The 72,089-nt window shown below is 33.8% G+C and overlaps 2 protein-coding genes across 2 annotated transcripts; both read left to right on the forward strand.

Annotated features, from left to right (window-relative positions):
- Positions 1-19,003: 19,003 nt before the first annotated feature.
- Positions 19,004-44,051, forward strand: LOC128995300 (gamma-aminobutyric acid type B receptor subunit 2-like). Its single transcript, XM_054420274.1, has 16 exons — positions 19,004-19,268; positions 24,824-24,961; positions 25,778-25,945; positions 26,056-26,231; positions 27,881-28,058; positions 29,695-29,928; positions 31,153-31,213; positions 32,303-32,540; positions 33,146-33,386; positions 35,134-35,256; positions 35,996-36,106; positions 37,060-37,284; positions 37,738-37,993; positions 38,675-38,819; positions 39,484-39,851; positions 41,726-44,051. The coding sequence occupies exons 1-16, from the start codon at positions 19,014-19,016 to the stop codon at positions 41,992-41,994; spliced, it is 3,186 nt and encodes a 1,061-aa protein (XP_054276249.1). The 5' UTR covers positions 19,004-19,013; the 3' UTR covers positions 41,995-44,051.
- Positions 44,052-68,522: 24,471 nt separating this feature from the next.
- Positions 68,523-69,419, forward strand: LOC128995502 (uncharacterized). Its single transcript, XM_054420520.1, has one exon. It carries the CDS (start codon positions 68,523-68,525, stop codon positions 69,417-69,419), a length of 897 nt encoding a protein of 298 aa, XP_054276495.1.
- Positions 69,420-72,089: the final 2,670 nt, after the last annotated feature.

The raw sequence follows: 72,089 nt of genomic DNA on the forward strand, positions 1-72,089 counted from the left end.
TGTCCAATCGCTAATGTTATAGTTCATTTAATTTAACTGCTCGGTATAATTGAAAGATTCGTTGAAACCTTTTCTATGTCTGAAAATGTTTCGTACAAAGCTATAACCAACAGTCCATATTTATAAGTTGATTCAACGCAGTAAAATACTATAGAATATGGTGCTTATGACTTAATGTATTTGGATTTAATACAAATAGAAGTTCTTTATAAAATAAGATTTTAAAAATTCAGTATTAAAAATTACATATATAATCTGCCAAAGCTCTGCAGTAAAACCTTAAATTCAACTTAGATGTTAAGTTCACGTGCAGCTCTAATAAATCTACGAACTATTTAATACGTTACTTTAATTCTCATGTCACTAATTTAAAACATGTTTTAAAGTATGCTTTAAAGGTTCAATATTAATCTTAAGTGTTTTATTCCATAATATTATCTGTTATATGAAATTTTTACAATCAGTAATTTATCACTACAGCCTAAAACCTCTAAAACCTCTTCCAGCAGGAAAATCTCACCAGCTGATTTACCACTGGACGAGAAGAAAGTTGTAAAACAAACACTCTAAAATTCTGTGAAACGATGGTGAAATGTAAATGAAAGCCAAGAGCGTAAACAAAATATTCAATCAGTCGAACGATTTTAATCAAACGTTGTCAATGCATCACTAACAACTCTTGCTCATTCCGACGCACTTCCCATCAATGCTTTACATATCACAAATTATCAAACGCATTATTTTGGACTTGTGATTTGGAGTGTAGATTGTGAATTTTAGCTTTAATTTAATTTTCTGTTGTAGACTCTACGATGTAATGAATAACGTTTGATGAAATTGAACACCCCTTAAGGTAATGAATAAAAAACGTTTGACCCACATTTTATTTTATTAACATTATAAATTGGATGTTAATACATTGCTTGTGGAACCATGGTCTGGTAGCAAAAGGGGGAAATGATTTCACCCTTACTTATAGATACGAATCTTTTAAGAGCAATTGTGTTTATTAAAGATTCAAATTATTATAAAAAAAAAAACAGTTTTACGAATACATACAATTTAGATCGGTCATGATTATACCTATTGAATGTATAATTTGTTTACCTGTTGTTGGCAAATCAAATATGAGAGAGAGTTTTTTTTATTATATATGTTTCATTAATTAGTAAAAATTTCAGGTTGAATGTAAGAAAGGGCCATGTGGCCCTATATTAGAATGAGTATATTAGCATGAGTATATAAAGCATTTTTAATTTAATTACATATTCAAAAAGGTCATTATTTTAAATTGTATATGTATAGTATCGTCATCGTAATCTTTTCATGTATTTATGCAATAATTACAGGGATAAAACTTGAAGAATGCGAGTATACTCCACTCGTATTAAATACGTTATGTTAAATGTTAAATTATAATATTAAATTTTAACACCCGTCACTAATAAAGAAAATAAAAATAAATATTCGCACACTTAAATTTGATGTTTAAACCATATCAAAACATGATGCGTACATAATAAGCTGTATTTGAATCATCGCATCAGATAATGATGAATCATTACCGTAACGATCGCTTAGCATTGGTCGAGCTGTCATTATTTTCTGAGCTCAGTTTAATTATATCGTCCACTGAGCTAGAAGTAAAATTCAATTACTCCATTGTATTGCTTTAACATATTATTTTACGCCGGGTAAAGTCAGTTTATTGTCTAGATCAATGTTTAATGAGGAATGTTCATTGTTCACTAGTGTTCTTTTGTATTTATATGACTATACGAACTTCTGGTATTATAAATTATACATTAACAAATTACCTATTGCTACATACATAACCGACTTTGATTTAATTATAGACAAAAAGAATTAAATATAGACCGTCAGCCGTGCTGCGGTTGCCATAGGTTCTGGCACACACCGCTAGGAGCGCCATGTAGTTACGGCGTACGCGCTACGTAAGTACATGGCGCTCCTAGCAGTGTGCACCAGAACCTATCGTAACCATGGTAACCGCAGCACGGCTGACAGTCTATATTTAATTCTTTTTGCCTATGAATTAATACAGTATAACATGTTTTGAGTCTTTAATATTATTTTGTTTTGGAAGGGTAACGGTTTGAAACCTATTCCTCTTTAGATTATTTTTATAAGTAAACTTGTAATACTAATATCCCACATTTACTAACATTGTCACAACTAATATCTCAAAAGTAAATTTGTCTAAACACAATCCGTATGAGGTCCAAGCACGAACCTTTATTTTAACTTAAAGTCAGCCCAATATTTGTATTAGTAATTTAACCAAGAAAAACTGTATAACCTCGCATAAGTAAATGGTATTTATGTAGGATCACGGACAAAACGCTGAGTAAAGCCTATTTATACAACAAAGAGCTAATTCCAAATTTCACCAGTGTAGGAGTGAATTACATAATTGTTGTCGACAGGTAATAAGCTCTAAATCATTAATATACTATGAAAGGCTGGATTATGTTTAGTTTTGCGTAATATATGCTGTATAAGCATTGATTATACTTTAAATTAGGTTTAGCACGAGTTGAAGAGATAGAAATGCAATTATTCAACTACTATAATATATCGACATCTATTTACATATAAATAGTAAACTATATCAAATATCTTCACGTATGCAATCGGCAAGTTAACTTGAATAACGCCAAATTTTGATGTACATCTTTTCCAGATATACAAAGTGGTCCAAAAAGAACTGAAAAATTTACACTTAAATCTTTATTTAAAATATTTTAACTACATGGTAACATTAAAAAATGTATAGAAAAAACTCAAACAGCTTTTGGTGATGTTGAGTTAATCTCAATATGGCCATTGTTACTCTGCCGGCATTACCCATGCAATGTTAATTCCATCCCCGAGAAATGCAGCAAAGGTGTGCGGTGTACCTTAATTAGTGGCCGTATTGAGATTTATTAAATGGCACCAAAAACTTTTGGAAATTTTCTATCTGTACATGTAAATGTTACCATGTAGTTAGAATTTTGTAAATAATATGTTATGTTAAAATATGTCAGTTCTTTTAGGACCCCCCTGAATATATCAGTTATTTTATTTATTATATTAACTATAGCATAAGATTAAAATCAACAAAAAACGAAAGTCCAACACTGTTTAAAACAACTCAACTTGTAATGCTAGGAAGTAAATAATAACAGCTGTTCATGTTTATGGATTTTTCAATAAAAAGATCACCGTCAAAAAGATTAGATGATTACTACTTAAGTTCAGATTGTGCTAATTCAAATATTCAAACAAACCAAGCAGCCAATACATAATTATTGTTTTTAAAAATCAACAGATATAATATTATCCGCAGGCTACCCCTGTCACAGCAAAACTTCAGACAAGGCAAATTTTGTTTGCTTCGACTATATTTGTCAGATTACTTTGCAACTACAGAAACAAAATATTATTTGAAAAAGCATTTTTAAACCTCAGTTAACCATCTTCTTTCTGTAAAAAAAAATTGCCTCCTAAATATTGCGGCCCACGTCATTATATTAGTCCTGTAAATATTTACTAAGTCGGAAAATAACTTAATCTTGTGTTCAATACTTGTAAGCATTTTTTAATATAAAACCTTTGACTATTAATAAAACTAGAATTCCATCCCTATGTTAAATTAGTTAACAAAATCGTCATAGTTGATGTAAGTCACAAACAGATAGTGCTGATCAAAATTATTGATTTATACACAATCTTTTTTTTACCACTTCCAAGTAATGGAATGTCTTATTCTGAGCTATAGCAACTGTTATGATTAATCAACTTGTTAAGCAACAAAAAATAAAGTAGAATATAGATTTTTAGTCACTAGCGAATTCTGTGACTGGATCACACAACTAAGCCAACTAAGTTCGTTAAAAAAATTGGCTACAGCTATAGATGGAACGTCTATTTCAGTATCCAATAGTCGATGATAAAACTTATCGATAACATTCTCTTCTGATTTTAACTGTCCTACTTTACTATACCTTCTAAAATTATTGATGTATTAAGTATTGTCTTGGTGAAAAAACACTGCTTTGTTAAGGAAAATTTCAATGTAACTAATTAATTATATGATAAGCAGCTTTCCACATATGGCGATGTTTTACAGCATTATAAGTGTAAAAGGGATACTTTTTGAACAATTTGAAACTGAATTTGAATTGAAAAAGGGATTGCTAGGAATTAGTTTGTCATCATACAAATACAAACACAAGCGGTGGCATCCTCCAACAGAATATATCATCGGGACATGTTCACTACATGTTGGCAATGCTGAACAATCTGTGTTCACATTTGACATTGTAGCATTTTCCAAACTACATGAATATTAAATGGTTGCTCTAACTGATTGCAGTTACGAATATTTGTTTCACTTTGCATTTCAGTGAAAAAGTAACTCTATACAAACACTCACTCTATGGCATTTAGAATAAATAACTGCATAAAATGTAGGGAATACGACATTGCCAACTCTTATATTGAAATGTCGACCATAAAAAAAAGAGTTTCCAAGGTACGGTAGTCTACTTTTTCAAAATGCCCAAATATTTGCACATCTTTACACTCGTTAGGAAAAAAATGTGGTAAATACTAAATACTAAATGCAATATTGTATAATTTAGTTTCATGAAATTAGTTTATTCAAATGTATGTTATGTTTAATCGCATTCAAACTTAACCTTATATAAACGTCACATAAATTTTAAAATGAAATTCACTTACATATGTTTATTTTCTAAAACGTTTACGAAAGCGGGTTTTAAATTCATGCTATATATTTCTTAACACCATACAAAACTATGAGTAATCAATAATGTATTCATCAAAAGGTACATAAATAACTTTTACTTTTGAGGACTGATAAAAATCACTGCAAAACGTTCCATTTTTGACGTTTTGACCTTTTCTACGTTTTTTGTTGATAAATTGTCTTACAATACTGCTATTGTATTGTAGCTAACAGTAACGTTTAAAAAGAAAAATCATTTAATGGCATCCAACTGACGTCCAATCAGGCTTATAATACTGTATTTCTCAGTGTAAAACTATAAATAAAATTACTATGTTATTTTGTAGCCTTATTCTAGACTAATGAAATCCGTAATTTAACGATATGGTTGTCTTTATTCAAATTAACATTGCGACATTTTCCTTACGGTTGACGCTAAATCAGTAATAATTTTCAAAATATTTTAAAATATATTCTTAATATTTTAAAACTTTTCTGTAAATTTTCCTTGCTTATCTGCAAATACATTAAACATTAATAGTAATTTATTAAGAAAAATAAAATGGAAAATATAGTTTTATTTTAAGTATTTAAACGATACTTTAAGATTTTATCTTTGTGCATTTGCAAATGTGTGTTAAACATGCAGCGCCAGAGGGTAGACGTGTCAGGAAGCAAGCTGATGAGATTACGACACCTTGATTATAAAGAAGCTCAAAACGGCTTCATGTAGCTTCAGGCGGAATATCATAGTAAATACAGCGACGCTTCTTATCTTTGAAATGTGATGCAATTTATTATGCTGCACAAGTGTTCATGACGCAACCTATTTATATACATCTCTATTTATGTACTCTGTTATTTGGTATTGCCAGCATTGTCCAGTTTTGTCAACAAGTTTTCGATAGGACAATAATTCATATTACATTGAAACAGAAAACTAAGTAACTTTTATTCGTGAGGAGAGTTATTCTATTCTACATAAATAATCATTTATCGGTTACTTTCATAAAGAGTAACGATATAAATTCAATTTTTAATTTAATTAAAAAAGTTGAAGGTTTTATAAATGTTTTAGAATGAAAAAAATAAATAAATAAATCACAGCCAAGAGTAAGAAAATCATTCCCAGACCCCGATATCGTAGGAAAGGCCAAAAGCTGATGGCTAAGGTGGGTTGGCCATATCTTGAGGAGAATTGAGGAGATCTTGTTGAAGAAGGTACTAAGGGGAGATCCGAGGGGAAGGAGACCAGTAGGAAGACCGAAGGCCAGGTGGTGGGATCAAGTCAAGAAAGATATGGAAAAGATGGGACTAGAGTAGAGGAAGATTCGGAGGACCGAGAGAACCGGCGAAATCGTGTTGGCCAAGTCAAGTACCAGCTTGGGTACAAGTGACCATGGAAGTAAGTCATAAATTTTTGTTGTTTTAGTAAATGATAGATATCTTACCTATCATTTACTAAAACAACAAAATTTATTTCTTACTTACTTACTTACTTGATTACACACCTTTTGTTGGTTCAATTCCTAGAAAAGTCCATTCTAGATCCACAGCCGTTTATCATTGGGCAACTAATTAATCAAGCTATCTTACAAAAAGTCATTGTGAAATATTAGGTCAGGCTATACGAGTGATCAAGTTTATAAATAGTACAAATTCAATACTATTGAAATTCAATAAATAGGACATAAAACACAGCTTACCATATACCATTTAAATTTGACGGAGTCATCTTTCTATTCTTTCAAAATAGCTTTCCTCAAGTCGCGTACTTTTCTTCTTGACATTCCTTTAAATACTTGAAAATTCCATCGAAAACTCGTACCAGCATTTATTCAGGAATCGTCAAAGTTTCCTGGGAATTTTGTAGCTTCCATAAAGAACGAAAAGAGCCAACATAAGGGTCCAACGACGAAGCTTCCTGGCAAACCTCTTTGGACTTTGAGACTCCCACTGTATCACCATTTGCAGGTGTACGAAGAGTGTAATGGATTCCACCAACTATTTTTACGATTTAAGTTGTTGTTCTAAATACTTTTACCCAGTTCCATATCGGGCAATGTGGAACAGCGCTATGACGACCAACGATGAAACGTGGTCCAAACAATATCTGAGTGTTTGCAAAAGAGTAGCTATTCTTAAAATATGTTTTCACAGCAAACATAATAACCTCATAGCACTATGTTTACTAAAATAACATAGTTAAATTGAGTTTATACGAAAAGATGTTAATTCATTGCTGCATTACTTTTCACGTGACAGCGAAATAAAATTGGAATGCTCTCATAGCCTCACTCCCTGAATCTGTAGTAACAAAGCATTGTTCGGACTGTAATTTTAGAAACGAACGTATAAAATGCCAACGGGATCAAACATTCACACGAAAAAACATTATGAACATATGATTAGACGTAAAGTAAAAAACATAAAAGACAAAACTATTTTAAAAGTTAATCTGCTTTATGTTGAAAGCATTTTTCAAAGCTGCCCTAAAAGTCTGGAGAATATCATTGAAATTCATCATAATGAAAGCCCAGTCACGTGCCAGAGGGCTAGTTTCATGCATATGAAAGCTCGTTATAAATGAAGTGGACCCTACGCGAGCTACATCCGGTTATTCATTGTATCATATTTTTAGCTTGCTCAACTTTACCTCTTCTAATACAAACAGCTTAGATACATTCCCAAGTTTACCTTTAGACGATACAACACTCAAACACTACCAATTAATCGCGTGGAATACACCTGTAATAGTACCTAATTTGCAACGTATTACAAAATAACTTTGTCGTTATACTGCAGCAACAACAGCCGTTTTTTATGCATGCGTTGCGGGTCTAAAGTAGCATGGAGTAAACATCATTTTTAGTCCCTAGGGAGTAAAAATCAGCTGTTGTAAACAGTTGTGAATTTCGATTGTGGCAATCGTATCGATAGAAATTATTTAATAATTGATTTATTAGGTTGTGTTAGCCGGTTGATTGGTAATTAGTTGTTGTTGATCGGTCGACATATCGGGTATTTACTCAGGGGAGGTATAGAAGAGGCTACGATGACAGCTGAGGGCTTCTTATTAGCTGAGGGAACGCCATTACCGTAACAAAACTTTCGTTGGCCATCGGGCCTCGGTGGTCTAATGGTTAGCGTGCCGGGTTGATATACTGAAGGTCCCGGGTTCGAATCCCGCTGATAGCATTAACTTTTTGTCCAAGATTTTTTTTATTATCAGCAAGTTTGGTTGGTTTGGTTTGGTTATTACAGTTTAATTTTATGATTAAGTCATTATAAAATTTTAATTGAGCAATTTCTAGTTTTATTTAATAAACAGAATTATTTTTCCAACTACTAAACTCTTGTTATATTATTTCTTTATCAGCAAGTTTGGTTAGTTCGGTTAGGTTATGATAGTTTAATTTTATAATTAAAAAATAGTAAAATTGAATTTGAGGCATTTATAATTTTATTTTATGAACAGAACTATTTTTGCGATTAGTAAACCTTCATTGCCAAAGTGCTTTTTACTACAGCGCTGTTCACGGAGGAATTTTGAACTAAATGCCTCATTTGTACCTCCCCTAAGTCAGACCCGACATATCGATGGTATAATGTTCTGTAACACAATCGTAATAGACGAAATTATTGCATCACTTACTAAACAGCTGCTTTAGAAGAATTGAAAACAAGCTGGAAGTCGTTTTGAGAGGTCATCTTTATTTTAAAATTATTTCGTTTTCTACCTTTGTTTGTTAATTAATGGTGCAATATGACGGAAAATATAGTTCACCAAACTGGCAAAAAGTGTCTTTTTAACCCTCGCTCATTTCCCGACCTCGGCTTTGCCTCGATAGTAAAACTTGACCTCTGGTCAAAAAGAGTCACTTTAGGCCCTAGTGATGAAACAAACTATTGTAATTCTCATCTAAATTTTAAATGCTAAATAGCTTATAGTGAAATTTAGCTATATTCCGACTTTGGTTAACCATTGTAATGGGTGGATAAGAAACCCAATAACGATACTTTAATGTTACAAATTGTGTGCTCAAATACCCAAGATAAATTGTTTTCGAGGCGTCACATTACGAATAAACAATTAATATTCTTTCTTTTTAAAACCTATATTCTTCGTTATTTTAGTTGATTAATGTAACTTTTACATAAATTTCAATTTGACTACTAAAAGTGGCAGTCATTTTCAAATATAATGGGGGTACTCATTGAAAGTACTTTTTAAATAGTCTTGATAAAGCAAAGGACTAATACCAAAAGAGTTTCCAATAAAAATCATTGAAAGATAAATAATGTTATTTAGAAAACGTCTTATGTGTAAGTAACTAAATGACTCGTGCATAATATTATTTAGATATTCTTTTCGGCTTTAGTTCAGAAACTAACCTATTTCGAAACACTTTGGGTAAGCAGAAGCTGAGAGTAAATATGATTGATAATCTAAAAAATCTGAATATTATTGACCAGAGGTTATTGTATAAAGCGATTGTTTATAGCAAACAGATTAATCTGCTCGTTAATACTGCAACCTGATTGGTCACATTAATATCGTTGTACATATTTGCTTATTTGCAAGCTGAGCCAATTTATTAGGCTATCAATGGTTATTATAACCGAAGTGTTCGTTGTTTTGAATGCCAATAAAATCAAACCCCGCATTTTAACATTATTTTTCAATTGCAGGAATGAAACTCCGTTTTATATACATGATTTTTTAATGCGTTCTTTAAATGAATAAACATTGAATTTAGTATAATAAATATATTTAGTCAATGTTTTTAAAGTTAAGATTAAATAAAGGAAAACCCGAACATTCCGTAGATTTAAAGCATGATTTTATCAAGCCACCACTTTTTAAAAACTATATTTTAAATGAATTTTTTTAAGCTTGTGTTCTAGTACAGAAACGTTTTAAATTTAAGTAGTACACTTTGATTGAATTTGTTAGGTGTAGACAGGTATTTTATAATCTAGGGACATATTGACAGTGACAGAGTGACATAAATATATGTCACTTCTGCACTGAGTGTAGTCCGGTTAAAACCGACGTCTGGTTAAAAGGTGACCGGATAAGAGGGAGGCTACTCTATTGGAAAAAGAATAATCCAGAATTTGCTTGAATTGAAGATTATTTTATTAACTCAAATGCTGCAGATTTGCGAAAACAGTATGAAAATATCCCAGAAACATAAATCTGCCCAGTTATGAGTTTTTATCATTCTAAGTTTAATGTCAAAGACATTATTAAAAAAGTTGGAAGAATATTTCACCTTCTTGTTAAAATTGACTGTAATTAATACGAAACACCAAAATCTATTCACAACACTATTTTTATTCAATATTATTGTTTTAAAATGTTTAATTTTCGTGAATTTGTATATATTCACCCATTATGCTGTATTAAATATAGATAATCTCGATTAAAGAAACTAAATATTATATCAGTACCTATAAATGACTTATTAATCAAGGTAGTTTGAAAACGTTTAGGCTGCCAAATGATCGTGGTGGGCAATACAGTAACGAACAGTCTTTAAAGAGCTCCATGAATGTATAATTTGGCAATTCAACCTCTTTGACGTCGCTTTTAGCCACCCGTCTACCGGGACACCGCTTCAAAGACTAGAAATCAATGTTTGATTTCGGGTTTCATCTGAATAATTGACTTCGGATTGATTATGAAATGAATCGTGGATATATTTAAACTCTATACTCCGGGATATGCCATAGTTAAAAGTTTGCTAGGCAGATTATTTTAAAATATGTTGAGGTACTTTTAACATTTTTTAGGTATTCCAATTAGGAAATTGATTTTAGGTAATTGATAAGGTAACTTATTTTACCTGATTGGTAATCGCGGGCAAAATATTTACATTTTCAATGAATACCTGTAGATTGTTACTATTAGGAAAAATTATGTTGAGTAGTTTATACTGCAACTATCTCGAGTTATCTCCCGATACTTTTACACACTACAATATAACTTAACGATGGCGACACCCTTACTTTGTGTTGAAAAAGTATACCTTTCAACCTATACTTTCCAATTTTATAACACCGGTCTGGTGAATTGAATTAATACAACATAAAAGCACCAGACCAGTACCTACCCTTTAACAATATCCATTACCTTGGCCGCCCAACCATAATTTAACATTGGGGTGAATGTCAAAATGGCGTGTCTCCCTCGACTTTGACCTTGACCTAGTCACCTGACCTTACCACCTTGGCCTCCGAACTGTGACCTCGCCAACCCAACAGACCTAAGCTACACGTGGCAATCGTCAATAACAAAATAGCGTCCTCTAACCCTTAACCATCAAGAAATGTCCTTGAAACCGTTAGAAAACCGTACGATATGTTGGGGCAATTCCGAATTCAATTCCATACATTGACAACACTTAAAAGCTATTATGCTGCATTTTGTCGTATGTTTTTGATAGAATATTCTGCAATATAATGCTTTGATTTATCTTAATGGATTTTAACGTTACAGGAGGTATTTCTTGACAAGCTATAATAAAATGTATTATCAATATTTTTCAAATGACATTTTACCTTTTAATTATTGATCATAATATTAAGTGGTACAAGTAAAGTAAAGAAGTAACGTAACCAAGAGTTGAATTGGGAACAAAACATTTTATAACCTGGCTTGCAGTGGCAAGATCTAGCTCATGAGGAACACAGAATCCGTCATCACATTTTTACGATTTTATAAAAAAAGTTCTTACTAGTAGTATGGTTGAGATAATCGCGAATCATTCGATTTCAGGAACAGGTACAAAAGTCCAATATTATTCACAACTTTATAACTACTTGACATGTTATCTAAATAAAACACTTACCCTACTTCATATGTTTACTTAATTAAAACATATAAACATATAACCGTATAATACAATATATTTAAAACATAGCTGAATGTGTATAATTAATAGTACGTTAATTACAATACAATACAAGTTTATGTAATGTGTTGTGGCGTTAGTCCGTCAAAGCATCCATTTTGTGAATATGCAACGCTTTAAAGTTAAATACGAGTTTTTTTTTACAAAATATATATTGTTTAATAACATATATTTATATATATACAATAAACAAAGTTGGTAGCCAGCAGGGTGTTTGCGGTGGTCCACCTCTATTCAATATCTCACTGCGTCATCTCATGACGTCATACCTCTGAGAGACTATTCAATTACAGGACTGCAATATACCACAGCAAGATATTACGACGCTCTACCAGACTTGTAAAGCTTGTAGAGCTAAAGCCGATTTAAAAATATTTCTTTAAAGACTTGTACCGATAATTGTGATATGAATCTGTTAATTAGATAAATTAGTGAAATATGTATTGGTTAGTAAAATTTACTAGATACATTACGCTACAACCATTTTTTAATATTGTTTATTGGGATGGTTACAATGAAAATGGTATAATAGCAACGAATATTTTCATCAAACATAAAATACCTAAGTGAAACATTGTCTTTGATTAAATCTAAAGGTTTTTACTCCTGAACTGCAAACAGATATTTCACACTAGTATGAAAAAGTGTTAGTTAATTAATTCTTTATTTTACTGGTAAAGTGTGATAAAAGGTGAAGTGGGCCTATATTTGATTGTTTAATTGACTAATTTTAATTTAAAACTGTATAATTAATTCTATACATTTTTAATTTTAGAAAAACTTTTAAGTAAGATAACAATTTTACAAGATTTTCCCTTTTCTATTAAAATAAAAGGATTTAGTTAAAATCAACCGTATTAAAACTAAAAAAAGAATATTTAACGAACCAATTATTACTGATGTCTTTAGAAATATTTTATTATACATTTTATTTACCATACTAAAAACAATAAAAAAACAGATAACTAAATATTCGCCTACAATTTGTCAGAAATAAGAAAGAAAATCTTGTTTACATATATGACAAAATTGGTTTTTTTCATGAATCGTTTAAGATCTTGTGAACTGACGTTGCTGTGATCATGATTTTTGGGAAAATTTTCAATAGGGACTTGCACATAAAGCACAGTGAAAAGTTGAAAAAATGTTTAATTGTAAATTTAGCAAATAACAATTATTGATCATACAACAGCTTAAAAGTATCAGCGTCAGAATGCACCTTCTATGGCAGGTCGTGATTGTAAAATCGTTTAAAACTTTTTTAATCTTCAGAGTAAGAACTCCTTGTTTGTAGGTTTATAACATTATTGCACGAACCATGAAACTTCGAGATAAACTCTTTAAATTCTATGCCAAACTATGAACACCTTCTTACACTCTTTATACGAAACTAGCTTACTTAAAATAAAGTGTTTATGATCAAAGGGTTTTTAAATTTATGATTTTGGAATTGTAATAATAGCACCGTATTCGTTAACCCAAAGTTATAGAGAAACTATAATGTTTTCTGTCTAATGTGCCAGTCCTAATATGTTTTAATAAATAGTTCAAAGTAAAATAATTAGGTAGGACACCCGAGTATTTACTATATCATACTAAATTTCCCTTATAGTTTAACTATTAAATTCTGTTATTCAATCTTAAAATGAAATAATTGATATACTTATTACAAACTAAAATTGCTAAAATGAAAAGTTATGACAAATAGTTCCTTGATTTGATGGAATTTAAAATAATCCATTTATATAAATCCCATGAGTTTTTGAGAAGTCACACACCCATATACTTAAAATGTTCGTCATGACGAGAAACCTTGCGCAAATTCATCCATTATTTCACAACTTACCCTTTAAGGTCGTAATTCCTTTCTAAAGGGAACTTTCCATATACCTAATATAAAAAAATACCCCAGCTGTACTTATTTGTTTGTTATTCTTTTAATTAATTACCTTATTGAAATCAGGGGTGATCATTTGTTTTTATAACTGTATTCAGTTTTCTTTATTTCAGCTTAACTTAACCAATCAATAGTTTTATCAAAGATTACATATGCTTTTATTAATTGGTTAATTTTAATATTGGTTTTATTGATACTAATGAAGTCAAACGGGGTGAAGCCAAATGGTCAGCTAGTTTATTTAAATATATTATTTGCTTACTGACCTCTTAGACCATCTTATATAGCGAAGTGACTGATCAGATTAGTGGGCCATTGAACACCGTTTTTGAGCTACCAGTGGAGGGGGGGGGGGACAACACTTGCAATATATCTTTGTTGGGTCTTCTTAAATTTGGCATTGCCCTTCTGAATATTTCCCTTATAGACCCCAAAATTTTTTATTTGGTGAATACACTTAGGTAAAATATTATGAGTTTTTTTTGTTATGGACCTTCACAATCGTGATAACTTGTGAGTCTATCAAATAAGTTGATCATAACATCGAAATGAGTTTTCAAGATATATGAATTTCTCAAAGATAGGACAGTTATAGCCAGATTAAATAAAAATCTTTGCATGGATAGGCATTGCTCCTGAAAAATGCGACACTATACTACTGCTCTGAAAAAGTGACCATAAGCTACTGCTTCAAAAAATGAGCAAAAGACTTCAAAATGTGTTGCAACTTTAATACTTTTAATACTTTACCTTGAAATGGCGACCATACGCATATAGGTATTTTGAGCCAAGTATGAATGGAGATGAGTGTAGGATGAGAGGCACGATCTTGTAGTCTTGTAAGTGACTAAGGCCGACATGTTCCTTGGGCACAGCTTTTAATTAATAGCTCATACAGCCAGTGACAACTAACAGTTTGTAGTGGAATCTGAACATCATTTTTGCCTTGTAATTAACGAATTGGTCTAATTATCAGAATAGTACTGCAGATAGCATAGTACTCACTAGTGCGGACGTTAATCTACACCAGGAAGTATCGCATCCACAGCGCATGCCTATAAATATCCACAATTCGTGACCTCCTAGAAGCTGGATTACAGGACGACGCCAGTCTAAATCCCCACGAAAGAATTTGTAAGGCCACTTTTTTACCACCAAAATGCTTCAAAGATGTGATTTGAGGAAGTGTTTTACGGAGTTATTATAGTCGGAGTAATACCTTCATCTTGCCACTTGGATATGATAGCACGATGTCTCTGTCAAGTTTGCTGTATTTACGTTGCAATTATTTGCAAAACTGAGCCAACGATGGATTTATTCATTACAGATAAAGACTATATGCATTGTTTCATTTGACCCATGATAAAACGGAAAAAGTTGATATATACATAACTAACATTCTGGTTTGTTTTCAGGTAGATCGCCGGCAAAATGATCGACCAGTGTGTTAAGCGTCTGCTCCATTTCTACGGAGTCTGAACTAATGTTTTGTTGTAAGTATCAAAATTATTTTAAGATAACATTGTTTTTCAAAAGAGCAAATTTGGATTGGATCATATATTTTGAGCATTACAAAATTAAGAAATTAAATATGTATTTATGTTAAAATTAAAAACCCATTTGCAACATTAAAACACTTTATGGAAATATAGCAAGTAAAGTTTATGGTTTTATTTTCTAGGCCGACCCTCTTATACTAGATAGCTTAGCATGTTTTCGCAGTTTCGAGGCAGTTATTATGACAGTATTTAAAAATTTAATTAATTATATTCATTATCTACCGTCAACATGTTTTAGCCATCTAGTATTAGTAAAACAGAAAAAATCTCGTTCAAACTAAATAAGTAAATTAATTACTTATTTCCAACCAAACGCGTACTGTTTTGTGTCAATAACTATTTCACATGTACTGTGGGTGAAATTGATGTATTAACAATTACAAGCGTTAAGCATAAAAGAAGAAGAAGGGTGCAAAAATGGGCAACATGCCCTGAAACCATAGTCATCTATTAAATACCATAGGATTGACTTTGGTATTAACTTGCTTATTCTATATCTATTTACAATCCAAAAGGGAAATAAGATGAATGTTCATTTCATAACAGTTATGCTTCAACTGATGTTTAAAAAAATACAGCAGGTTTGTCCATATATAAAGCCCAAATTACCCATGAACTTGTGAGAAAACTAGAATTCACATCTCCATAAACCATATACTTAAAATGTTCGTCATGACGAGAAACCTTGCGCAGAACCATCCATTATTTCATAAATTGCCCTTCAAGGTCATAATTTCTTTCTAAGGGGAACTTTCCATATACATAATGTCGAAAAAAAACTCAGCTGTACTTATTTGTTTGTTATTCTTTCAATGTATTACCGAATTGAAATCAGGTATGATTATTTGTTTGTATTACTGTATTCTGTTTGGTTTATTTCAACTTAACTTAACCAATCATTAGTTTTATTAATACTTTAATGAAGTCAAACGGGTGAAACCCGTGGGTAACAGCTAGTCTTTCTAAAGAGAGCAATTGTTTCAAAGCTAGTGCAATCCAATTGTTCCAACATAGTATGTACATTTCCTACGTAAACAAAACATTTCACAATATCCTATGCAATCACGATATCTTTAATAATTATGATGCATGTTTTCAACGACCTAAAAAAACGTCACTTCAATAGGTAATTGGAGGTACAAAGAAGGAAAGTGCAATCAAGACGTTTACAACGCTGATTAAACCCAGCGCTGCCCACTTAATGTCTCAAGCTGAGAATGGGGTCGATCGCTTAGCCGAGAGCGTTTTGTTTCTTCAAGACTGCGTGTCGAGAGGTAGTTAAGGGTGACTCTACTCTACCCCCTCCACATCCCCCCCCCCCAGCAGAGCTGCCTCCTCGTCACTTGAAAAATAATTGAATTTTGTTACGGAAATATTAAACTTCCAGAAGGAAGTTTCCCTTTGAAGCTACAAATTTAATAACGTCCGATCCTTTTTTACAGGTAAACGGGTTTGATGTTTTTGTTTGACAATAGGAGGGTCCGTTTTGTGAAAACATGCATAAAGGGATGTGCTATCATTTTCGAGATGAAAATTAAGTTTAAAAGTTTCTAAAGGGATCTTTTAAATGTCAGAAATCTTCTACTAGGTGTCTAAATAATTATATCTAACTTGATACGTTTTTTAACAACAAAACCAGATCATATGATTGTATCCAGGTATTAGTTATTTTATTGCCAATCAGCTTTTGTACATTATCCCAGTTATCAATGAGGTTTAGTGTTGTTGATAGTGAAAGGTAAATAAGACGTAATATGGTTTTCATCACTCCTCACCGAAAGTAACTATTTTCGATAACAGCTGACATCAATGAAAGTAGCCGTTTCCCAAGCTCTAATTTAGGGCGAGGGAAAATCGCTCAGCTGATTTTCCCTCGCTCTAAATTTACTTTCCCTCGCTCTCAATTAGTTTTCCATTTATTCACTACGCGCGCTAGTGTTTTGTTACGGTTTAATTTAATGATTCAAATCAGCTGTATGTATGTTCAAAGTCGTTTTAATCTTTTATTTTGATGTTTGAAGTATTGAGAAATATACGAAGGTTTCCTTTAGAATATTTTATTTTATTTTATGTTTTAAAAATCAAACAAAAATTAACATAGGTTTACTTTTAGATTTTATTTTATTTTTATGTTTAAACAAATTGTTTGATTGATAATTATTGTAATGCTACTGATGAGGTCTGCTATTCTGTGTTTGTGTATTTTTGCGTCGTGATGAAAAGTATCATTCATAACTCTTACCGAAAGTTATTATCCGGCACTTGCTCCATTATTCCCGTCCTCGGCTTCGCCTCGTACGTGAAAATAGCTCTCACGTACTCGGCTTCGCCTCGCACGTGAAATTGGTGTTCCCTGTGTTCGGCTTCACCTCACACAAAAACTTGAGCGAGCGCCGGAAAATGCCACTTTCGGTCCTAGTAATGAAATATACTATTCTTCTGCATGCTCAAATAGAGCTTGCAAAAACGTAAAGTTGAGACTTTTGTCACAAACAACTTCCCATAAGTGATGAGTCACTGATCAGCTGTGAATGCGGTGCTGCAGCTTAGACAATGAGTCGTATAGTTAACGACTGCCTTTTACGACCATGCCCAGGAGAGCTATCTATTCTCAACAACCCATAGCAGCACTAACATGGGCTAGATAGCTGCATTTGGCATTGTATCAAATGTGTGGTATTCCTCTGAATCGCTGGAGCTACAGTATCAAGTAATTAATGCAATCATCTTAGCTTAAAGATATGTTAGACTGATGTGGTAGATAGCTGGTATAACACTTAATAAATAACTGCAGTGTTTTAAAATGGTAGTTGGTTTTAAAGCTAATTAGGCCCCCTAATCTAAAGTTTGTATATCCTAATGAAAATCATGTATAGAACTCTAAATCATTATCTCTTCTAAATACTCGAATACTTCGAATACTTCGAACATTATCTCTTCTAAATCGATGCTTACTATTTATTGACAATGGCGATAGCCGGGATTTGAGCCTAGGCAATTATGAATAATGGCTCTTCAATAAATATTGAAACATTTTAACATTAGATGGATTTAACAATTTAAAAACTATAGCAAGTTTTTTTTAAATCAGTCAGATCAACTAGCATATAAAATAGAACACGATTGGTGTTTTTTATACTTTGGCTTTTTGAACCTCAAACTCTGACCCAGTCAGTCACTTCCGAACAGTTGTCTCTTCCTAGGATGGTAATTTAATCATTTCCTTTCCCAATAAATGTCCTCTTTTATTTCGTACAGGAAGCCGACCGAGTACAAAGAGAACAGTTAATGGGCCAACCGTAATAACCGTAGTATGGTAAAACAATATATTCATGGGACGAAAATCTCCGTCTTTACCAAAACGGAGGATAACATTATTGAACATAAAAATGTTCATAGACATTTTACCTTATTATTTCTGTGTACTGTTGCAGGGCAGTTGAGAAGGACATGATGGGATGCTGGCTCGGCGTCATAGCCCTACTGGTCAGTCTTGTCCCACAGGCCTCAACAAGCGTCACGACGTCTACATCGCCGGTTTGTTACATAACTGTCTGTTGCAGGGCGGTTGAGACGGACATGACGGGATGCTGGCTCGGCGTCATGGCCCTACTGGTCAGTCTCGCGTCAGACGCCGGCTCCCAGCGTCCCACAGGCCTCAACAAGCGTCACGACGTCGACATCGCCGGTTTGTTACATAACTGTCTGTTGCAGGGTGGTTGAGACGGACATGACGGGATGCTGGCTCGGCGTCATGGCCTTACTGGTCAGTCTCGCGTCAGACGCCGGCTCCCAGCGTCCCACAGGCCTCAACAAGCGTCACGACGTCTACATCGCCGGTTTGTTACATAATTGTCTGTTGCAGGGCGGTTGAGACGGACATGACGGGATGCTGGCTCGGCGTCATGGCCCTACTGGTCAGTCTCGCGTCAGACGCCGGCTCCCAGCGTCCCACAGGCCTCAACAAGCGTCACGACGTCTACATCGCCGGTTTCTTCCCGTTCGCCCGCCACATCCCTGAGAGCAGTGTAGGCCGTGGGGTTATGCCTGCTGTAAAGCTCGCTGTGGACCACATCAACGAGAGTCCTCAAGTCCTGCGAAACTACCGTCTGCACATGTGGTGGAACGACACTCAGGTATGGCTATTATCCTTATCCTATTTTTGGCTTCCCTCCTGAGTAGGGATGAATATGTTTTTTCCAAATACTTAAGTTTTTTGTAAGTAGTGATGCTTGTACATGGATATTTATTTTAAGAAGAGTGCTACTATTCTTTCCACAAATTCCTCAAGTGGTTAGGCTAGTTTAGCTTAGCATCGTTTAATGAAGTTTACAATAATGATAAGCAAGGTAACATTTACGAAATCTTTCTAAAATCTACCAACATTTAACTGAACTTGAACTTACGAAAGCACGAATACACACGAGCTGAACCAACCTTAACTAACATAATCTAATTTCATCTAACCTACCCTAACATCTAACCTAATCACTAAAGTGCATTGTTTTTACAATGCGCGTCTTTTGAGGGGCAGCCCTCTGAAAAATACCCTTAATGGTTCTTAAGATAATATTCATGTTGGCTTAAGGTTAAATTAGATTTTTACATTACCCTATTGGCAAATGTTTAGTATATTTTGTATTCATGATAAAAGCGATTCATTGGATCCATTCCTATTTCTAAGGGGAGTAAAACGGTCAATTTTGTTTATGTACATTATACATTTACATTTAATTTTACATTTATACATTATACATTTCAATGAAGATACAAGTTGAATAAAATGTCTTGTGTACTAAGTATGTACAAGCTTGATGTAATTTAATACTGCCTACATTAAGCCTAAACCTGCTAAGTTTTAAGTTAGTTTTTATTCTTAAGTTGATGTATTAATTATTAGAGTATTTAGTATGTTTGTGCTTCAATTATTTCCCCTTATGTAAATTGCAATATAGGTAGAAAAAACCCAGACAAGTAATTTTAAGCTACACTTGCTCAGATGTAATTTAATTATTTAAAAATGCCTATGTTTGCATTTAAAGTATAAGTGAGGTTGCGAGTAAGATACCGAATTTAGTAAGTAAACAAATATTTCTTAAGATATTAATGGATATATCCTGATGGTTTTTTTTTTGCAGTTTAATGCCATGCAAAAACTATAATAATATAAAAAATTATCACTGAAATCAAGTCCATAAGGATACTTACACTTCAATTTCATAAAGATTTTGTTGAATACGCTTTTGTAGAACTGAATATATTTTTGGTCTTGTGTTTTGCAGCCTTAAGCATGTATAATGTTATGAATAGAATTGTAGTTCTTTTTATGACATTGTATGGTAATGTCATGGTTTTCATTCTAGATGGTAATTTGAAAATATGCTATAACATACACTTTGTTAAGTACAGCTAAATTCACGATTTCATTAAATTTATAATGTTATCCAAGGGAAATATATGGGGAATTATAAGATTTTCGCTACACTACTGTGACATGACACGTTTTCGTTGCATGTTTATCACCTGCGAAAATCTATCATTACATTGTATACTACGACAAAGGAATTTTTACTATGCGAAAGTAACGTTTACTTTTGCCAACGTAAAAAAACAAATATTTGTTATTGTTTTAAAAACTATTTCAATTTTCAACAACTAAAGTAAACGTTAACTTTAAATTGAAGTCATAACCTAAGAGGTTATATGAGTTTTGTAATGAAGAAAATCATTATCCTTTGTAGTGTAGCGAAAATTAACGTTAAAAAACGAGTGAAAGTGGGTCCATATATTACATATGCTCGACTATTTGAAGTGTTCGATAAATCTCGCACTTCAAACATGGTCTCAAATATGTAATGGATTTACTTTCTACTCTTGTTATGAAATATAATATTTCAACTTTTTTTATTTAGTTTTTACCCAGTCGAAAATTATTTCAGTGTTACTACCATTTTAGCACTATTTATTTAACTACTCAAAATTATTGAATAGTTTGTTGTAAATGTGAAAACCTTGGAGTATACATTCGATTTAGGTTGAGCCGAGCAACGAGACAAATGAGACGCTGGAGATACGAAACATCAGCTGATTCTCTGAGGGATGAACAGCTGTGGGGAGTTCTCTGGGGAGGCATACATCATGTGTAGCTGGACACTTTGGAGGGAAAACCTTAGGGACAACCACTGTTTGGCTGGACTAACTACATCGTTATTTCTGTTGACTTTTCAAAACTAATAAATAAATAGAGTTGTCTCTATATAGCTAATGCAATTAGATAATTAATGCCTCTCTATTTTAGTAAGTAAAATTGATTTTTAAACCGTAAAATAAAAAGGAAAAGAAATACAGGGTGGTCATAAATTATTGGACACATTTTAAGATTATATAAACAAATAACCAAGCAACTTAGAAACATGTGAATTGTTTCATTGAATAGCAAATTTAAAACAGTTTTATAGAGCAACTGCAAAACAATAATAATATAAATGTCAGTAATTGAAAAAAGTGGTTATAAAAAATTTGCAAAAATCACTCAAACAGTGAATGTAAGTTGTTTTTGTTATGACTTGTGTTGTGGCCTAGTCAGCATGGATAGCATGGCATAGTTAGTATAGCAAAACCATTAATGGACCTTTCTACACCAGAATAACTGTTCAAAGAAGGCTTCGTTTAGAGTATAACCGTAATTTTCTGTGTAGAAATTCTATAAAATGGTTGTATAGACAATTCGAACGACTGGAAAGTGTCCAAAATACAGTCTTAAGGGCCATACCCTCAGAAGAACATAACTTACAATAACAGTTTAGGTGATTTTTAAAGTCTTTTTGTAATTACTTTTCATAATTGCTGAAATGTTCATAATTGTTTTTTGCAGTTACTGTATAAAACTGTTTTAAATTTGCTATTTAATGAAACAATTCCCATGTTTCTAGGTTGCTTGGTTATTTATTTATCTTAAAATGTGTACAATAATTTATGACCACCCTGTATAACTGGGAAATTAATATGATTGATTATTACAGTAATAATGATTATCTTTGACAAAGTGACAGAAAAATTCGCATAAGTCTAAACAATTTCAAAAATTTGGTTTTATAAAATACGATGTATAGATTTTCCTCGGATGGACGTTTGTATAAGTTGGCAAACTCACATTTTTAGCATGGAGAAAACTATTTTGCCATACAAAATGTTTGCAACTACAACTATAAATATAAAATTACAGCTATCTAACACTTTTTCTATTTATAACTAACAACAATAGAACTTTTTAACTGGAATAACACCATAAAAAATTACTTTAATTTATTGTCTAGGCGACCACAATCTTCTTACACAGGAGGTGAAAATGCCATAAAGAAATCCAGCTAGCTAACCAATAATGTCAAAAACAATGTTGTTGGAAATACTCAGTAAGTGGGTTTTGCTCACATTTAGAAGAGTGAAGTTTGTTTGCTGTTTGGAAGACTTTCTACTCACGTTTAGAACAACTTCTTGAAGATTCCAGAAGCTTCTAGAAGACTTGGTCACCTCGGGTCGGGAAGGCAGTTGCGGCGGATTGTGATTTGAAAATCCGTCCAACTCCTTTCCGTCTTGAAGTGTCCATAATTCATGGAAGATTTACCTTAGAAATGCTCTACATTATTTTCATTCATGGAAATGATTTATTTATTGTTACATATTTTAAATTTTACTTTTGAACTGTAATTTGTTTCTGCTAATGAAATAATTAAGGTGCATAGAAGAATTACACCTAATTATTATTAAGTTTGGTGTTTGAATTACGTGTACAACAAAACCTCTATTAAGTTGAAGAATATAAACTTAAGGCTTTTTAACAATGTTGATCCACTTATGTTCAGGTTTTTACGACTAAAGCATAGTGTAATAATAGTAAGTAAAACAATATATGAAAAGTACATTTTGTGTATATCTTCTTTCAATCGGAATGTCGCGAAGGAAAACGAAGTACTGTTCATTTAAAAATGAATACATACAGTACCACTCTTAAGATATTTAATAATGTTTATTTAAATACTATTAGATATATTTTACATACCTACAAATTTAAAACTGTTTATGCTTCTTTTTGCTCAAGGCTTTGAAAACTATGTATCTGCTGGAATAAAAAAGGTGTGGAAAATCCAATATCGTGAAACATGTGTTGGAAAATGTTCTATAAATGGGGGAAACAAATCAAATACTTTTACTAACCCAACATAAGAGACAAATACGTGAAACCGAAGATTATTTCTTTCAATCAAAATATCTTAGCTTAAAAAGTTTTTTCTTACAGATAATTATCTGATATTTTCCTCGACATTATAAGCACTGACGCTTGACCACAGTAATTAACAAGCACTCCAATATACTCCTATTGTTATATGGACTTTTGATTGAGTGGAATTAATTTCTGTGGATTTTCTGAATTTTTTAATTTCTATCCTGACTGTATTTATAAGCAATATTTGCAATATTTGCTTCCATTTTAAATCAGCATTTACATGTTACTTAATTTGTAGTACATTTAGCGTAAAAAACAGACAGTTCCATTGTTAAGAGAAGAATTGTATTCTCAAAAATTATTGTAAAATAAATTAGATAAGTGTGTATGAAGGTTGTAAATAAAAAAGGGGAAATTGTGAAAGGGTAAATGGTATACTTATACATTAAAATCCAAAGTTAACACTATAATAAATAAACTTTGACTGTGGTGGTAATATTATACGTTTATTACTCCAAAATATGTTAATAATTACATTAGTTTATTTAATACTAGTCGATTGTTAATGCTAAGCTATGTTTTGCTTGTTCGCTCCTATTGAGCCCGAAGACGATTGGAGTAACAAACTAACATCAATCATAATTTTTTAACTCTCTGAACCGGTATCTTAGGAAGGTACATATTTTTTAATATTAACACTCCATAAAAAGAGGTTCCCAAAAAAGGGAACATATGTTAAGTGGTTGGAAGGGGCTGGTGTCAGAGTGAAGAAGTCTAGTGTGTGTGTGTGTGTGTGTGAGAGAGAGAGATTGGCAGGAGTGTAGGGGGGGGGGGCTGAGAGGGTGAATGATGGATCTGGGAATCCTCACAGGTTATTGGAGCCAGTCATGAGGCTTATCATGCCTGCCTCTGCCAGGCTCCGAAATGCATTACCTGCCGATATCTATTGATCATGCAACCCCATCATTCATAACCTACCAGATACGTTGTTGATTTTATTCTATTTCAAAAATAACTTTACATCGATTCATCAAAGTTCGTTGAACTTTACTCTGTGTCAGTGAAATACTGTGCGCTGTGTATCAGTCTGGGCCAAATTCAGTTTACACATTAAATTTTTAACCCTCTTACTCTCTTGGTTGTGTACTATGTTGGTTGTGTGTACGTTGACATGTAAAAATTTATATTTTAAGCTATTGTAAGTTCACATTAGAGGCAAGTTTGACATTAGCCTTAAAAGTCTTTATATATGTAATGATTTACAGCCTTAACTCCTGTTGTGTGGATACGATCCTACTGATGTATCATGTTAATTAATAAAACAAGGAGTTTACTGAAACTGTTGTAGATAGTTTTTATCCCCTGCGCTTTAATGTTTTCAGATTTTAAAGTGTAAAGTGCAAATTTTGTCAAGTAAATACCTCTGGTTTTTAGGAAAATTAAATTCATTGTAACTTGATGTTTCAGTGTAATGCTGCTGTGGGGGTAAAAGCCTTCTTTGACATGATGCACGATGGTCCTCACAAAGTGATGTTGTTTGGCGCCGCCTGTACTCAAGTGACCGACCCCATCGCCAAGGCCTCCAAACACTGGCATCTCACACAGGTATGCTTAAATGTGGGTCGCCGGAATGGTACCCCCTCGGAATTCTACCCCCACCGATCGAGGATGTCATATTGGCGTCACATCTAGAGGGGGTACAATTCCAGGGGGTACAATTCCGCTACTCCTTAAATGTTACTTTCCTCTTTCGTCATTTTGTTTGGTAGTGCTTGAAAAGAAGCTACTGACTCTTCTGTCAAGGTATTTGATGTAAAAAAAATATTTAATAAGAAAAAAAGAAACTTTGACCATCATTGACTAACCGAACTCATCCTAATCTTAAATGCATATAAATGTCATCCTAATCACATTACAAAATATTGCTTACAGGTATAAATTGAAATAAGGATAATTGTTATATCCAAAAGCAATTATGTTTAAACCTAGTTTACCAGAGTGAAATAATTAATTGATTCAACCCCGTAAATTAATCGGCTTGGTAAAATAGTAGACTTAAAATATCAGAGACAGGTTCTGTGAAACAGTAGACATTAAATACAACATTATACATGTACGCCATACATAGAGAAATGTTTTATACGTGCATTCACATAGAAAGCTAGAAAAAAGTGTAATACGTAGGAATACATTTAATAACTTTGCTCATTTTTCAAAGAATTTTCTTTCACTTGACAATGGAACTGAGACTTAGGTCTATATTGGTATAGCAACAAAATATTACCAAGAAGAACCCTTATATCGTGAGCACTATAAAAGTTAACAGCTTTTAGTGCAATTTATCTTGAACGGCTCTTAGAATATTGTGCAAGAAAAATCTTTGATGTGATATTGAATTATTATACTTTGATGTTTTTTCAGCTGTCGTACGCTGACACACATCCGATGTTCACTAGCCATAACTTCCCTAACTTTTTCCGTGTGGTGCCTAGCGAAAACGCCTTCAACCTTCCAAGATTAAAACTCGCCCAGCATTTCAATTGGAACAGAGTGGGCACCATCTATCAAAACGAGCCCCGCTACTCATTGGTAAGTCAGAAAATTTATAATATTTACATTTATATGAATATAATTACACATACATGATTATTCTAGGTGTACTAGTTTTGATGAACTTAAATGATTACTGATTTTAACAGGCTCACAATCGCCTAGTTGCGGACTTGGACTCGATGAACTTCACGATAGCGGAAACACAAAGTTTTGCCAACGAAGTTGCCTCCGCTATCCTGAAGTTACAGGAGAAGGATATTCGTATTATACTCGGGAACTTCAACGAGAGCTGGGCGAGAGCGATCTTCTGCGAGGCTTACAGGTTTGTTAATTACTACAAAAACACGTAATAGTTAGTAACACGAATTGTATTTACATCATTTAAAAAGAATACGTGTTAATTATAGTGTTTTATTATGCTAGTTGGGAATATTTATATTCTAGCTCTAAACTGTATGTCAATAGCAACGGAAATCCACTCAAACATGTTCACCAACGCGTTCATAATCAATATTTACTTTGAAATGTTGTGCACGTATTTACATGGATGTTTATGTAAACAATGTCTACTAACTGTATAAATAAAATTAAACTTAGTTGAAACTCAGGCCCACGCATTTCTTGGAAGGTAATTTCATCATTTGGTGATGAAATAATAATTGCATAGACTGTTTTGAATGATAACTTATTCCAGATAATCAGGCAATACTCTAATTTAGGCTGGAATAATTTATTTATTCATTTGCTCTAATTGAGACTAATAATCTAAATATTCTAATGAATAAAACACGGTACTGCATGTCAGCAGTGACATGTTTAATGCCGCAATATTGATCACCGATGGTTTCTGGATTTGTGATAATGTCTCGACCCGATAGTTTGTACTCCAATGAGAAAACTTGTATTTTATTTAGGTGATGGCGTATTTCGTATTGGGAAACATAAGCAATATGACTTTCAGTATTTCTTTGCCGTAGTAAAATTAATCTTACATGTACAATGCAACATGTTTGCAGCAAGAAACATTTGACAAGAAAGATTCTATCAACTTTTTAAGTCATAACCTCTAGCGAATTTCCCATAAGGAATAAACTAGGCCTACAGTGTTATCGTTGGTCTCATGGTATAAGACCTACTCCCGGGACCGATTGAATTTATTTATATACGTGTCCATTAGCACGATAATATGAGTAAAAATTTGATGTAATTTGGGACAAATGTGTAAACAGTGGTTTGTCCGGGGATGCGGAATACTATCCCCCGGAAACCCCTCCCCCCCAGGTGAAACGTGACGTCACGAAATATGGGAGCCGTGTCCGCGACTGGAATACTACCCCCCCCCCCTACCAAAATGTGATTCTATGTAATTGTAATTTAAATTCTAGTAATTCCGTTTGATAACAGAAAAGGCATCCAGGGAATATCATACAGAATTTTGAAATGTTACAGCAAGTTTGGTTGATTAGGTTAGGTTAGTTTAGAACAGTATGACAACGAAACTTGAGTGTACGTGACTGGAAAACAACCGCCCCCCCCGAGGAACCTGTTCGGGGGGGGGGGGGGGGTAGTTGTCCGGGGGCAGTCTTCCGGCGACCCATTTGTCCGAACTAGTTCACGATTAAAGAGCGAATATGGGAGCCTTGAAACCTAAGCCTAGCTGTACGCACATTTGTTTCCTTTTTTTTAGAAAAACCTAAAATGTATTAGTTGGCTTGATTGAGGATATATTTCGATCTCAATTTACAATGCTATTGACATTTTACTAAAACCCCGTGTTATCAGAGAAGGTGATAGCAGCACACCGAAGTCCTCAATAAACCTAATTATTTTTTTCTGGGAATGAATCCGACATTTATAATTAAATATCTTTGTGAAAATTAAATTAGTCAAATAAAATTTACATACCCTTTTCTGTGGTGAGTGTATTAATAAAATATCAAGTTTCCTTCATTAGTTGCCTTTGTCTATCAGAGTGGGGATGGTTGGTCGGAAGTACCAGTGGTTGATCATGGGCACCTACAGTGAACGGTGGTGGCTGGACGAGACAGCTCCTTGCCCGCTGGACCAGCTACAGGCGGCGCTGGAGGGCTGTATACTCACCGATCTGCTACCCCTAGCTACCAGTGGCGAGATCACCATCTCAGGCATTGTGAGTAATATTGTTTGGTTACTGAAGTAGCCGTCCTATGTGGACCAGCCGTAGCAAATCGTCATAAAAACCGTAGCTCAAAAATCCACTCACAGAATGCCCTACAGTGTAAAATAATATTTTCCTACAACTGCGTGGAAATGATCACATTGCCATACCTTTAAACAGTACGCAAAATAGCTCATTGACACTCTAGAGCACAAATAGATCATTCCAGCTCGCTAATCAGCTGATCACAGTTGTCATTTCTACACCAACCACAGCCGCTGATCCGGTTTAGTTAACAACCGGTAAGAAAATATCATAACCTAAAAGATTTAACCTTAATGACTTAACACATCTAAAAAGATTACCTGTGCGTTATTGTAAGTTAATTATGTAAAACTATAAAGTATTGGCTTATAATTGAATAATGTATTGCTTTGAATAAATATTTATAAAATCTACAATGATACAAGTGGTGGTTGTGTTGATTTTAAAGTTACTACTATAAAATCTTTACATGGTAAAAATAATTCTTCAAAACTGGTACATGTAGTTAAACCTTTCGGAAATTCCAGTTGTTTTTACCTCTTTCCCATCCTTTATTCAGAATGATTAACAACTACTTAGAGTCGTAACTCGTAAATCATGCAATGTGCGGCGTGGAGGAGAGACCGGGACTTTTTGTGTTTGGCCCTGAGGGAAATACGGCTTAAAGAGACGTTTATTTACATTCCAGAGAAAAAAGTCTACTTTTTCAGTGAGAAACGATGGTTTAATTTGAAATAATTTTTTATATACAGATTTTAGGTATCGAATTGTTGTAATAATTTTGAATAAAAGTTCAGGGACGAATAGTAAATCTATTAAACATTTTGCTGTAATTTCAAATTATGACATATTCTGTAATAATATTAGAAGTATTTTTTGGTATGCTGGGAGAAACTAATGTTTACAAGATTGTTAACTAATATAGATGATCGCTTAAGAAACATCTATTACGAGTTGGTGATGAGTTTTTATTAAGAATATTATTAATAAAAAGTTACAGGATATATGCTTTTGAATTTACTGCTTGTATTTTATTAATAGTAAGTTTCCAGTCCATACTATTTTTATTGAATGTGTGATAAAACTTGTGTGTCATTTTTGGCTTCGTTTGGACACTTCATGTGCCATGTGTCATGTGTCTACTTCATGTGCTACCCATATGAATCCATGTAAAAAGCTGTAGGGTAAAAAAAATTCAGAAAACATCTGTTTGCATGGAACGTATTTTTAAAAGACCTGCAATGGTTATTAAGACTGAATTTTAGCCTAATTTTTATGGATTCAAGGATTTATTTGCTTGGTAAATAAAAATTAAATTAATCATACAATTTTGTTTTACAATTAGTGCAAACGGTTTTGTGTTAGTCGTTTACAGGTTCACCATGGTTTTATGTCACCTTGGCGTTAGGAATGGTAAAGTTCGTTTAGGTTAACTTGGGTTATGTTAGGTTAGGTAAGGTTAAGTAAGGTAAGTTTAGGTTGGGTTGGGTTTGGTAAGGTTGGGTATTGGTTAAGGCTAGGTTGGGCTTATGTTGTTTATGCCTATGGGCATTTCAAACAAACCTTTAGACGATCAAATAACCGTCCCCATGCTTTGCTGCAGACCGCAGACGAATATCGGCAAGAGTACGACTCTCGGAGAGGCCAGGAGTACTCGAGGTTCCATGGGTACACGTACGACGGAATCTGGGCGACCGCCTTGGCCATCCAGCATGTGGCGCACAGGATACGTCACGTGAGGAAGAACACAACTGTCATAGACTTCCAGTACCGGGACCCGGTGTGGGAACAGCTGTTTCTGGAGGCTCTGCGGAACACCAGCTTTGAAGGAGTCACAGTACGTAATTTTTTAAGAGGTTAACTTTGCATTTACCCGTTGAAAAACACTACTGATCTGTGGGTGTAACGTATCCAGAATGGAGTAAGCCGGTACAGTACGAAGGTGAACAGTACTGATAACATGTTTGTGGCAGAGACCAGGATCCGAACCCACGAAATCGATGCCTTTGGCCCGAAGTCCGTGACGCTACCAACTGAGCCACCGACTCACCCACCACCATTTACCTCTATTTACTTATACTCCATGCCACATTCGCTGTGCAGTGCAGAGCAAAAATAAACAATGTATCTTAGATGACAGACTGAGAGAACCAGTTTAACAACCAAACTCACTTGTTTGTATCAAAATACGTTAACTCCTTGAATGTAAATAGATATTTATGATTTTATAGTAGTCGGTAATTCACTCGAAATAGAAGATAATATAACAATCAAGCCCTTCAAAAAGAGAATCAGGAAGCTTATCTACTGCTTAATGTATTTTGAAAAGGTTCGATATAAGTCCAAAGTATCTGTAACATTTTCCTTTTCAGTATACAACCAAGTAATTTGGACAAAAAAGATAAACAAATATTAAAAGCTGCAGAGTGAAATCAGTCCCCTTATTTTAACCTTGGTTTCAAACACACTGTTAACCACCATATTTTCCCAGTAAAACACAACATAGCCATTATAGATAAAGTGCAATGCATTTAAATTAGTAATTAGGTAGTGAAAACAATTCGTTATCCACCGTCGCGACAACCTGAAATTACCAGCCTGCAATTAGCTGTTGTCAATGTTAAACAAACGCGAACAACTAAACGGTGTTTTGTGAAAAGGGACACTCAACGGTTAAATGAAAATTGTAATTACTTTCTTGCCTTACTTTTAACAAGGTTTCTATTCATACGAATCATATTTAAATACATGCTTAGTTGAAACGTTTATATAGATTGTGTTGCTGCATCTTGAACAATGTAAAATTCCTGCTACAAAACTTAAAATCAATTACTACACATAAGCTTGCCTTATTAAATATGAACATATATATTAAAATATTTTACTTTTCAAGATGTGTTCCATATTTCTAAAATTGTACTACAGCACGAATTCAAATTAATGATTCTTGCTATAACACAATAAATACATGTGCCATTATATCATAAATACATTACTGTATACTGAATATATTACAATTGGCGTATTAAATATTTTTTTTAACATGAATTTTCTGTTACAGGGACCTGTAAGGTTTTACGACAACGAGAGAAAAGCCAACATCATGCTGAAACAGTATCAAAGTACGTTCTCGTGTGTGTACGATTTTAACTCTACACATTTGTATAGGATTAATGAGTTACACATTTTGAGTAACAAAAATTTAAGTGTATATTTTAATTAAATTATTTTGTTACCTTACAATATCCTGTTTAGTCTTGGTAGACAAATTACATGTTTCGTGGCGACTGCCACATCCTCAGGTTTATCCTCTTCTCAGATTCGTCAACAATTTAAAACATAAAACACAGAACACACGTAAAAAAACATTACATTTATTTTGGTACCGTCACGGTTGCGTGTACGCGTTTGGTCAGGCCGGGCGTCGGGCCGGACGCTTTGGGTCGCCACCGGCCCGACCAAACGCGTACACGCACCGTGACGGTACCAAAATAAATGTAATGTTTTTTTACGTGTGTTCTGTGTTTTATGTTTTAAAGAGGATAAACCTGAGGATGTGGCAGTCGCCACGAAACATGTAGTTTGTCTACCAAGACTAAACAGGATATTGTAAGGTAACAATAATAATTTAATTAATATAAAGCAATATCCAAAAGTAGGACAATGAATACTGCATATTTTAGTATATTGATTAAGATAAGGTATTTTATAGTTGATAGCACGATGATTCGTTAAGAAAAATTACACATTTTATATTTTGATCAAATACTAAACAATCTTTTAAGTAGACTTTAGGCACTGTGGTAAGATTTTAAACAAAGTTAATTATAAACCTTTGTCAAACAAAATAATGCGTTGGACTCATAAATTCTTAAGTAAATTTTGTAATATATTAATCTCTGTTTTGAAAACACCTAACGGTACTTGTTTATACAGTTTTTTAAGTTCAATGAAGATATGCATACCAAAAAGCAGCTTAACTGCGTTTTTGTTAATTTTTTGTAATTTACTTTCACATATTACTTCATTTTCGGTGTTTAAATTTGAAAAAGTAAATTTAGAAAATCCATTAGAACTACGTTAAAATTAGATAATAATTGTAGTATTACATGGAAACTATAAAATTATTAGAATAGTAGATTCACTAAGTTACAACGTTTCTATCGTCGCCTCTTACATTAAAATGTACCTTTTGAAATTTAATTTTCCAGACGGGGAGGAGGTGAAGATAGGAGAGTTCAACGGCGTGACTCAACAACTTGACCTGAGTAAAGGCCAGGGTATCTGGTGGCGGGATGGGAGAGGACCTCCTAAAGACAGGACTCTACAACAGTTCGAGCACTCACATGTTAACTTGGCCATCTACGCTTCTCTGGCAGCTACTGCGTCCTGTGGTATCATCATGGCAGCGGTATTCCTCGCCATCAACATCAAGTATCGCAACCAGAGGTACAGGACGTGTAGGCTGAAACTAAAATAAAAAATATTTATATATAGACTTGCAAGAGAATCAACTTTGTAAAAGGTGTGACAGGGAAAATATTATGATAATGTAAGCTTATGAGTTTGAAGAAAATAAGTATTACTAGCATGTAACCCTTCTTGAATTTGTTGGATACGGACGATCAAATTGATAAAAGGTGTTATATGTCACGCACCGTATGGTTTGTAAATCATTTTCTTGCAATTTTATACTTAAATGAGATAAATATCAACTTTATCAACATGTTGGATCTAGTACCATTTTATTGCACTAATCTTTACATTTAAAAAACTAAAGTGCAAACAGTGATTTAAACGTATAAAAAAACATGGTATTTGAAGGGAAAAACTTTAGACCAGCTTCATTAAATTTATTAGTGGCGGGTAACCTGGTGTATGTGAGTATATATAGGAAGTAAATAGTTAGGATTTATAACCCTATAAAAATTACGAAACTTTACTGTAAGCTTATAAATGCTAGGAAACTAAAAGATAAATGAGAGCCTCACTCGTAAGACACCTTACTTTGAAATGCAGAGACTGTTAGCTCAACTATTGCTTTTGCGGACCAGGTACATCAAGATGTCGTCACCGCACCTGAACAACCTCATCATCGTTGGATGCATGCTGACGTACAGCAGTGTTATCTTCCTTGGTATGGACTCCCGCCTGACCAGTGAGCACGCCTTCCCTTACATCTGTACTGCACGCGCCTGGCTGCTTATGGCGGGCTTCTCCCTGGCCTTTGGTGCCATGTTCTCCAAAACGTGGCGGGTACACTCGATATTCACCGATGTCAAGCTGAACAAAAAGGTAAGAATGGTTCTTCTTATACACTATTTCAACTGTGGAACTCTTACATCAATGACTGTAAACGAAACCAATCAGTAATTGATTGTTTGATCAAATATTACATGTATACATAATTTTATATATCTGTTTACCTGTCGATATTTAATTGCTATTCAATTGTCCATAAAAATGTTATGTAGTTATGATTCTCTGACTGAATCTAAATTTAAAATAGGCAAAGAAAATGTATCACTTATATGTTATATTGTAAGATCACTACGGATTTTGCCACATAAAGGGGCGTTTTAAACATTATCAATATTCTAACAAACAGAAATAGAATATATAATCCAAAACAAAAAGACTGAATATTACAATAATCTACATGGTACTTTATCCTGTATTCTAGCATATGCTATTTCAGGTATTTCTACTACAGTTTTGAGATAAAGTAATAAATTATGCAGATGGTCTAGCTTTCAAATATACATATAATTTTATTCATGCTAAAATGGTATGTCATAGCATTTTTATGATAAACCAAACTCCAAACTAGGGTGGATTGTTTAGCCTATTATTTGTAAATTTACAAGATAATTTTTTAAAGGTAAATGGTTATCATAGTTTGCTGTGAACTGTTATGTACCAAACTATAATAGTATTAGTAACCCCTGCGATCTTTAGTAAACATTACAATTCAAGTTGGTTTAATTTTTCACCTCAATTGCAAAGACTCGAATCGAATGACCAACTATTAAACTATGAATAAAAACCTAAACGTCTGGCAACTTTAGTAGCATGTCTTATGATTTAGTCAGTAAACGGTTATTGATTATCCGTTATACCCCTGTGTCACACGAACTGATAAAATCTGTTAGATGAGAACCATTAACAGACTTTCAGTTGATGACCTACTTAATCATTCCTAAATGCCGTAATAATTCCTTGTAAAGTATTTATTTTCAAAACCTTACTGTGCATTACCGAATTTAGTTTGGCAAAAGTAATAAGAATATTTTTGGTTCGTTGGTTTTTATTTTACAAAGTTTGTTACATAGTTTTATCTTATTTTAATATATATGCTTAGGGGAGATACGTGGTCTAAAATTCACCATTATCCACCAGTTACGTTACTAATAATCAACCAAAATATATTTTACTACTCATTGCAGTAAAGGGTCCATTATCCTAAACAACTGTGAAATGTGGATTTCTATCTGATATCATTCGGATTTTCGATAATTGATAGTAACATATTTGAGATACAATATTTTAACTTTGATTGATAACATTTACTGTATTACCATTGTATTACTTTACCATCTTCTGTTTTTACTGTATAATCTTTTTGGCATACATATACTAATTTATTGATGTTACAAATAACTAGGTTTTGTGTCATTAAGAACTGAGATTACAAACTTACTATGTAGATGCTCATAGTTATGGACTCCTTCCACTGCTTGGTTGCTTGAGGTTTTGTTTTTTATAAGTATCTGTTGATCAAAATATTAGAAAAACTACTTATCAAAACGTGACATCTTGTTTGGTTTTCGACCAGATGTTTTATCCTGGCAATTAAAAACTGTTATCTGATAATAGTAATGGATTAAAGATACCTGTTAAAAATTTAAACCTTTATTTTGCCCCTAACTAGCTGTTTCATTGTTGATGACCAAGGTCTACTACCTGATGATAGTGGTAGTTGTGATACTTGCCATAAAAAAGGCAACCTGTGTAATGTATTTAACCAGCTGTTTCACTGTAGGTGATCAAGGACTATCAGCTGTTTATGGTTGTTGGTGTGCTACTTGTCATAGACATGGGTATCATGACCACGTGGCAAGTCACAGATCCTTTCTACCGGGACACCAAGCAGATGGAACCTTACGTGAGTAAAGTCTACATTCAAAAGGTGAACTGTTGCTAACCCACTTTTACAAGTTTTAAAGCAGTTATAATCAAGGGATTTGGTATTTTGGATAACTGTACAGCCAAGTTAGTAATGAACACCAAGAAATTTATTTTATAAAAGTGTTTAGTTGTTTAATTGCTTGTGTAATAAGTCTGTAGCCTTATTTTTTTCGTTTCATGGTACTTGCATAAGTTGTAAACTATATGTTATACTTTTTCTTCTAATTTAAAATTTGTTTTCATTATCAATGAAAGGATTTAATTTACAAAAATAATTTAGTTTCTAAAATAGCTTTTAAATCATAACGTAAGGTTAGTGATTTCTTTATTAAGGGCTGTTTTTGTCACATATTCCAAGCTTGGAAAAGGTAACTCATGTAAAAGAATCTAACATTTTGATCGATGTTAAAGTACACAAATTTAACTAAAAATCCACCATGATTATTTCAAGATAAAAAACCTATCCAAAACGTATGAACCTCCTAACGAAAATAACTCCTAACGTTTTACTATTACTGTAATAGTTCGTAGTCATTGACAGTAGTAATTAGGGTATAAAAAAGCAGATTTCTCAAATACACATTAGAGAATAATAGTATTAAATTTATTATCAAAACTAGATACATTTTTAGGTCAACTGTACCTTCGTCATGTGACACACTTTATGGTGAGAATATTAACGAAATAACTATTTTAAAGAAACTTGTTTGTTTCAGTCGCACCCGAACAGTGAAGACATCATTATAATTCCGGAGAATGAATACTGCCAAAGCAATCGCATGACAATCTTCGTCGGTTCAATTTACGCTTATAAGGGGCTGCTCATGGTACGTCAACTTTGACATTTCTGTTTTGAGTTCAATTAACATAAATACTCATGTATGATTAGGATTCAATGAGCTGTGACTTTTAAAAACACCATACTATTATGAATATACGAGGGGACCCGTACACAAGGATTCCATTTTCATATTATTCCATTCCAAAGCAAAGCCACTAATTTACAATAAATAAAGTTTGTTGCTTTTAGATGGACAACATGACGAGTGTAGACCTTTTAAATATGAAGATGGAGTTAATTATTTTGATCCGGAATTCTCATCTATTTGATACAGGCTAGAGCATCTTTCCATCTAAACATCACTGCATTATGTTATATTAATATCGTTAGTAAAAATGATAAAGAAAATTCTCACAAAATAAACTCTAAGTTTTAATTCATCCTTTGCAAAGGGCTGGCAAAATCCTTTAAATTGTTTAACAAAATTATAGCTTGATAGAGAATGCCTTTTTAAATTTGTTCTTCTAAAGTTTTTATACTGGCCCTCACTTTAAGCTGGAGTTCTTTATTTCACCTATTGAGTTTCCAAAATCACTCGAAAGACCTTTCTTTCACCCTCTTTTGTCACTCTTGTCTCGTAACCTTTCTTAATCGAATTTGCTATAGTAAATCATTAAAATGTGATATTACCCTTAGGCCTACTTAGAATAGTGACTTGGTATTTCTGCTGTATATTTTACTTTGTTAATTCTTATGTAGCATGAAAGACAATTAACATATTCTTATTCTTATTATTCTTATACTATAAAGTGCCAAAACGATATTGAGTGGATTTTATACCCAAAGCACTGAGTCCAATGATTTTAAGTAGGCCTACCTCAACACTGTAGAGTTTAAATATACGACACTAAAGACTCTAACATCATAGATTAGCTCAGGATGAACCATATTGCCAAATTTAGCATCTTGCAGCATGTTTGATACATGATCATGCCGCAGATATTCGGCGCGTTCCTGGCATGGGAGACGCGGCATGTCAGCATACCCGCGCTCAACGACTCCAAGTACGTCGGCATGAGCGTCTACAACGTTGTCCTCATGTGTGTCATGGGCGCCGCCATCTCCTTCGTGCTTTCCGACCAGCAAGACGCTTCCTTCGTCATGGTCTCCATCTTCATCATCTTCTGCACCACCACCACCCTCTGCCTTGTTTTTGTGCCAAAGGTAAAGCAGGAAAGTAAAATCTGGTTTTTCCACTAACCAATTTATTTAACCTTTTGCGAATTCGTTCTTTTATAAAATGTTGTTTGAGGTTGGCAGATTTTGTGACAAGGATTGATATCGAGGATCTATTTGTTTGTTACTATATTAGTTAGTGTCAAACCCGCCCTTAAAGAGTTGAATAATTTTTGATAATGATATTAACGTTTTCAAAGCAGGGTTTTATCAAAATCCATGGCAAAATCCATAAATGAAGGCAAGCACATTTTTTACACTTTTTTAAATGTATCTGTTTGCTCTGGAATTTATTTATAGGTGACTATGGTTTTTATACATTTTCATTAAAATTTTAGAAATAGCTAGTGATATATTCCCAAAATTCTGGGACTGAAACTTACTCACTTTTACTCCTGCTTTATTGGGTCTGTAAACTAATTTAGTCTACATTTCCCACAGTTGGTAGAATTAAAAAGAAACCCTCAGGGTGCTATCGACAAACGTATCAGGGCCACCCTCAAACCGATGGGGACCAAAAGAAGAGACTCCTCGGAACTGGAAGAGAGACTGAGAGATGCAAAGAATCAAAATCAAAGATGTAGAAAGATCTTGTTGGAACGGGAAGCTGAACTTCAAGCTCTCCTGAGACGAATGGGTTCAGACGAGACTAGATTAGCGCCTCCACAGCAGGACGTAGGCCAGCTTAGGCGAGATGGTAAGTAAATCAAATTTTTCAATAATGTATGTAATTTATGACACAGCCAAACATGTTACTAACATGACATGTTTGGATTGGAAGAAAAATATTATTTTATAGTTGATACATTTCTAAAATGTGGGGTTACGTTAATATCACTGCTGTAAGGCAAACATAATCTATCATTTACTTTTCATTCGGTTGGTGACAAAAAAGACAATACAATATCAAACGCAAAAACCGATAAAGAATTTAATACCCTTCATCAAGACTGGGACATTGTCCACATTAGAAACAGAATGTTAACACTTTTACCAAAACCCTGGGCCTGTAAGACTCCATTTGAAAATTATGCACCCCTCTTTGAAACTCACAAACCGAAACCCTGGGCCTGTGAGACACCGTTTTAAAATACACTAACGCTAGGCTTCTGAGACGGGCATGTTATGAACAGACGACCTGCCAAAGTCGCGTCACCCACTCAAAATGAACAAACAATATATCAACAGGTAGGGGAGGAAAAGGGGGGAAGGTATTTGGGGAATGGAATCCCCCAAGTAAACAGTGTTGCCAACATGCGTTTGTGAAAATTCCCGTGGGCCTGTCAGATCCGGGGTTTCGGTAAAAGCCTTTTTTAAGGAAGGGAGTCGCATTGATTTTTATTTAATTATGAACTGCGAGCTTGACGATGATTTCTAGATGAGCACCTGACCCAGCCCAACAACACGCGGCTGACTGTATCAGCACCCTCACACACTGAGACTACTGACGTCAGCTCGTTGTGCTCTCTCAACTCTTCCCAGGACGGCGAGTATGTCAACCTGATTGACGCTCCTGTGCAGAAGTAAGATATACATGTGTTTGTGATATGTAGAATGATCAAAGGTGGGAAAACTAAAAGTTTCTGAAGTAAAAAACCTACATTAAATAAGTTTTCCAAAATAACCCTCCTGAAGAGTATTCATTCCATCCACGTCGGTCAGCTACATCAATTTTTTTCGCGCCAAAGTTAAACTGCACGTAGTTGGACTGCACGGAATGAAGGTTTTGTACTGCTATTCATCTTAATATCCTAATATGAGATAGGTGCCATGAAGAAAAATAGGAGTCGTTGCCAATAAATAGTTAATTGGGTCGGAAAAACTAATTAGTTTCACTTAAGAAACATTAAACTGTCTTTAGTATAATCTATTAGTCAAAGATTAATTTTCCAAACCCAAGAACCCTTTTCTAACAGAACGTACCCAAAAATTGTATGATGAAAATTTCATAACAAAACAAAACACCAAAGAACTTGATAGAATATAAAATACTGCCAGGGGTTTACATATATGTTTTTAAAACAACTCATAGCACCAACCAGTGACTCAGAAATGTATTTAATCTGTTACTCTACTTCTAGATAGCCTTCTAGATGGATTGTAGCCTTGTTGATCTATGGATTGTCTCCAGAGCTAAAATATACTTTTAAAAATTTTTACAAAATACATACTGTATGTATTTTCCAGAAAAAAGACCACCTTCGGAAGTAAGATCCCAGCAATAGCGTTGGATGACTCAGTACCAGTGTCTCCTGGTCTAGCAGTGATATCGGAGAGCAGTTCACTGAGAGAGCGGTTACCATCACCGCCACCTAACAAGGCAGTTTCCTGGGAGGAGAAACCACCAACGCCACCCTCCTCAGCCACCATGGCGCTACGGCGACGCTCTAGTGCCACTCGGCCGCCCACGCTGCTGCACACGCCACCCGCGCCGCGACGCACCAGCGTGCCCGGCCGCCGCACACACCCCACGTTTGTGCACCAGGACGAGTTGTGGCTGACGCAGCGCCACTGCCGCCCCAGATGTTTGCTCAATAACGCATCGCCGCCTGAAGGTATATTTGAGAAGTTAGCTGATGTATATGTCTTCCATATAGTCAAAAGCGTGTTTGAGGGAATAAAAGATAGAGCAGCAGATTGCAACAATTAAATGAAGCCTTAATGTTCTTTTGCAGAAGACCTACATCCGAATCAGTTTTAAGGTGATCGATATACTTTAACCTACATTTATCTTTAATAACGAACATTTGGTAAACATATTTTCTAGAAAAGAAGTAAGCTGAGGGGTTTCAATTGAAAAAATATTGCTAATACAGTTATTTTCTAAATACATAATTTATTTGACGGCAATTTTAAACACAAAGACCTAAGCTAGAATAGAGTATGCAATCTCTGACTTTACACGATAAGAAAAGTAAGTTTTAAATTCACGTAGAGCTATAAAGTACTGAAACAATAAGGCTAGAAGTTTATTTATCATTGCTTATGAAAGTTGTCAAAGATAATTAGGTTTCAGCTGAAGTTAAGCTAGACGTTTTCCTTATTGAAATTCCTAGCTTATTACGCAAGAGATGTTGGTATTGCTTTTTGGCTTTAGGGGTAATACCTGCGTTGCTTTCCAAACACACGAACTAACTATATCAGCGTGTGTTAATTTACTCTCTATACAAAACTAATGGTACCATGTAGGCCTACCTTTCTTCCAAATGGTTTTATAAATAAGAAGAGAAAACTATATTGTCGTGTTTTGCATACCCCAAATATGGTAAGTATATGTTACGATACCGTAAAAACCGTGAAAACCTTCTTTATAAGACTCGGTGACGAAGAATTTCAGTTTTTAATCCTGAACTATACAAAAATCCTTTTTATATGTTGTAAAATTTATAACACTAGTTTTGACCCTACAATATGTCACTAATGGCCAAAATAAATGTGTCCTATTCACTATTTAGTATTTATCTTTGTATTAGTTTGAGTTTACTTTACATTAAAGTGTTCCAACGTTAGAGTTACTTTAAACTAAAATTGTCAAGCCAGTTCTATTAATTAATTAATTTATTTTTTAGTTAATAATTGAATGCTCTTTTACTTCTAACAATGTAATAAAATATTAAAGAAATTAGTAAGATCCAGGCTCTTGTTATTTTACTCTAAAATATAATATGCGACAAAAGTAACCAAGATCGCATTTGGTGGTGTTTGAAGACTGTTTGTTTTAAGACCAGGAACCTAACTTAAAGTTAGTTTACATGTTCATGACAAATATAGCTAATTCCTCTGTGTACGCAAATTTTATCCGTCGCACCTTATTGAATTCCCAAGCAACTGAGCGATTTATGAGCAGGTCTAAAAGTATGAGCACGTATTCATCAACATTTTAGCTCATTTGAAAAGGGCAGTGGCTAAAGGGGTTTTCAATAGATAAATACAGTTTGTCCCATTCAAATGATTGTTATGTAAATCCCCCCCTCCGACATGGGTATGTTTTGTTTGGTAGGTATACTCAATGTATATACCTAGCCTAGCCTAACTTAACCTTTATGGTTTTTACAAGGTTAAAAGTGATCTGACCGGGGCAACACCAGTCCAACTATTATGAAATGAGATAAGATAACAGTTGATAACGCTCAATATAGTCGTTTCCACCAATATGTGATTCCGTTAACACTCCTAACTCATTTAAATTTCCTTTATTATAAGGCAAATTTAATAGTGACGACTCTTAATCAAGCCCTAGGTTTGGTCCCCCGAGCCATGCTTAGTAACCCAAGTTTGCAGTATTTCCTGCACACTTGACCAGTGCTTCGAGATGGACTTTTTACACGTCCTTACTTAAAGTAGATTTTTTTGAGTGTTAGTGACTGGTTTATGTCAATATGTTACTATATCATCATCAAAACTCATCTAATACTCCTCTGTTCCCCAGTATCGGACGAGGACGTCTCAGTGATCCAGAGAACGGCCTCCGAGCGCAACCGTGACCGTGACAAGTGCTGTCACAGACCTCTGAAGAAGCCTACTCCGGCGCATGTGCAGAGCACCCCTAACGTTCTAGCCGGGGCTGTGTCAGAAGGTGAACTACTTGACCTTGCGATTCTACCAATCTTTCAAAAACTGCTCACAGAGAGGCGTGGAGCCGCGATCGCGTCTTGCCCGAACATTGCTATTAAGTGTGATATAGTAGAGTACCTTTAACAGTGTCCAGTGGCGTTGGGAACTTTACTTTTCAATTGGGTAGTGAGTGTAGTACCGACTCGGTGGAACTTGTGTTACAATAATTGGAGATGTGCGTGCGGAAAATGGTCTGTTTTGAAATTGGTTGTATTGGAATATTAGTGTTGTGGTAAAAAAGGAAAAATTATCACCAATAAGGTTTGGGACTAAATTTGTATCCTGAGTTGGATATTTATCGACCTTGAATAAAATAGCTACTCTAAATCAATAAAACAAAAGCTAGAGAGAATTTGTTTTGGTGATTGGTTGTGCCTAGTGATTATGAGTCTAAATTGGTATCTTAAGTTGGAAATTTGAATAACCTCGGAATGAAAAACATCTTAAAATAACCTAATACCCTAAAAAAGTCAAACAAAAATTTCGAGAAACTATTGCATGCCAACGTAAGCAGATTTCTGAATAGAAATACAGTATTAATGCTAAGTTAAAATTACATTGCATTAATTTAGTTTTATTTATATAAATTATACTAACGAAAACCACTGTATAGAACTACAACCCTTTAGGCAAAACCATTACTATAAATTTTCTGCAAACCCCTCTATTAAAAAAATTTGCTAAATACTTAATTACGTGGGTGTTTATTTATTAGAATACAATTTAAAATCAATTTCGAAGCAGCCCATTATCTACATCATGCACATGACAATGTAGTTCAAATGTTGAAAATTTGTATAAAATATTTTTACAAGTGAATGGGACTTGTGCGGTATGAGTGAGTTGTCTCTTTTATTCTGTCTGTAGTCTCTGTATGTGGTTATCGATATAATTTGAATTATATGAATGCAAGTCGTTGGATGAACATCTCTGTTAAATTTAGTAATTTCATAGTATTTTACAAAAGATGTTATAATATGTGTGATCCGGTCTCTTCACCTTTATCGGTTAACCTTAAATCTCTGATTTGAATCCTGCTGTACCTACCAGCCCGGAGTGCTTCAGGATGATTTACAAATTGGTTGTACTCTTTAATCACTTACTTAAATTGCAATTTTTATTATGTCATGTATGTAAATAGCTATAAGCTTCCCTTTTTGACATTGAATAATTCTTGATAATTGTGATTTTGAAAAAAGTTGTACCAGCCTTATTGTTTATAACTTTGATGAGTTCAATACTCTTTTGAAACATTCTAAATCGTAAATAAAAAAGTCAAATAATAGTTTTTTTTTTTTTTTTATTTAAGAAGCTGTTTTCAGATTTACTTTTAATTCATTCTAAGAACAACTCTTTAAAAATTTTCCGAACCGTATAAATAAAAATAAATAAGTTAGACATGTATTAAGCAATGGACTTAAAGTGTGTTACGTAGTCATAAAAACACTTGAGTTGTGTACCTGATAGAAATATAATTCGCTATTTATTGTGTTACATACTTTATTGAATTTATAGCCAATGCTGGTTGTGTTAAGAGTGACTGAATCTGTGGTTGACTATTGGTCGTATAGATTCGTTATGTTAATTGTACATCTACTGTAAATATTTAGAAATCGGATACTTCATTAGTTATTCTTGATGTTATTTTATATGTTTGAGTCTACAAATATTTTATTAAATGAGCAATATCAAATTAAAATCGGTTCTACCTGTACGTCTTGTGTCATAAAACAACGAAAACTAAAAGAAATCTAAGTATATGGATTATTATTGTTATTACTATTTATAATTTTCGTTAGATCAAAATTAGTTTGACACCATCAGTATTTGGCCTTTAACCCTCTAAACATACAAGAATATACAGACAAATAGGATGCTATATTCTAAATTACTGTTGTCGCTTAGGAATTTAATCTGTGTGTAGAAACTGGGAAAGCTTCAAACTACTGTTCTTAGTTTTGAAGAACTTCTTGATATTAAACCTATGTTATTTAAATTTGATATTTATTATGACACCCTATTATTGTTTCACTACCGGAAACATGATTGTTGATATCAAAGATGAAATGTATATTTGTTCTCATCCTTTAGTGATAAGCAATTTTCTTAGACAAATAAAAACGGTCTCTTTTTGACCAAGCATTGCAAAGTGTTTAATTTATTTGAGTCCCTTTCAAACAAGAGTTGGCCCCATGGTATAATTTGTGTATTTGAGAAAGGTACGTTTTTAGAAGGAAAATTCTTTTGAAGTTAATTTGTAAATGATTTATGAAACAAATTTTGCATAGAGTGTTGGGTAGAAGATTTAATGGGTTGATAGTTATGATAAGCTTCCTTCTGGTCAAGGAGGAATATTTCTACTTCTAGTTATCATACAAAGTTGTCATATAAAGTTTCTTACAAGAATTGGTTCACAAAACAACCTATTTCCTCGCCTTACTGTCAGCCTTAGACACTAACAAGACTACAAGATCGCGGCACTCATCCTACACTTATCTCAATTCATACTTTGCTATAATACCAACTTTGTATGGTCGCCATTAAAAAAAAATAAAAAATAAAATTTAAATAAAAATACAATTACGACAAATGAACAAAATACAAAATTAAGGAATATTTTTTTTATTTAATTGGTTATATGTATAGCAAATTAATTCTTCTCATACAAAATTCTATAAGTAAAAATAAATGTTTTTTTTGCCCAAAAATTACGTAGTTGTTAATTTATGATAATAATTAATTAACATTATTTAATGGAGAGACATATCGTAAGTTGGCAATGACCTTAGTTTTGTCTTATTTACTCCCTCGTTGCCTCAACAATAAATCTTAGCCACAAAACCATCCAAACCTCAGTCTTTACGTTTGGTGAACACATTACAGATTTTTAGTTGTGACGTACAACAAATTTTAGAAAAAAATCTAACGTGCAATAAGTGTGGAAAGTGAGCCTTTTTTGGATCAATGAAGTTGACGAACGAGGGTTTTGTTGAGTGTGATCATTACCATAAATAAATAAACAACATAATATAAACATAAACAACTTTTGTCCACAGGTGTCATACAAAGTGTAAGTCCACATAATTAGGCTGCTAAACATCTGATATGCCAATATAATGCCCACCACAATTCTCACTCTGAATGACAACTAAAAAAGCCCAGAGCTTAGAATTGCGTAAAGATAGTGTTAACGACACGAAGGAGGACATTTAAGGAACGACCCTTGGCGAGTGCCATAAAAACTCGTACGAGTGTCGTTAACACTATTTACGTGAAACCAATAAAAGGTTACAGTACCTGCAGACTGCCTTGTGGGTTTTGTTAATCCAGTAGGATTACGTACGTTTCGGCAAGTGTATTGCCATCATCAGATCCAGAACTTGAAGGTTAAAATCTGGATTTTTCGAAGTTCTGGATCTGATGATGGCAATATATTTGCCGAAACGTACGTAATCCTACTGGATTAACAAAACCCACAAGGCAGTCTGCAGGTACTGTAACTTTTTATTGATTAGCTAACGTGGTTTAGAAAAACAACTACATTATGAAGTATTTACGTGAGTGGCGTACACTACTTTTTTATACCACAGTGTTTTAATTACTAAAATCACTACTCATAACTTCTAAAGCTGGGTTTTCCTAGGCGCGGAATCGGAGAGCGGAAAAGAGATTAACATGGTGTTCCGCTCCGCTTCTAGGAAAACAGTAACATAAAATTACCTAAGACAAGTAGAGCCCGCTCCCCGCGTTCCTCTCTCCGCTCTCCACTTTCGCGCCTAGCAAAACCCGGCTTAAGAGAGGCTATGTTTTCGTTTATAACCTCTCATTGCCACTGTCAGTGATGCAACGAAACATTGTGCCAAACACTAATTGCACCACTCAACAATTAAATTCGCCTGAACAGCTGATTAGTTGAAGTTCGAATCTCTCAATCTTTGGTCCGTTACCCATGTTGTTATGATTAAAACTACGCTGTTATGAAAGTAAACAATGGTTGTAGGTAAATATATTGTTTAACATATAGCACAGTTGTATACATAATAACATAATTTCTGTGATTGGCATAACACGGTAATTAAAAAATTGCCCACTAAATCCATAATTTCCATAATTACGTCAGCACTTAGCTGCGCCTCATCAGTGAAGACAGCAACCAAAGGTAAACACTCAACCCTCCTTCTACAGCCGCTGTATTATTCATGAAGTTTAGCAGGTCCTCTAATCGCGGTTCAGATAACACAACCACTCAGATAGGATTTGCTTTGCTTGCTTATCAAGTATGTCTAACGGGTTTTGGGTATATATTCGTAAGATCGACATTAAATATATAAGATATAGTTGGCTTAGGTAAGTAATAGAAATTAATGGTAACAAATAAAATCTATATGCTTACACTAAAGGTTTTTTTATGTAGCATTCCTTTTTCAAGCCGTTCTAAAAAAACTAATAATTCACTATTGAGGTTTCGTTTTAAGGGTTATATTATCTAGCCAAAGGTTTAAGGGTTTTATTAAAAGGTCGTATTATTATCTAGCCAAGTGACGAAGGGTAGCTTTAAAGTTGATTCCTTCTAGGGGTTTGCCCCCTAGCGTTTAATTTATTTCTCGAGTTCATTTTCAAAGATCCAGTGTTGCTGACCATCTTTCTTCATCGTTATAGTTCAAAATGTGAATTATAATTTAACAGCTGATCAAAGTTAAATGTTTAACGACATTCAAATGATCAACAACAGAAGAAACTGTTTATGAAAATTTATTTTAAATAGACAACTGTTTTAATGTGTACTCAATTTGGGAGCACACTAAATATTGTAGTAGGTTTGGGAAGACAGAGAAAAATATTTGTCAGGTACAATAAACACTTTTACCTATGCATACGATGCAGAGGTTATATACGATGCGGGTGCTTGGTGTTGTAATGATGCTTTGCACCGCTTAGTACTTGGCTCAGTCATGGGCTGTAATAGACACTCGGAGTGGCCCATGAATATATAATAAGGTAATTTAATCTCTTTTGATGTTGTCCTCAAGTGTACTCTAGCTGCTAACCTTGGACTTTGTTGTAATGAGTCAAACATGTTAACTGCCCAAGGCTTTGTGAATAGTTAGATCGGTTCGTTTGACTAGCGATGGAGTTCTGATGAAAGTTTGTGATCCATATAATGCCAGAGAGGCTATATAAACCATGGTAATCAATGTTTTATGTTATGTTTAAAATATTTGAAATGGTCCTACACGTATAGGTCATCGTTAAAATAGTTTCTTTATTTATAAATACAGGGTGATTGATATAAGTGTGCCACCCGTTTTATTCGAAAACTATAAGAGATATCAAAAAAAGTTAAAAGGTAAGTGCCTTGGATTTTTTATTAAAAAAATTATAGTCGAGTCAAAAAAATTATTTTAGCCGCCATTTTTCCAATATGGCCGCCAACTTTGATTTTTCTTACGGAACACCCTGTATTTTATGATGTATTCTGGTAGAAAAAGTAATTTTAAGACGATTTTATTCTTGTGATTTTTTTCATAAACCTAACCGTTTCAAAGATAATAATGGTTTAAGTTGTGCAATTTTGAATGGTTTTCGAGCAAAACAGGTGGCATGCTTGCTTAGGCCTTTATCGAATCTCTTTCTCATGCAGAAATTTCAAAACTTTAACCATTATTATCTTCAAAACGGTTAGGTTTATGAAAAAAATCACAAGAATAAAATCGTCTTAAAATTACTTTTTCTACCAGAATACATCATAAAATACAGGATGTTCCGTAAGAAAAATCAAAGTTGGCGGCCATATTGGAAAAATGGTGGCTAAAATAATTTTTTTGTTTTTTTAAATAAAAAATCCAAGGCACTTACCATTTAACTTTTTTTGATATCTCTTATAGTTTTCGAATAAAACGGCTGGCACACTTATATCAATCACCCTGTATAAGATTCCACTTCAGACGTTGGATTATATCATTTCTTCCAACAAAAATCCATACAGAAATCACCAACTATTTATACAGAACGTAAAATACTTATGTAATAACAATTCGTTTGTTTGTTAGATGTTGGAAATTTCTTATGTTACTAAATTACAAAATACATATTTAGCAAAGCAAAGTAGAGAAGTGAATCTCTTTATATGTGATATAAGAATTTATATAGTAGTACTTATATTTCTCAATGTAATGAACCTAATCTTACCTGTGTCATTTCCGAATTCAGGTTCATTTGTATGGATTCAGAATCCATTTGAAATCTAACCACACAGAACCTAAGTAAACCAACCTAACCTAACTTTAATAGTTGTGGTCCCCTAAATGATAGAACCTGTATCTACTATTCATTTAAATATAGCAAGGAATTCGAAATTAAATTGTTTTTATTTTTTATTTTATGTCTTTGTCCTTATTCAATATATATTTTTACACAATTAAATAAGTATCCATGATTTATAAAATAATATAATTTGGATTTTTACTGAGATAGTAAATGCTACAAGCATATTCATGCTATATTGATGTATTGGAGATCTAACATCAACGACGAATTTTATTGAAAATTCATTACAAAAATTCGGTGTAGTATCCTAGGTGCTAAAAGACAATTAAATAGAATCAGTTTAAAAGCTTAATGTAATTATTTTTAATGGATATGGTCACCCGCAAATTTGCCGAACCTAATCCTATAACAAATCTCTCTGCCAGTGTTAACTTTGAATATTTAATTTGTGCTGTTGCAGCTGAATTTAAAAGCGTCGATTGGGGATAATAGCGTAACAGTTATCCAATTTATTGCTGCTGTTTAAATAAAAAAAAAAATTATAAACTCATGCATTTAAGATTCGATATAAGTGTAAGAGAATGAATAGTTAATACATAAGTATAAAACGTACACAACTAAGAACTAATGGTGTATGGAAAAAAATAAAAATAATTCTAAAATATCACCTTACAAAAATCTTTTATTTTAATTTTTTCCATTTGACATCACGTAACTTAAATTAAACAAACCTTAGTTTATTTAAGTCGGATCCTTGAGTAAAATATCTCAGAGGGAATAAATTGATTCTTTGCAGGAATTAAGACAAGGATAAAAATACTAATAATAAAAACTAAGGTGTCATAGCACTTAGAGCAACCAGTCATATTATTTTTTTGTATTAACAGAACTGCCGTGTTTAAATTAAAATACAAAGACTATATATTTATTAAAACAGTTTAACAATCAGAACAAAAGCTTTCAATTCTCCCACATAACTTTTTGATTAAATCAAATGAACGTATTCAACGTCGCTTATGATGAATATTTAGCTCGTTGAATACAACGAAGAGTTACCAGAAAGCTAATCATTGCAAACAATGTTTTTTCAGTGGAATGTTTTCCTTCAGTTTAGGTGTGTTATTTTATAACTGTGATGAACTCTAAGGTTAAAGTTTTACTTGGATGACAAAACATTCAATTTTTACAGTAGTAAAAACTAGTTTTCGTAATCTAATTTTCGATGTTTGTAAATTTTACTATTTTAATTATAGTTATCTTTAATTTAGTTGCATAGAATAGTGGCATTTGCCCCTCTCGAGGTCTTTTTGATCATATAGCATCTTGGCTTAGTGCATGAGAAGGACTGTAAACTTTACATTGCAGTTCGGCAATCTTAAGAAAAGGACGAGCTTCATGCATATTGAATATTTCTAGATTTTGTAATCACATTTTTATTGGTGCAGATCAAAGATAGCTTATGGGTGTTGGAAGATAAAGTCAAAAGGAAGGAAATATTTTGAGAGGTTGTTTCTCAGAGTTAGTCTTGTCGCATTAGTCACATGACCGAACTAAGCAGACTTAACCTCTTGTAAGTTCGCTATATTCTCATCTCCCTTGAAGTTGTTATTGAGTAGCAAAATATTGTTATATTGTGTCTTGTCAGGACACTAAAATAGTAGTCATAGTAATTTCATGCCGAAAATTAATCAGATTGATTTTTTTTTACTTTATACATTTAGTTTAATGTGTTAGTATTTAAAGTCAGAGCTATTGGCTGCATGACTGATTTTCTGCCTTGTCATAATAATATTGATATTTCATGAAAGTTTTGACTCAGTTGGTCACTTAACTAAACTGTGATATGTTATACTCCACTCAAAGTAGTCGACTCAAGTGATATTCGTTAAAAGATGACATATAATTTTATTTTTAATGGAGTAGGGTAATATTTTATGCTGAAGCTGCCAATGAATCATCATTTGTATGAACGGACATTGATGAAATCACTAAACTTAAGGTGGAGGAAGTAGAAATAATAAAGAACAGAATAAGTTAAACAACAATTTTAAAAGGATATTATACAATACGACAAACACCTGTAAGAGAACCAGCAGAGTAATAAGCTGATTGGAGGCAAATTTAAACTTGAAACAAATTACTTCAAGACTTGCACAACTACGAAATTAATGGGTAACCTTTTTTTACTTTAGATTTCTATGAAAATAGTAAGGTCCTTTAATGTTACGATTCGAGATTGACTTGGTATTTTGCCAAATGCTACCACATTTACTAGCCACACGTAGTTGTATATCGTGCTGGTTGGTCTTCACTGTTTGGCTTCAAAATTAAATATTTTAATATTTTATAGTTTCATGATTCTGCGTGAAAAAAATGAGGTCATATAAATTGCTTTGACAACACATTGCTATTGTTTTCACGTCTCCTTCCTTGCCGGAGATAAGAATTCATAAAAGTTTGCCATCGCTACGATTAATCTTATTTCCTTAACTTATCCGTCCAAAAAAGACATAATCTGACATTGTAAAGAGGTAGGGTGTTTTATTTTTATTTACGTTTAATGTCAAACACTGAATAATTGACAATGATTCGACCGTAAAACCATTTCTCTTAACAACGAGTTTAAATATCTTTAGCCTCTGGATCACGTTTTTACAAATAAAAAGGTAAATGCCTGTTGTACTGTCACTGATTTGACTAAGATTTCGAACCTAAAGGTTCATTTTCAAGCTGTCTTCTTCGTAGTTAAAGAAACCTCCCCCCTGGGGTTGTGAGGAGTCGTCCAATATATTTAACCCGTACAAGATCATTTAACAAAAATTTTGCCAATAGCAATACTGAAAGCGGTAGCGTTGTGTAGCTGGTAAAAGATTATTCATGACTCATGAGTACGCATTATTTGATTTTAAAAACTTACAGTACATAAACTTGGTAAAACAAATCCCAAATAGTTAACTTAAATCATAACCAATGACGGATTAAAGTAATGAATAATGGTTTACATACCTTATACTGTCAAAAGTGATTCTTTGTAGTCTATGTAGGCTACTGCAGTTTCATTCCCGGAGGAACTTCATCAGGCTTCGAAAGACATCAAAACTTCATTCCAGAGGAAGTCGTCATGGTAAAAATCCATCAAGGTCATATTTACATAAAACACGGACGAACACACGAACATAACACATTCGTGTGTTCGTCCGTGTTTTATGTAAATATGACCTTGATGGATTTTCACCATGACGACACTTCCTCTGGAATGAAGTTTTGATGTCTTTCGAAGCCTGATGAAGTTCCTCCGGGAATGAAACTGCAGTAGCCTACATAGACTACAAAGAATCACTTTTGACAGTATAAGGTATTTAAACCATTATTCATTACTTTACCAGTGATCCGCAGGCTAACAACATGAAGACGGATTAAAACATCCTCACTCCAAGAAAATATAACTAATAAGTAAACTTGAAGAAACATTAAATCCTATTTCTTAAACAATTAAAAAACAATCGGATATTTAGTCACGTTTTATAAACCATTTCAACCCCTTCATTTGTAAAATGTTAGTGAGATTTTGCATCGAATGCCATGCTTAATTATTATTATTAGCATAACAATGTGTTTTAAGTTTAAAATAAACTGTACCAGACACTAGGGTGGTCAGTCTAAAGAAGAGGACAAAATTATCCGTATGATGTTTGGTAAATTAATGAAGTTTTGCTCTATCCTAATTAATTGTTTAATTAATGAACAGAAATATCTTTCTCAAGATTCCGGCGGTAATTGAAATTGTAGAGCTAACACCTAATAAGAGTGGGTTGGTTAAAACGATCTAAGTAGAATGCATCTTTATTTCTCAAATGTGTCAAATACTTTTAATCATTAGTAAACACGAAACAAACCAAATAAAATTGAACACATTTATTACAGCTGCTAATGGAAGCTTGAACCAATTTTTCATCACTATAATTTTATTCCACCATATTATTTCTTTTACACATTATTTAAATAATTTTAAACACCATAAAACTTTGTGAAATTTTGGTAAAATGTATTCAAAGCTTTATTCAATGTACATTTTATGTCAAAGCGCAGCAAAGGAGATGGATAAATACAATAGAGTTTTAATCAAGCCAAGATCTAAAGGTCGTTTCAGACTCTGTTAGTCTTTTCGCATTATCCACATGGCTGGTCTTAGTCAGCTTTGCTCTGGAAACTTTGTAGCTTTTGTGTCTTAAACTCGTCTTGAACTATATATATTTCATGATAAATGTTTCGTTAGTGAGAATACAAACCAGCTAACATAATACCTGTGTGCTATTCCATAGAATAAGCATAGATTTACTTTATCTAGGGAAGAGATGGGAATTTCTTGATTAGGAGTAGTGCAATGTGTCGTGTATGTCGAAGACATCTACAAATGAGAATGGAATATAATTTTAATGGTGTTTACTAGCTGGACTCTATGTGCTATACTCATTTGAAACATGTCGTAATACATATTGCATGCAAACTTACTTGGACACGATAAATAACGATATCCCAAGTGTAATAAAAGTGCATTACGATATTGTGTCTAGATTATGTTTTATGAAGTATTCTTTCTATAAGTTAGAAAGCAAGATATACAACTCTCCCCAGTGGTTGCTCTGAACTCACGAAGGTTGGAAGAATTTAGTTGCGTGTTTTTGTAGTACAAAATGACATTATCAGCTATATGTCATCATGCATGTAATAGGTTTGCTAAAGTATACGTGCGAAAGCTTTTAAATCGGTTACAAAATCGTTAAATCAGTTCCATTATGTTTGCATGTGCAAAATAATCACGCGATAGTTTGAGGTCATTGATGTTAGTTTGGATTGTATTTTTGCTTGACATCACATATTGTGTCCAGCTTAATGATAACCCTAATGAAAAAAAACCAGTTAAAAACACTCTTATGTATAAAATCACTGTAAAGTATTCGGAAATCAAAGGAAATTTCGTCAAACACATAATGGGAGTATACACATAATCTGTCTTTAGAACGTGTTTGAAGTGTATATCAAATTACATAGTTTCGTTTCTTTAACCATCAACCAAAATGTGCAATACAAGTTTGTAGCTTGCCTGCTGATAGTTTGTTCGTAGAAAATCTGTCAAAACCCCACTAAAATAAAGGTAAAGTGTCTACAGTACTTCATTAAGATTTAAAGAATGATTCCCTAACGAGGATGCAACTAAAGTCCTGTCGTATGAAATAAAATGTCTTTCCTAACTGTGTGATATATACAATACTTCACAACATTATGCAACATATTCAGACTACACATTTCTCTTTGTTTAAAGTTTACTGCAGTAAGCGGTATGATTAAAGATACCGCAAATCTAAAAAGCAAGTAATCACTAACTTTACGCGATTATTCAGACAATAATTTTAAAAACTATACGTCGTTAGGTTTAGTTCTTTCTATCATCATTTACTTGCTATTCGAAAACAGGTTGACTATTTAATCTCCTAAAGCGTAAATTTTCATGTATAAATTTTTCTGCATATTTAATTTAAAAGATATTATTTATTTTATAAAATAAATTCAATTCAAGAATATAGGTTATATAAAAAAGAACTACAGTTTTATTGGTATTATAAATCTAAACTAAAATAATAATTACTATAACTAAAGAAAAATCACTAAATTAGTAAATTACTATTATGTAATGTAAGTAAATAATTGTGGAGCGAATCAAACACTTGACTAAACAGCAGAAAACATAACATTTCTCTAATGAGAATGATTATTTATTATATTTTTAAATAACCATGCAGAAGCATGGTTCATTACATTTCAATACTACCACAATATTATTAGCATGTGTGTTCTAGGATACGATTATTATTCGTTCGTATACGATTATTCTGTGTAAAAAATAAATAAATAAATAAATGTAAAAAATATAAAATCTAAAATAATAAAAAGTAAAAATTGAATAAAAGTTATTCCATTTATTAGCGGGTTTGCTTAGCATATATCAATTCATGCGTCCATTAGCAATTTAGCACCCGTGTAACCAAAACTAAACACAACATCAAAATGACTCTGTGTGAAAATCATGTTAACAATATTCTCTGTGACTCGATGTTTAATCTGGTAATGAAGGTAATTACGGAGGCAGTGTACAATACGGTGAATACACCTACATTAAGTAACCATAATATCCACAAACATCGGATCATTATTGGTAATTCAATTTCTACCAATAACAAGATAAATATTTCCATGTTGACATGGACGTGTTACCTGTTACGTTAACCTTTTTGGCTTGAAACGGAAATGAGCAACTGATTTAATTTCATACCAGGGGAACAATGCGCAAATTGTGCCTTTTTGTAGATAACAGAACTGAGCTTTTTCCAGGGCAAAACAAAAATTACAATTCCGTTTTACCTTTCAAAGATTATGTTTTAAACAGTTATTATAAATTCTACATATTTTGACATGCTTAATAACGTGACAAAGTAATAAGGTTTGTTCATATGATTGCTGGACACCCTGTATACATCAAAGGAAAAATATACCTCCGCCGCAGCAAACCTGCAGACTAAGCGAATTTCCATTTGACTGATTGGATTTATACTGAAATGTCTACTTAAAAATATAACACTTATTATTCCCTATTTAAATGAAATTAGTTTAACAAGTACTTAGGTTTGCTGCATCAGGGAGGGTAAAACTGTTTTTTTTTTGTTAAATGTTAATAGTTAGTAAGAAATAAAAACATTTTCCAAATTTAATCAAAATACGTTCATAAACAAGCAAACTACAACAGTTTACTTATTCTCCATAAGAATAACATGGGAATTTTAAATTTAAAACTTTTTGGAATTTTCTCCGTAACCATTAAGGGCATAATAACGCGTAATAATATTCTAAATTATTTGTGTTTTTAAGCTCTACAAAATGGTTTGGAAAAGAATTGCTAAATTTTATGTTTTTTGGGTCAAAAATGGGAAAATCCTATTTTTACCCCATAAAAGCCCCCGTAAACCCCCGTTCCCATGGTCCGATCATGCTGGATCGCGAACTCGTTCGAATAAACGTAGGTTTACATGTTTTTACCATGTTGTTACATGTTTTTGGCCTCTAGGGACCTCAAAACGAAAAAAAAATCTGTCCCGTGTCAATCTAACAACACTCGTGACTAAGTTACTGGAGTCGTTTATTATTAAAGCTAATTCTCTGTTACGCCCGCTCTCTCTTTATAGATTCATTCGCTCAATACCTCTAACGAAATGTCAAAAGTGAAATGTGTCTTTGGAATCTTATAGCAAAAGAGTGATAAATTATAAATGACTTTTTTATGATGGTCTTGTACCGTTTTACTTAAAATGTCTTTTAAACCAGTACAAATTTTGTTGTGTTCTTGTATAGTTGTATTCACACAGAAATTTAACTATTCAGGTTTTGGTTCTTGTAAATAATCAATAGTCTTTTAATTTCATTCCCATTTATTGACATTTTGCTCTCTGGTAGTTGAACCCTAAAAACAAAAGATATTTTTAATTGCCTGAAGGGCCAAAGTAAATTCTTACATTAAGCTGAAAATTATTAAATAAAAAGAAAACCACTGCCTGCCTGCACCCTCCGTACTCAAAACAATAACTAGAATAAAATTGTAAAAATTAAAGCTAAGACTTACCCACAAAGGGGACTATGTGCACTAAGCAATTCACATTATACATAACTACTACACTGACCAAATGAGACCGGGCCACGTGGTCCGACCCCTTTTATAAGCTCGGTTGTGACGTAGGCACTCTGACTATCTTTTCATAGGATCGAACCATGAACAGCCAATCAGAGAGCTCACGGTGGTTGCAGGCTTACATCACGTTTTGACAAAACTAATAAGTTTACTGCTTTACCAAATGACAAAATTTTAAAATACAAATTTCATTAAATTGTTACAAATTTCCCCCCAAAAAACAAAATTTTGGCATTTCTTTACAAGTTTAACATTTCAAATTCAAACTCATATACCAAGAGATTAAATTACATATCAAAATAAATCAAAAAACTTTTACATCATTAGTAATACAATGTTAACAATAACAATGTGAACAATTGCTCATTCTTCGCCAGACTTGGTTTAGGACACGGGATCATCCCTCAGTGTGCAGTCTTTACTCTTGGCGATAACAGAGATAAGCGGTCGAGATTAGGGAGAACTGGAACGGTCCTTGCAAACCCTGACCCAGGTCAACTTATAGGAAGTACATGCAACAAAATTCCAAACATTTTTTAATAATGAGGTCTAGTACTATAAATATAGATAACAGCTGCAAGACAAATCAGGATACCCAAATTTCTTGTTTTTTGTCAAAAGTTTGTAGTGACAGTCGTGCGCGCATTGAGTTACGTTCTAGTGAAAAAATCTCGTAAAAAGTGAAGTAAGTGCAAGTGTGAGTTAAGTGTTAGTGAAGTGCAAAGTGTCAAAGTGCAGTGTAAAGTGTTGTGTAGTATTTGGATATCCATAACAAGGTATTACTCAATTTAAGCAGGTGATTGTTATCTTAAACCATTCATTGACCTAATAAAATCTCATTATCTCTCTTCAATGATCTTACTTTTTCTTGTTTTATTGCAAACCAACATTCTCACATCGTTACTTTAAAATTTTACAGTAAAATATTAAAACTTTGCACTGTAACGTAAAATAAAACACATTATTCAAAGCTCTAAATATAAATAATGAATTGAAGCTTTCTTGACAGCAAAATTACTCCATTAAACAAAATACAAACCATTTTTTTTACTTTAACGAAACAAAATAACCATTTCAAAAGATATAATCAGACACAAAGTCAATCATCAATTTCTATTAAAATTGATTACCATAATCTTTTTTCATTACCGCCATACTTACGACTTACACCTCATGTCGTTTAGTATACATATTAAAAATCATTTTTCCATCGGACATCATTCATAAATCCTTTAAACTCCAGGTTTATTACGGTTAAGCAATTATTTAACAACCTGTACCTAGAAAGGATTAGTTGCAACATTCTGAAAATACACATAAATGCTAGCATATAAAATCATGAATTTAATTTCTTAAGTCTAACAAGTTTTAATAAAATCTTATACTAACATATTTACATATTTACAAACTCAGCTATACAATAACAGACATAGCTTTTGATCATTGATTTACTCATCCCTGCAAACTTCATTTCTTTAACTTCAACTGTGAAATATGACACCTCTTAACAATACTTAAATCATTGAGCTTTTGAACCAAACAAGTAACTTCGGTTATGAAGTATATTATTCTATACGGTCCATCAAACCTTAAAGCCATTTTCTGCATGAAGTTTTTACTTTTGTCACTTAAATGATAGGTTTTGACAAATACAATACTGCCCTTTTTAAAAGGATGTTGTGAATTCTTATCATTATACATTTCACGAGCAAGATTTTTATTTACAGACTTTTTAAGATTATCTACTACTTTTGTAAGCTTGGTAGCAATGTCATTAGATTTGATTTGTTTGTCATCAATCAAATCGTTTAACTTCCACATGTTAGTTAGTGTTAAATTAGGAGGCCTGTTGAACATAATCTCAAAAGGTGTACAGTTTGTAGACTCATTAACAGCTGAATTAACTGCTAATTGTATTTCAGAAAGATTTCTATCCCAACTACTCTGTCTGTCATGAAAATAGATTTGAAAAATTGATTTTAAATTTCTCAAATACCTTTCTGATTTGTTGCTCCTAGGTACATAAGGCGTAATTGTTTTTTGCAAAATACCCTTATTAAATAAATAGTTTTTGATTTGATTACTAGTAAAATACTTAGCATTGTCCATCACTATTTCCTTGCACAATGAAAAGTTTTTGAAAACAACATTTTCTAATGCGTTTATAATAGTTGAGGATGTTGCATCTCTAATGGGTACAATCCATACATACTTACTGAAGTCATCAACAATTATGAGCACATTTTTATTCATTGCCTTACCCCTAACAAGTGGTCCGAACACATCAATGTACAACCTGTCCATTACACCTTTAGAGAAACTGGAGATCAATGGTCCATTGTAAACCTTCTGAGCTGGTTTACCTTGGTAACACATGTCACAATCTGCAACTCGTTGTCGTATTTCTTTAACCAAATTCGGTCTGTAAAAATACTGAGTAACTCGTTGAATAGTTTTTAAGCTACCCATATGGCTTCCTGCTAAAGAGTTATGGAAATATTTAAACACCATGTCTATTAGAGTTTTAGGCAAATAAACTTTTGGTGAACTACAGTCCCTCTTTTTATACATTAAAACTCCTTTGTTTAAATAAAAACACAGTTTGTTTTCACCCTTTTCAATGCTCTCAATTATTTGTTTAAGTTCACAGTCTGCTTCTTGGTGCACTTTAAAGTCGGTATAGGCTACTGGGAAGTCACTAATAGCATTTATTGACTTTATAATGCCTAAGTCTCGGATTGAACTCTCACTACGCTTATTTACAGGTTTCTTTAGCCTAGAATCATTATTTACAACACTACTAAACTCAACTTTCTCAGACTCATTGACAGTACTAAAGATTCTCGATAAATAATCTGCTATGGCATTATCTTTACCCTTGATATGTTCTATAGTAAAAGGAAGACTAAGCATTACTTCACACCAACGCCCGATTTTTCCTAGTTTCCTAAAGTTTGACAATACCCATGCTAAAGCACTATTATCTGTTTTGAGAGTAAAAGGCTGAATTTCTAGATAAGATCTAAACTTATTTATCGCACACACAACCGATAAAGCTTCTTTCTCGTATACAGATAAACATCTCTCTGCATCATTAAACTTTTTTGAATAGTAAGCTATAGGTTTCATTTTATCACCAAAGTTTTGAAGCAAACAGGCTCCACAGGCTTTATCGCTTGCGTCACAATGTAGCGTGAAAGGCTTACTATAATCAGGTATACCTAATACAGGTGGATTTGCAACACTATCTTTAAGCTTATGAAAACTAGCATCACACTCGTCAGACCATATGAACTGTTTGTTTTTCTTTCTTAATTCATTAAGTGGACTTGCAATCTCAGAAAAGTTAGGTATAAAAGATGAAAAGTAAGATACCATTCCAATAAACCTAGAAACTTCTTTAGCATCTTTAGGAGCAGGACAATCTCTAATTGCTTGCGTTCTATCTGGATCAATCGACATAGTATCCTTAGAGATTAAAAATCCTAAATACTTAATCTCCTTAAATACAAACTTTACTTTCTGTGGGTTGACAGTTAGATTGTGTTTACTAAGCCTAGACAAAACTTCGTCTAAGTGTTTGATATGTTCCTCATATGTTTTAGAAAACACAATGACATCATCTACAAAATTAATTACATAAGAGTACTGAATTCCATCAAAAACTTTGTTCAAATATGAACTCAATAAACCAGACCCTAAATGTAATCCATAAGGGATTCTGTTCCATTCATAGCTTGAGAAAGGTGTTGTGAATGCAGTTATATGCTTACTCTCTTCACACAACTTGATCTGATGAAAGCTATTACATAAATCAAGTACTGTAAAATACGTACAACCCTGTAAATACTGACATATCTGATTACAATCTCCAATAGGATAGTTTACTCTTTATATTTTGTTATTTAACTGACTGTAGTTAATTACAAGTCTAAATTTCTCAGAATTAGGCTTTTTTACTAAGAAGGTAGGACTTGCATAGGGAGATAGTGAAGGTCTTATTATGTTTTGGGAAAGTAGGTCATCTAGGATTTCTTTCATGGCAATCATACGAGGAGGGGATAATGGATAAGTTTTCAGGGATACTGGTATATCATCTTTAAGCTTAAGCTTGAATTCAAAGTCTAAACCTTCTCCAATCTTGTTTGTAAATACGTTAGGATATTTAGCAATTAGCTTAGCTACATCCTCCTTAGCTTTATACAACCCTACTTGTACATTTTCATTGATATTACACACAACCTTGTTTGAATTACAAACAAACTCGACTTTACACTCTTTATCAAACTTAAAATGACAGCAATCATTGTTTAGATCTATAATCATACCAGACTTCTTGATAAACTCACTCCCTAGTATCACATTCCAAGTTAGATTTTGACCTACAAAGAATTTTACACTCCAAGAATATCTGTGTATTCTTATCTTTACTTCACAATAACCCAGAATATTTACATTTGTGTTATTAGCTGACCTACACTCGACTTCAGAATTGTAAACTCTTTTAACTAACCCTTTTGATTGTAAGTTACTAAGCATTCTGTCACTTATTAAGTTAATACTACTACCCGTATCAATCAAAGCATTTTCTATACAGTTATAAGAAAATTCAGCCTTTAGTGTAGGTAACCCATTACTACAGTTAGTGTCAATCTTTAAGTTTAACCAATCATTATTGTTTAGCTCAAATTGATTTGCTTTAAATTTAGATTGTTTCTTAAACTTGCGTCTTTCAAGTAAGTTCAAACTTCTACCAATCTTTTTATTACTGTTCCCGGTGTGAATGTTTCCATGGGATGGAGCCCTGATAGGAGCCTTAACGGGTCCATCCCTCATCACGCGTTTTTTGGCGGACCATTTTTGGAATAGTGAGTTTGATTTGAATGAGTGTTTTGACCTTGAGTGCGTGATGGGTTATTAATGCGTTTCCTACACTCCCTCGCCATGTGACCATAAATACCACAATAGTAACACTTTCTAGTAGCATTAGTATTATGTGTCCAAACCGGTTTACCATTATTACCTGGACTAGACCTTAAACTGCCTCTTCGCGTATCCTCATAGGCAACATTCTGTTCATGTACACACAATAACTCTAGTTCCTTAAAACTAGTGGGAGTTTCTGTTAATGCAAGACGGCTTTTAGTTGATTGATTCAAACCAATTATAATTAGTTTGACAATGTCAAGTTCAGAATACAAACAATTCAACAGTTTAGAATTTTCTCTGATTTCTAAAATGTAACAACTTAGAGGCTCGTTATGCTTTTGTGGTCTATTCACTAGTTCTCGTTTCAGGTTTTCTCTTAACCCTAGAGGTACAAAATAGTTTAACAATAGGTTATGTACTTCTTCAATTGAGTGGCCTAACTGCTTAAATTCTACAATTTTACTGTACAGCGGTCCTGTTGTGTAACCTAGTATTACATCTAATATTTGAAAGTCTGAGAGCTCGGATTCTTTTTTAAGTTTCAGCATGACTTTAACAAAGTTTAGAAGTTCCCTAGCTTCGAGACCATCACAAGATTTTACGTTTTTCAAGTGTCTCTCAACAGGATTGGGGAGTTTAGCGTACACATTTAACTGTTCATTACAATGGGGCCTCTTATTAGCTTCATTAGAAATATTCAATTTAGACATTACATTCTGTTCAATTTCTTCGTCCTCGGCAAAAGAATCGCTTAATCTACGTTCTATCCTAGATTCAAGGTCTTTATCTACTTCAACTAAACCAAACATTGTTTCACATTCTGATAAGACTACTTCCAACTGCTGAATATCCTTCTTTTGTTCATCGTTAACTTTGAAACTAGATAACACAGTTAACCTTAGTTTGTAATGATTAATCTTGGCTTTACATCTCAAAGAATCTACTACCCTCTTCTCTTTTCCACATTCTTCTATTTTTAACTTTAACTCTTCTAAAGCTACTTTAATTGTCTTTATTTCATCGTTTATAACTACCTTTTTAGCTATATTATACGCACTTGGTTCAATATTTAATTTTAAAACAGAACGTAATCGCTTTCTTAGGTCTGCAACAGTTTGATTAGTTTCTAGTTTAACATTCCTAATTGTAAGTTCATATTCTAGTTCTGTTTTAATTAAAAGGTCCACGTGTGCACCCATTTTGGACACAAAATGCACTTAGTCCAGTTTATGCACTTTAAAACACATCTTCATTTGAGATAGCTAGATAGACTAGGTAATTAGCAGAGTCGCGCATTTGATTTGTACCGTTTTACTTAAAATGTCTTTTAAACCAGTACAAATTTTGTTGTGTTCTTGTATAGTTGTATTCACACAGAAATTTAACTATTCAGGTTTTGGTTCTTGTAAATAATCAATAGTCTTTTAATTTCATTCCCATTTATTGACATTTTGCTCTCTGGTAGTTGAACCCTAAAAACAAAAGATATTTTTAATTGCCTGAAGGGCCAAAGTAAATTCTTACATTAAGCTGAAAATTATTAAATAAAAAGAAAACCACTGCCTGCCTGCACCCTCCGTACTCAAAACAATAACTAGAATAAAATTGTAAAAATTAAAGCTAAGACTTACCCACAAAGGGGACTATGTGCACTAAGCAATTCACATTATACATAACTACTACACTGACCAAATGAGACCGGGCCACGTGGTCCGACCCCTTTTATAAGCTCGGTTGTGACGTAGGCACTCTGACTATCTTTTCATAGGATCGAACCATGAACAGCCAATCAGAGAGCTCACGGTGGTTGCAGGCTTACATCACGTTTTGACAAAACTAATAAGTTTACTGCTTTACCAAATGAAAAAATTTTAAAATACAAATTTCATTAAATTGTTACAGTCTTAGAAAACTTTTGTAAGTTTATTCTGAAGAATAGGTTTTCTTTATTGGCCGGAGCCATGTTTTTTCTTCGGAAAAAGGAAATGTGTTCCGTATTCAAGCATCTACGCAACCTAGGTGAATCCAGACTTCATTCATATTTTGTTCTGACCCTTGCCCTGTCACGTGATGTCTGGCAATTTCCCCCATTCCTCATGTACTCTTCAACCCGGCATCATGTTCTCGCCATTTTCCCTAGTTTTGTATTATAATATTCCCCTACTCTATTTGTGGCATATAAATTGAACTTATATTATCGTATGTTTATCTTATGTATTTATTTGTGACACACCTAACAAAAAAGTGAACTGAATAGTTAAAAACTGTATTCAAACTGTTCTTGGTGCAACTACCGGTCGCGTACGCGAAAGCTGGACAGCAAACATCAAGTGCGTCAACGGTCTACTAGACATCACTTCAGTAAAAAGGAAGGTACCAAATCACATTTCTTCCTATTTAAAAGTTTATTATTTTGTGCTCACAGTGTGTCTCTAAAGCTGATCTTAACATAATATATCTCACATCCCTCATTTTTTATACAGTCCACCATATCGAAGTTTACCCCCCATTCGCTGGTCCTGTCGACCCGGATTACATTTGCCAATTAAAATATAATTGATACAGTACAATAATTTATTTCTCAAATGAATGTTTATGATCAGTGTCACATCCCTAACTGGTAATATTTTGTCTTGTGAAACATTATTACGAACAATTTTAATGTCCATTCCTGTTTCATACCAGACAATTATTTTCATGTTCAATTTTGTCACTGCCACCTAAATCACGTCAAGTTAGGCCTACCTAGTTTGTCTTGAAATAAATCAAGCGTAGAAAATTTGTAGGATTGAATATTTATTCACATCTCATCCATAAAATCCTTTTAAATAATAAGGTCTCACAATCAATTCAGTCTTATTATTTGGGTTTATAAATAAAACTGCAAAGTTAGTTAGTAGTTATTTCCCTGAAATATTCTATCCCATTGTCCGCCATTTTGTAACAACGTTCTGTCCTTTGCGATACACCTTGGTAGTTGGTAGTTCTCAACTTCGCCAACAGATCGCTCTGCGCTACATGGCAACCAATAACCTACAAGATTAGTGAAACGGTGGAACTGAGGACGAACCAATCACCTGTCTGCTATTAAACTGAAAACTCAACTCATCAAAACTCTGTTCATCTACATCAGCTGTTTGTTTAAATATAACCCGATATTGAATTGAAACATATCAACATAACCTGCAAGTTTGTTTATGTTGTTGAAAAATGAAGACATTATTTATTTAATCAAATACTAATTGATAAGGGTCCTGAACTGGAGAAAACTGGTAATTATTGTTATTGCTATACTCTCTTTATTCATTATTGTAAATATTATTGTCAACAGAGATTATTGGTGATAATAACAAATTGATAATTGACTTCACTTTACTATTGAAGTTGAATTGCAAATTGATTTATGCACTTCAGTAGGCCTAGATTTATGAGATCATTATTAATTTAAGATATTGGGCTATTTTATGAAAACTCATCTATTCCTGTTGTGTGTTATTTAATTTGTTTGTTCATGATGAGATTCACTACCCTACAAAGAAAAGCAAAACTTGTTAAAAACAGGTTTCAGAAAATAAATAAATATTTGTCAAACCAACTTCCTCGAACTGAAGGTCAAGAATTGACTCCTGCTAATATACAGCGTTTACACAATTATAATGAGGAGGTCAGAGATCTATTTACTGACTTTAAAACTTTATTTAATAGAGTTGTGACTGATGACCCTGCTTCTGATTGTGATGAGGAGGAATCATTTTCAATGCATGATGAACTTTCTGACTTGTATGTAGCCCTTATAAGTGACATTAAAGTTCTTTTGCCAGTTGAACCTGTTGTAACACCTACTCCACCTCCAGCTTCTCTGCGCCTGCCTAAATTTGAGTTGCCTAAATTTAGTGGTAACTATGAAGAGTGGGTTAGTTTCTATAATATTTTTGAAGCCTCTGTCAATGCGAATAATTCTGTCTCCCCAGTGAATAAGTTTCAGTATTTGCTTAGTGCCCTGAGTGGTGAGCCCTTAGACTTGGTTAAGAGTCTTAATATTACTCCTGAAAACTATGTGGTAGCCCTTCGACTTCTCAAGGATCGCTATGAAAACAAGAGACGTATTGTCACTCAGCTTGTTACAAAAATTCTGGATTTGTCGCCCATTACTAGTGGTTCGCTTAAGAGCTTACAATCATTTCTCACTGTATATAAGGAAAATACTCAAGCCTTGAAAAACTTAAATCATGACATTACAACTGAAAACACCCTGTTAGTCTTAACACTTTTAAAGAAGATCCCAGCTGATATTAGAAAATCTTTTGAAGACTCTCGCGCCTTAAACAACGAGATCCCTCTTGTTAATGATTTAATGACCTTTCTTGAAATGGAATTCAAACGTTTAGAAGGTGCTAGTATTTGTCTCAGTTCACCATCTACCTCAAAGTATTCCACTGGCCTAAAGTGTCCTACAAACATAACTAGGCCTAATAAGTTTACGCGTGAAAGTAAGCCACATTTCACCAACCATACAAAAACTGCTCTTGTCGCCACAACCAACTCTTGTAGATTTTGTCAAGCTGCAGATCACAACATATACAAGTGTCAAGCTTTCCTAGCTAGAAGTGTGAGTGAAAGATCTGAGTTTATTCGCAAGAATAGGATTTGTACAAACTGCCTCGGTTATCTTCATAACACACTCAACTGCCCCTCAAGTAAAGTGTGTCAGATTTGTTCCAAACATCACCATACTCTATTGCATGAGCCCACACGTAGTTCACTTCAGGCACAGTCAAGCTATCAAACTAAGCTGTCTCCTCAAAATAAGACCTACACACCTAATTCATCTTCAAAGAATACAACAACTATTAATCCTACTGCTTCTACAAACGTTAACGCTTTTGTAGGATTGTCTAGTCAACTCAATCCAACTAAAACCACAATCCTTCTTGGTACATGTTTAGTTCATGTCTCTTCACAACATGGTCAACATACTGTACTCCGTGCTGTGCTCGACTCCGCTGCCCAACTTACCCTTATATCAGAGAAAGCTATTCAACTCATCAACGCCCCACGTACTCGACTCCATGATGAAATAAAAGGAATCTCTGGTGCAGTTATTAATTCTAGAGGTATCGTACATGTCAACATGTCTGCGATCAATGGAAATCCTTTGGCTAAAACCCATCCTTGTATGGTTTTGAGTAGTATCACATCACCCCTGCCTCAGATACCAGTTTCACACCAGGTTAAGGAATCTTTGAAACATTTTATCCTAGCCGATCCCTGTTTCGATCAGCCTGGAGAGATAGATTTACTTATCGGTGCAGACTTATTTGCCCTAACCCTCACAGGCGAACAGCATAGATTAGGACAAAATTTACCTCAAGCTCTTGGAACCATTTTTGGTTTTGTTGTGATGGGCCTCGCTCCTGTAGCCTCTGTAGCAGGAAACTCATCAAACACATTTCCCATCTCACTCTTGACAACTCATGATTTGGACCTTCATAATTCACTTCAAAAATTCTGGACGCTAGAAGAACCCCCAATACGGATCAAGGCTCAGACTGAGGAAGATACCCTCTGTTTACAACATTTTGAAAACACCCATAGACGTGATGACTCAGGTCGTTACATAATCGAGCTGCCCAAGAAACCAAATCATTCCCCTCTTGGTGAATCTTGTACCAAAGCACAATTGAGACTTAGCTCGATGGAAAGGAAATTCTCTAATCAACCCGAGTTACAAAGGCTCTATTCTGAATTTATGGATGACTACATTGAATCAGGTCATATGACTATTTGTAAAGAACCTCCCACCTCTGAATACTATTATTTGCCTCACCACGGTGTCTTCAAGGAGAATCCCCCGAATTCAAAAATACGTGTTGTTTTTGACGGCAGCGCTAAAACTACTAATGGCATATCATTGAACGACATTCTCATGCCTGGTCCCAAACTTCAAAATGATATCAGTGATGTTTTATTGTACTTTAGATGTCATAAAATTGTATTCACCTGTGACATACGTCAAATGTATCGTCAGATCTTGGTTTCTGATAAGGACAAAAGTTATCAAATGATATACTGGCGTGCTAGTCCAGATGATCCACTCCAAACGTACAAACTCAATACAGTTACATATGGGCTTAATTGTTCCCCTTTTATTGCAATCAAAACCTTGCACCAGCTAGTTTTGGACGAAGGTCAACCATACCCACAAGCTTCTGATATCTTGACCAAGTCTATCTTCTATGATGATATTATAGCTGGAGCTGAAGATCTTGATAAAGCTATGTCAGCTCAAAATGAACTGAAAACATTGCTGTCTAAAGGCGGTTTTGAACTCCGTAAGTGGATCAGTAATGCACCCCAACTCTTGGATCAGATTCCAGTCGAACACAAAGAATCACCAGTGGAGTTGACTGATGGTAGTGAGGCCTTCTACAGTGTATTGGGTTTAAGATGGACCCCAGAGACAGACATGCTCTCATACAAAATAAAGAATGTTGAAGTAGGCCACTTGCTAACCAAGAGAATGATTCTCTCAACAATCGCTAAACTCTATGATCTCCCAGGATTTCTCACACCTGTAATATTTTGGGCTAAAACACTCATTCAATATCTTTGGACCACAGGTCTAAAATGGGATGATCCAATTCAGGATGAGATAAGAACAAAATGGATTTCCTTTTTAGAAGAACTACCCGTGATCCAAAACCTAAGGATCCCACGTTACATCTTTACCTCAACTCATAAGCTTGCAGAACTTCATGGTTTCAGCGATGGTTTCAGTGATTGGTTGGTGAAATCGCTGGACCCCTATCGTTTAAAAGTTTATGTGGCCAACCGTGTCTCAGAACTACAAGAATTAATTTCTCCTGAATCATGGCATTACGTCAAGTCCCTAGACAACCCAGCAGATTGTGCAACCCGAGGACTCTCCCCATCTCAACTCTTAAGCCACCAATTGTGGTGGAAGGGACCTGAATGGTTATACTTGTCATCAGATCTTTGGCCAAAGCACGAATTCAGTTTAATCACTGATCAAGACACTCTTGAAGTCAAACCAAATCCCTTGAATGTCCTAGTTAACGTTGAAAAGTTAGAAAATTACAGATTTGATTTACTTGAAAAATTCTCATGCTTTAGAAAACTTGTAAATGTCACTGCTTATGTTCTACGATTCATCCATAATATTTGTGGGAACGCCCGACTAGCTGGACAACTTAGTTATAAAGAGATCTCTTCTGCTAAAATGAATCTCTTCAAACTCATTCAAATTTCATCTTTCAAGGATGACATCACAACTCTGAAAAAGGGCACTCAGTGCAGCTTAAGACTGGCTCGGTTATCACCTTACATTGACGATAACGGTTTGGTAAGAGTAGGCGGTAGGTTGAAACATTCGAACCTTACTCAAGATGCCAAATACCCAATCCTGTTACCTAAATCTCATAATGTTGTAAAACTGTTGGTCATGCACTATCATCTCAAATATTTACACGCAGGCCCTCAGTTGCTGCAATCGATCCTCACTCAAGAAGTATGGATATTATCTGCTCGTAGTGTAATCAGATCTGTAATCTTTAAATGTCAAAGATGTTTTAAGTTGAAACCTACAAATCAACCTCCACTTATGGGAGACTTACCCGAAACTCGACTACGGCCTGTAAGACCATTCTATCATACTGGCATGGATTATAGCGGTCACTTTGAAGTGAAAGTACACACCACTAGGAATTCTCAAAAGCTTAAGTCATACCTCTGCCTATTTGTTTGCTTTACCACAAAAGCGGTGCACTTGGAAGTTGTAACTGATCTCTCAGTGGACTCATTCATTGCTGCTCTTAAAAGATTTGTTTCTCGTCGTGGACTTTGTGCTCACCTATACTCTGATTGTGGAACGAACTATGTCGGTGCCTCCAAGCAACTGAATAAGACCTTCCAGAATTTCATTGATGAAAGGAATACTCAAGATGCTCTCACTAACTTCGCCCTCGATCATTCAATTAAGTTTCATTTCCAACCACCAGCCGCGCCTCACCAAGGAGGCCTTTGGGAGAGTGCCATAAAGAGCTCAAAGTACCATCTCAAGAGAGTAATTGGAGATCAAATTCTAACACTAATGGAGCTGATAACCCTTGTCACGCAGGTGGAAGCAGTATTGAACTCTCGTCCACTAACAGCTCTATCAGCAGATCCATCTGACATCACAGCACTCACCCCAGGTCATTTTCTCATCGGGACATCTCTTGTTGCAGTACCTGAAGTAAATGTATCCGATATTCCTGACAATCGACTAAAGCATTGGCAAACAGTTCAGGCTCTACATCAACGCTTCTGGAGAAGGTGGCACCAAGAGTATTTGCACCAGCTTCAACAAAGGAAAAAGTGGATAAAGCCAAACAAGAATCTTGAAGTAGGCGATTTAGTCATTATCCATGACCCAAAAACACCACCACTTCTCTGGCCTCTTGGTCGCATTGTGAAGACATCACCTGGAGCAGATGGCATCGTTCGAGTTGTCTCCATCAAGACTTCGAGAGGAATCTTCTGTCGCCCTGCTACCAAGGTGTACCCGCTCCCCTAATCACAAAATATTTCTATTTAATGTCCTATTTCATGTTTATATTTATAATTATCATATTTATCATATCTTATAATTAGGTGTGTCATCATTATATATTGTGTATATATATCTACATTGTATTACTTGTGCCCATTTATGAGTCAATGAATCAATTTATGAATCTGTTGAACCATGTATGGTTCAAGGCGGGCGGCATGTTCCGTATTCAAGCATCTACGCAACCTAGGTGAATCCAGACTTCATTCATATTTTGTTCTGACCCTTGCCCTGTCACGTGATGTCTGGCAATTTCCCCCATTCCTCATGTACTCTTCAACCCGGCATCATGTTCTCGCCATTTTCCCTAGTTTTGTATTATAATATTCCCCTACTCTATTTGTGGCATATAAATTGAACTTATATTATCGTATGTTTATCTTATGTGTTTATTTGTGACACACCTAACAAAAAAGTGAACTGAATAGTTAAAAACTGTATTCAAACTGTTCTTGGTGCAACTACCGGTCGCGTACGCGAAAGCTGGCCAGCAAACATCAAGTGCGTCAACGGTCTACTAGACATCACTTCAGTAAAAAGGAAGGTACCAAATCACATTTCTTCCTATTTAAAAGTTTATTATTTTGTGCTCACAGTGTGTCTCTAAAGCTGATCTTAACATAATATATCTCACATCCCTCATTTTTTATACAGTCCACCATATCGAAGTTTACCCCCCAAAATGTTTGTTGTAAGACTTTGAGTTTGGAAGCTTTGTTACTGGCAAAATATGTCTCCTTGAATAATCCATATTTGGCATTAGTGTCCTTTCTTTGAGAACCTGTATTGACAAAACATTTAATGAGGAAAATTAGTTTAGTACATCGGTTTATTACAACGAAGGTTGATCAATGTAATATTTTGATTGTTTTCAATGTCATCGTTGCATCTGACTTTTATCTTTTATTTTTACCATTTCATTTGGTTTAAAGTAAAAAGTTAAAAGTAGTCAGTTGAATTTTTAAATAAGCTAAAAAACGTATGTCTTAACATTATTGCTTTTACAATCCGTATATTATGGGCACATGACAAAGTTTAAATTATACTAGGCCCTATCCACGAGTTTAGCCTATCAAAGATTAATTAGTCTCCATTCATGGATAATGTATTAATAATAAATCATTACTAGGAGCATAAAGAACAATACTGTAGATCTTCCTATTATACTTTTGAGTGATAGAAACCAAAAAATATGAAGAGTAATCTAAGATCTTTAAAATTAGTTTTGTTAAACCTCTGGAATCATTAAAATTCTTTATTGAAAATAACATCAACAAAAGCAACAAAGACAAATAACAAACTGTTTTTGTTTTTTGTTTTTTTTTTACACAAAAGATATGTTGTACTGGGATATCTATCCTGAAACATATATAATTTGATTCTGAGTTTGTTTAAATATTACAATAATTTCTTTTCCATTTGAGCTTTTTAGGAACTTATGTCCCTACAAGCCACTAGTACTGTATTTAAAAATCCTTAGGGTTATATAAGAAATGTTCATATTACCCTGAAGTATTTTTTTACACAATGGGTTTACTTGGGTAAGTGCCTAGGGGTTCATAAATTTTACCAATAAATAAATAGTATATTTCACTATTAGTCACGAAAGTGGCCCATTTCGTGGCGAGATACATGTGGGTTGAAGACGAGCATGTGAAACATGATCAAGCCCAGAAATGGATCTTTCGTGACGAGTATTGAACAATACCGTTCATCACGATGAAAAAAACTAGTTCACGAAACTTAAAAAATTAAAAAAAGTTCCGTTGTAACTTAGTTGATGTCAGGCAAAGTATTGTTTGTGTAGCGAAAGTAATGTTTATAAGTAATGTGCATAAATGTCAAGAAAAATGTCAGCTGATCGCTATTTGTTTTGGTGTGTGAAAATTTATTATTTTCGAAGATCTCAGCCGTATGGAAAAAGGGTATTTTCGAATAAAGACTAATGAAAAAACAATAAAAAAACAAATACTGTTACATCTATACGGTTTTGAAGTGACTGTGAACGTCTAAAATGCCTATATGATAAAACATTAAAAATGAATTTGTTGTAATAGACGATGAAACTGGAGATAAAAAAAAAAAAAAAAAAAAACACGCTCAAAAAGAGGAAACGTTGAAAGTTTACGGTCCCTCTGGAGGACGGAGCTGCTCTAGTAGGCTGCATATGACGGTTTTATGAGTGTTTCACTGCCTCATAAACCCCCAAACCTACTGTCCCAACTTTAGTGTCCGCTCTTCATAGTTTTAACAAAATGGTTATAATTTTATGTAAGCATACAGCAGTTCACTTATGTCATGGCCTTATAATACCCTTATAAATACGTACATTACAAACAAAAGTACAAATGTTTTATGCACAAACTTGAATAGATTCAAACTATTTTAACAATGAAGATGTGTCTTTTAGGCTATACGGTAATAATTATTCACCTTTTTTGGTATATGCTTCAGTGTAGATTTTTGTATTGTATCAACTATTGAAAACCCGGAACAGAAAATCTTTTTAACACTCTCGCTCCCGTGTGGAGAGAATCCTTACAGGAGAGTGTTGCGGCTGGGATAAATTCTTAAATCATAAAAGTATTAGTGTATTTGGTTTCCTTGCAATAAATAAGCTACGATGTCTGGCCA

This window comes from Macrosteles quadrilineatus, unplaced genomic scaffold, assembly GCF_028750875.1.
Source record: "Macrosteles quadrilineatus isolate MER2022 unplaced genomic scaffold, UCM_ALF_1.0 Scaffold_5__1_contigs__length_97177068, whole genome shotgun sequence".
NCBI lineage: Eukaryota > Metazoa > Arthropoda > Insecta > Hemiptera > Cicadellidae > Macrosteles > Macrosteles quadrilineatus.

Bases quoted from the DNA above. Each gene is read 5' to 3' on its own strand.
- LOC128995300 (XM_054420274.1), top strand. From the start codon at position 19,014: ATGACGGGATGCTGGCTCGGCGTCATGGCCCTACTGGTCAGTCTCGCG. The intron at 19,269-24,823 runs GTATGGCTATTA...TTGATGTTTCAG, and splicing joins TGTGGTGGAACGACACTCAG to TGTAATGCTGCTGTGGGGGT. The intron at 31,214-32,302 runs GTACGTTCTCGT...TTAATTTTCCAG, and splicing joins CATGCTGAAACAGTATCAAA to ACGGGGAGGAGGTGAAGATA.
- LOC128995502 (XM_054420520.1), top strand. From the start codon at position 68,523: ATGGATTATAGCGGTCACTTTGAAGTGAAAGTACACACCACTAGGAAT.